Here is a 72,089-nt window from a genome sequence, read left to right on the forward strand (position 1 = left end):
ACAGAGGTGCTGTTTTTTAACCAGGAAAATCCCATCCCCTCCTCCTGGTGGTGGCCCTCGGCACTCGATCCCGCTCCCTCTCCCGTCCATTCGGCCCGTAACCTGGGCTTTCGTTTCAATGACTCCCTGTCATGCAAGACTCAGATTCAAAAAGTGACCTCTGCCTGCTTCCTGAAGCTACGCATGATCAGGAAGATCCTCCCCTATCTCCCTTTGGATTCCCGCCGGACAGTTACCCACGCTCTCATCACGTCCCACCTGGACTATGCTAATAGCCTCTATGCCGGAGCTCCCCAATACCTGATTGACCGGCTGCAGATTGTCCAGAATGCGGCGGCGAGGCTGATTGGTAATATTTCTTATCGTCAGTCAGTTGCCGCATATCGTAGGGAACTGCACTGGCTACCTGTGGCCAGCCGTATTCAGTTTAAGATCCTCACCCTGACGCACCGAGCCATTAATGATCGCGGACCAAACTACCTAAAAAAACGAGTTTCAATATCCCGTTCCATCAGATCTCTGAGATCCAATGACCTATGCCTCCTGATCTCTCCCCGCTTTAGACTATCTAGAATGGGTGGCAGAGGATTCAGTGTCATTGCTGCAAAACTATGGAACTCGCTGCCAGTCGAGCTCAGATTCTGCCCTTCCGAATTTACCTTCCGGGCCAGACTTAAAACCTGGCTCTTTTCTAGACTCTGATTTATCATGCCACTTCCCCTTCTGTTCCTTCTCTCCCCTCTAAGACTCAGGTTCTAGCGCCGGGACACCCCTCCGGGGGTAGCTGTGCACTTTATAAGCTACATAAAATAAAATAAAATAAATAAATAAATAAGTGCCTGTGCTTCAAACGGTTTCATGTGTGATCCTCGGCAAAGGCAACGGCACATTTCCATTTTGTTTTAATTTAAAAGTGATTACCTGTGACGTGATCTTCTGTGTGCCAGCCGACATCCATCCTGAAGGAATCTTTCAGCTTTGTTGTGTCAGAGTCATAGTCTCCACATTCCAGAACGTAGTTTGAGCAGGCTGTGAATGATGAGTCATCACGCAATGATGACAGTAAAGTCGTAAACCAGAAGAGACGCACTGCGTGATTACGTTTGTTTGACACCTACCCGGAACTGTGAAGTGTCCTGAGAAAGCATCGTAACTCACTCTCTGTATCAGCATGGCAGCGATGCTTTGTGGAGGAGTAATTACACAATTACACAGATTTTGAGAAGTGGAGCTGCGCATTGAGTCAACGGTGACTACATTTATTATGTCAATTTATTATTTTGCCAAGCTCAGGTCTTACAGCATTATCGTGACAACGGTGACTACTTTTATTGTTTTAGTTTCTTATTTTGAAATATTTGCTAATCACATGTGTATTGGTGATGATATGTTTACGGTAGTTTACATGTTTGTGTTCAGAGTGACTGATTTAGTTTACTTTTACTGTGTGGAACTGTTTATGTGCTGAGATGTTTATTCAAGTGCTCCTTTACTGTCATTTTAATGGATTAATTTACGTTTACTGAATTGAGCTACTTATGTACTGAAACCTTTGTTCAGGTGCTCATTTATTTCTTTAAGTGTTGATTTTTAGTGGTCATGTTTTACTATGCTGAGTCGTGGAAATGTTAGATTTTTCTTTTATGGTAATGAACCACATATGTGCTCAATTTATTTGAGGTGTTCATTCTTTATTGTATTTGCTTTAATTGGTTGAGCCATATAAGTGCGCAATTTGAGATGCGATGCTCAATTTAATTCATTTCTAGTGATTATTAGTTGGAGCGTGTGATACTGATATATGTTTTGGAACTACTTTTGGTAAGTGATGAGATTTATTTACGCTGTATGTTTTTGATGAACCACTTTTCTTAGTGCTCTATTCTAATAGAGGAGTTCACATTTTTACTGTGAGGAGTTTTGCAGGGGTTACATTTTTCTTCTATTGTATTGAACCACTTTTAGTGCTCAAATTCTTTTTGAGGTGTTCAATTCTAGTGCGAATTTTCTGAAGATTAGTTTTTCAAGTTTGGATTTTTAGTGTGTATTTTTTGCGGAGCCACTTAGGTGCTCATTGATTGAGGTGCTCCATCCGTTTCAGGTTAAATTATATGGGGCTGTTTAGTCCTCAGTTTTGTTCATGCTCAGTTTCATACATGATTTATATTGTTGAACCACGTAAGTGCTCTATTCAGTTTTACAGAGAGCCGCTGGGGAGTCATGTACCTCGTGCGGAATGTTGTAATTTGAGTACATTAACTTGGGGTGTCATGTACCCCATGCACTAGGAGATATGCGCCTTGTGCTGTGTGTTTTATTTTAAGTGTGTTTCGGGTAGCGTGTGGGGACTTCTGCGTCCTATTTTTGTTATTCTATTGGAACGCCATTTTATCTAGTTTGGTTCCCTGTCTATTGCTTTTTGTGACAGTCTGGCCAACTGGCATGATTTGTGCTATTTAGGGTTTTGGTTTGTGATGGGGGATGGTGGTTATGTGAGGTCTAATTTGTCAGATTGTATTGTTATGTGATGTCTTTTGCATTTGTTTTATGTGAGGTGATATTATGCCTCTTTTCATGTTTTGTGCAAGAATTCCCATATTATGCTATATTGCTATTTCATAATATTATTTGTAGTCATTCATTTATTTGTGTTGACTGCTTATTTGAAATCCTGACCTTGTCACAGTCAGGGCATACTGTATTTATTTCCTCTTGCTTTCTTTTCTTTTCTTTGTTTTAAAAGAGGGAGATGTGTTATACTCTGGTCTTCTCCTTCTCTGCTGCTCAGCCTGTGTGTGTGATGTCATTAGAATGTTCGTGTATGCATGATTTGAATGTGTGGTCAGTTTGAGTGAGTGGGGCTGAGCAGCTGGATGCTGCTCCCGGTGGGGCCTTCCTTACTACCAACTTATAATTAATAAACCAACTTAAGAATACCTACGACTAATGGATCTACTTACATTACAAAGTACTTTTTGTCAATGTAACAGCTGTCTTGCTGTGTCCGGTGACCTGTCGGTGGGGCAATGTATCTACCAGCTCTCCCACCTGGGGAGGCCCTTCTGCGGGCTTGCCATGGGACTGCTGGTAGGCTGTGATTGGGGCTGCGTATGTGCCGGCTGGGGGCAGCTGCAAGCCGCTGATGAGCCAGTAGCCAGTATCTCGCACAAACCTCAAGGGTGTATGGGTCTTGGTCATGATATGCTCTCTTTGCCTCAGTTCGGGTTAGCAGTTAGCCTCTGAGTTTTCTTGTTGGCTGGTTTGGCACTAGTGAAGAACTCCACTCCATGTGTCGCATTTGATGAGGGCTGGCATGGTATCATTGCCAGCCGTGTGGTGAATCAGGACAATGGAGGGTGACGACTTGCCTTGATGGGCATAGGTGTCTAGTCTGGAATTGATCGCCTGAGGCAGGGATTGGCCAGGTACCTCCGTGTTCTCGGGTGAGGTACTTGCATTCGTGTACATGGACTTCTTGGGACTTTGATGACGGAGGAGTGATGAACGCGCTGAGGAATGTAAGACTTGAGGCTCGGTTCGCGCAGGCTGTGCGGCTTACTCTCTGAATCCCGCTGTGCGGTTGCCAGTTCCTTCTTGGGTTATCCCCCTCTTCCCTTGCTGTCGCTGTGTCAGGACACACTCCTGTTGTAGCTTGGGTTTTCTTCATCGTCCGGCCCTGCCACTCACAACTTACTCTTCTGACCTCAGTTGGTTGTCCTATTCTTGGTGTAGACCCTCCGGTCACACTTCCACGTTTTTTGCTGAGTGTGGTGTCATGGACATGGCACTGATGATCTAGCTGCCATTGAACCTGGATGACAGGTGGTGATGGTTAACTAGGAGAGGATGTTTCTCGATGGACGTCGTAGCCACGTGACTGCCTCTTCTGAATCTTGTCTTGTACCTCTGGCATTTGCGGTCAGGAGCAGGGATGCCACTCGACTCCAACAGCCACCATTGGGTTGGACGGTCTCACTGTGAAGCGATGGGAGCAACACAGTGTGCGCTTGCAGTGGCTTACGTGTGGTTCTCCCGTGGTGCTGTCGCCAGGGCCGTCGCTCCACCGTGGTGGCTGTCTGATGTCTTTGGAGGTGTTCTTGGCTTGTGGTTCTCCGAGTCCTTGTGCTCCTCCTCATGTTGTCTTTGATGCACCTGCATTTTTCCAGATTCTGGGTGACACGATTTCCACTCTTCTTCTTCGTCTTCTCCGGGTGCAGTGACATGCACCATGTTCTGAAAAGGCCAACGGGCCTATTAACTTCAATGGTCTCCGTACCATACGGGCTAATCTTCAGTCGCTCTTCTCGACTGCATGGCGAGCAGCCACTCCTCTTGGGTGCTCCTTCTTCAGGCATCTTCTTGATGCTCCTATTCCGGTTGTTCCCTCTCCAGGGAATGACTTCCACGAGCAGTGGTGAGCTGTGGCGGCTGGCCATGTGTGGTGTAAGACTCTCCACTTTTCAGCCTTGGGTCACTGATGACTCCTGCTTGCGGCATTGTGAGGGAGGACACTGTGATGCGTTTAGCCCCTTCTGGGCTCCGTTGCTGTTGCTTCTACAGAGATGTATGGGATCTCCCTGCTGATTCTAGCAGTGCCTCTTTTCTTTGAAGAGGTCTCTTTTCCTCCTGGGCATTGACCCTTGTGCTGGCGCGCTGCTGGCTGCATGCGGCATGCACCTCGGACTGCGGGCTCTTCTTTCCTAGGGGTGCTCTCTTCTGGCACCAGTTGTGCCTGCTCTTTCTCCTTGCCGTGCTAGAATTTTCTCTCAGGACAGTACACAGCTGGCCTTCCTAGGGGAAACAGATCGTTGGCTGCCGGCAGTGGCAGCAGAACTTGGCTTTAGCAGTCTCTGTTAAGAGGCTCTTATTTTGTTTCAGTGATAGTGTTCTTGGCTAACTCTCTGTGTGTTTGCTTCTTCTCCTCTTGCGAACTCTGATATATACCCCTCTGGGCTGTTGTGATGCAGCCTGGCTCAGTTAGGGTTGCTTATCTTGGTGGGCTCAGCGTCTCCATTGCTCCTTTGCCCATTTGACATTCGACTCTCCCATCCTTTCCTGAGTGCGTGCTGCTTCATGCTGTGCGTCACTGAGGGCTAGTCTCACCCAAACACGCTGGCAGCCTTCTTGGGTTATTCTTGGGGTGTAGTGCTTGGTCACATGCTGTTGGCAGCAGTTTGCATGGGCCTTGTTGCCTTTTGGCTTCTTTGGCCATCATTGTTCAGTCACTGTTGCAAGTACATAATGTTTTGAGTGGCATTTTCAGTCCTTTACTTCTGTCGCTCAGGGAGTTGTGGTCCGACGATTTGGCTTTTCAGATCTAGTTCTGTAGAGGTTGCCTCATGAAATGTGGCCACATCAGCTTTTCCTCAGTTTTGCAGCCGATTCATTGTGGACTGCTCCGATCACCAGGGCGCAGTTACTATTGATGGGCACATTGTGGCAGTGCAGCGTGATTTTTCTTGCGGCCACAGCAGGCTTGGCTGACGGTCGCGCTGGAGTGGAGATGCAAGTGCGGTCTATCCGAGAATGGTCACAGCAAACACAGCACCCCTCTGCTTCGCGGCGACTCAGCCATCCTTTTCAAGCAGGCCTTGAAGCTTAAACTGCTGCCACTTTGAAGGGAGAGGCTCTGGCAGTCAGTTACGCACTATGGGGCCTTTTAAAGCACTTGTGAAGGACAGACAGGGGTTGCTGGCTAGGGTTCAGTGTGGCACAACAGTCCGCTGGGTGGCACTGTGTTCTGGTCCGCTCTCCCCAGGTTACAGCAGTCTGTGGGGGCTTCCGCGGCTCATTCAATTGTGTCAACCCCCGGACGCTTAAGGGCTGGTGCAGGGTCTTATTCTGTGTTGTCGCCTACCGCGGTCTCTTTGTAGTCAGGTGCGGGCTGCTGGGGTGTCAATGGAGACAGTTTGTTCCGCAGACCACCAGGTGGCGCTGTCTCCAACGCTGTGCGCTGGGAGGGCTATTCTTGCTCTTACTCACTGCTCCTTCCTAGTACTGGCGTGCTGCTGCTCCTGGTGGCCAGCCGGCTCTGACTCTGGCGGACGCATGGCGACTGCTGGGCCTGAACTGTGTCAAGGCAATCACTGGCGGGGCCTCCTTCCTGGCTGAAGTAGTTAACAGCGAGAAAGGAGGTCCTTCGTGCCTGAGCAGGTATGGGGGCATGAACCTCTGCACTGCCACTCCTTTTCCACTCCTTCAGGCCTTCCCACGTTTGCGGCGTTGTTTATGGTCCTCTCCGAACAATGTACCGCTTTCCCCTCATGAGGGATATTCACGGCTCAAAGGGAGATATCCTTCCCCGGCAACGGTCTGCTCCCTGGGGCAACAAGCCTTCACGCTGGATAGCGGGCGCCGACATGGGCAGCCTGCACACATGGGTTGGGAAGTGGCATGTGCCTGCGGGACAGGGATTCAGGGTTGCTCACCGCTCTGCTCACCTGGGCATTCGGTCAGTCAACGGATAGACGCAGTCTTTACACCGCTCAGGGGTGATGCTAGGGCAGGGTGAAGTATCTCCTCCTGTGATGCCGCCCACCTGCGGTCACTTAGATTCTGGTGTTTGAGCATTCTGCCCCCTCTTGCAGATCCCTCGCTGCTGGACCGGTCAGAGTGGCGGGTGCATGGGGAACACTGGAGGGTGAGTGCCTCAGCTCCGGCGCGGCAGTTGCTCAGCAGCAATCGTTGTAGGTGTCATGTGCCAGGATGACACCGTCCCCACCAGGGTCTGGGACACAGCTGTTTCCTCACTGCAGTCGCAGTTGTCCGTGATCTGCCCAGCAGGGGAGTTGTTGCGCATCAGGCTCATTTCCCCCCCACCCCTTGAGGAATGATGCAGCGCTGAGGGCCAAGCACACGGGGTCAGACCCGCGTCGTCACCATTGTTGTGTTGGCCCACATGCTGCTAAGTCATAGACACAGACACACTCAATAGGGTTCTACAACTGGCCACGAGCACGTGCACCCGGGTCCATTTATTAGCCGGACCACGTCACTCGTGACGTCAGTGGTGGATGGGTGTGGGATGTGTGTGCCCACTCCCATAGGGGGAGTGGTTACTAAACCAGTGCCTGTCGAGACACTAGAACATGTCTCGCAGGACACAACACGCTCTGCATGAAACTTGCAGACTCGTACTTCAGATTCCATCAAAGACACGACTCGCAAATAAGTGCCATTACAAATGATGCGCCAGCCAAATCACTGTTGCCCTAAAACACTTAGGGGCATATTATCAAGGACATGCGAAAATTATCGCAAATTGAGCTTAGCGTGATTTACATTATCGCCGTCTATTGCTGGAGTACATCTCCATGTCAGCGGAGTATTAGCAACGCTCTGCGCAATGGCGATGTAAACTCCAGCGATAGACGGGGATAATTGGCATTAGCATGAGAAAAGAAGCGAAAATGAAAGTGCGCTATTGTAAACCTTGATAATAGGGGAGGTTGGACTTAACATTATAATCCACCTCCCATTGTAAATATAGCTTAGTCAAGTTTTGAACAGGGGTTAAAAACCAGTGACAACCGCAGTTAGCGCAGCTTTTATTATCACTTTGCGGGTACGGGCCCGCATTGATAATAGGGCGATATTTTGTTTGCAAGGGATTCAATGAGGATTAGGTGAGGAACGCCTACTTTGCATGTCATTAGCAATTGATTGCTGACATGCAAAGTAGTAAGGAAAGCGGCGCTAATGCTTGTTAGCGTGTACTTGTTAGTTAAGTGATAAAAAAAGCAATTTTTTCAGCATTATGTGCCAAAAAAGCGGCGATATAAGCCTTGATAATATGCCCCAGAATACTTACAACAAAAACTGGCGTCTGGACTCTGACAGCGGATTCCAGATACTGTGTGTACACGCATCGCCTCCACAATGATGACATAAAAAAGAATGATCAAAGTGATGATCAAAGTCACAGGAGTCACCTGTCAGACATCTGATTAACTCCTCTTTATAATTGCACATTCAGCTGACAGTTCATCACAATTAAATAACAGAATACTGCCACCTGAATATACTGGATGTAAACAGTTGTAAGCTTGAACTTAAAATTCAGGCAGGCAGAACTACACCCTGCCTATAGGCTATCAGATGAGGCAAGACACTGGGGGGATGCAGGGTGGTCTGTATCCTTCAGGCTGTGTATTTGAAGTTCTCATCATCTGTGCTCTTAGGGGCATATTTACAATGCAGTGATGGAGTACGTTGTTCAGCTTTCCTGGCTTAACGCCGCACTTCACCACTTCATAAAAGCAGGGCTGCACCGTATTCACAAAAATATGGTGCATTTCCCCCTGCGTTGTCGCTAAACTTAGCAGCCTAGCGCCAACGCAGGAACCCTTGAACTATAGTACAAGGGTGTCTGCATTGAGGGGAAGATTTGTTATAAACAATCAATGGCAATGTGCCTTTTCTAGGTGTGCTGCACCACGCAGCACACATGGAAACAGCAAAAACGAGGAAAAATAAAGTATTTCTCCTTGTTTCGCCTATTTGAGACCAGGTTTTCTCTTAATTTTGGCACTGCATCCTCATTACGCCACCCTTGCAAATAGGGGGCAGCATCAAAATCAATTGTTGTTGCGTGGAAATCCCACTGCAACAGCCATTGCCCTCCTCTTTCACACTAAATACAGCGTGAAAGGGTGCCTTATTTACTAGGCAACGCCCCTATCGCCATCACAAGTCACTAGAAGTGATGTTGTGGTGGTGATAGGGGCTTGTAAATATGCCCCTTAGTTTCTTCTGTAATTGACAATAATCTTTCTCCCCATTCCTCACTCGTAGTCTCAGCTGATATGTCCTTGGTTAGGTTCAGTGAGTAAAGGTCTCTGAGAACACCCTCTGTTTATTTGTGAGAAACCCAGCAAACCTTTATTTAGAACAAAGGATGACAATAGTCATCATGTGCTATATTGTGAAGTTGGTGAAGATGATGGATAGTGTAAACACAACATAAATCAGTTTAAGTATTGCAATGAAAACATACAATGAAACGTCCAATAGCCGAGGTGTAGGTTATGGGTGATGATTTATTGGTCTTAGTTGCGGTTAAGTATATTCATAGTAGGTTCTTAGCTTAGTCCTTAGGATAGCCCCACCAGAAGCAACGACCCTGCTGCTCAACCCATACTCCAACTGACCCACTCAACCTCACAGGCATCCAATCATTCCATTGCAACACCATGCACTCCGACATTCCATACAGCACATTCATACTGTCTGAGCAGCATGGACCAGAGCATCAGAGAACATGCAAGATATAACAGAAAGCTCAGTTCAAAGTAAATTTAATAAAGCAGGAAAGAAAGGCAACCCTCACAAGGAGAGCATTTTAAATAGTTGACATTACAAAGGGAAAGGGTCAATTTTCTGGGTTCTAGAGTAATCATATTAGTCAATATAAGCACAGAGAGTACACCCACACTGTTTGTACCCCAAATTCGTGCTTTTTAGGGTATATTTTAGAATAGATCTTCCTGCAGTGCGGGATAAAGTGGATTCCTCCAGCAAATGCCTTTATAAGGAAATCTGTATTTTCTCATCACTGCCCAGGGGATGTTATAAGCACATAATTGTACAAGGGTTAACTGCCATTGAAAAGTCTGTTGGAGAGAACACCATCCCACTGTTCCCCCCATGATTCCGTTGACACCTACGGATGGATGAGAAACACCACAATGTGGGAGGGGCCTGGTTTGTTGTTATACATTCTGCTCACTGTCCTCACTACCATGGCATTCTGACTTCCTAATAGCATTTGCCTGCTTTCCTCTGATAACTGTTTCTCTTTGCGCCAGCTAATTGTGACAAAGCTTTCTTGGCGCGTGAGGCGCTCATTCAAGGAATGATAGACACAACTTAATCAAAATGTATTTTATGAGAAAATGGCCTCCTTATCACAGCTCTTCCAGAGGACTTTCAGGCCACATAAGCAACTGATCTGCATTACGTCCAGCCAGATCTTTAGAGACGCACATGAAAAATTCAACCTGTCAGGTACTTTTGCCAAAAAGTGAAACTGCCTCTACCAGTGTTGTGTTTTTTCCTCAAATTTAATGGGTGTATAATAATTGCAATAAAATAGGTACTGTACATACCTTTGTCACCCTGTGTGACATAAGTGGATATAAATTGTCCCTAAAAATTAATGAGATTATTTAGTAACCCAACTGCCACTCGGCTAGGGTTGCAGCGGCAATGCCTTTAATGCCTTTAACTGCCTAGCCATGCCGACACATTACATTTAGAATATTCTGCCAGCTAGCAGTTTAACATTTGTTTTATTTATTGGCCGAAATGGCTTTTTTTTTCCATGCACGAATCCTGGTGACAAAACAACCATGATGTCTGCTAAACCATGGTGGCATGGCTCAACATTTTTAACCCTTTCGATGCTGATGACGAGCTCAGCTCGTCATCACCCAAAGGTGTCGTGTGCTGATGACGAGCTGAGCTCGTCATGGTGCCACTAAAATGGCATTTTCCAGCACAGGGGGGGAAAACGCCCAGCAGCCATGTGGTTAAACACATTTTGTTTTTTGAAGGTAAATCCTAAAATGGGGATTTTTCTTCAGTAAATTAAAGAAGAAAATAACGAATGTCCCTGATGCTTAGAAGTTTTCTTTCGGCGTATGTTGGATATTCTTCCTCTTTGTACGATATAGGCCAGACCTTACAACGATATGCCCACCAGTGGCGGTGAGGGTTTTCCTGATGGCACAGCTTTAGGGAGCACACCATTGAGAAAACCACACTACCCCAACTTCCAAATGAGGCGGGTGAATGGATGTATAAGGCTCACAAACCGTAATTCATCATTTTTTTTGTAGATGCCCATGACAGCACAACACTAAGGGTAATTTCTAGTTCAATGCTCTTCGAATGATCCTAACGGAGCTGCCCGCACCCACCCCCAGCGCCTTGAGACCCTCACGGGTGAGTAGTGCACTTTACACTTCCCTGATTGATTGATTGATTGAACTGCAAATGCTGTGCTGTGCTGCATGAGAAGGAGAGAGCAGGAGAACGCCAAGTTTGCTGAAATATGGCACTCTCCTCCCTGCTCCCTAGAGCCAGCGCTGAAATGAGCTGTCAAGCTCCATGGAGATACCTTTGCGCTATAGTGCAAGGGTGTCTTTGTGAGTCAAGCATTGGCTTTGTAATGGAAATATACCCTTCACTACAAAATACTATGCTTAGTATAATTCAGAACATCTTCCCACGTTGTAGGTGTGCTGTACATTGCAGCACACATGTGAAGTCAGAAAATAAAGTAGCAAAAAAAAGCATTTCTCCTTCATAGAACCTGGTTAAAGGGTTTGTTATTTTGTGACACTAAATAAACCCTGTCTACTTTATTTAGTAAATTGGGTTTAACATCAGAAACCTTGGGTGGTTGCATGGTAACCCCCATGCACCATCCATGGTACACCGCCTTGGCCCTAAGTAATGTGTTACATTCACGCTATTTCCAACATTTAGCGCTGGAAACAAAATTGGACAAAATAAATTTGCACCTATTTATATCACTTTTGTGACACAAACACAGCATAAAATCTTAGTAAATCTGCCCGTAAATGTTTTGATACATATTTTTGGATGAGATTCTCGTTTTCACCAATCACTGCTGTGAGCTCTCTTCCTCACTGTGGCGGGCAGAGGAGACATTGGATGACAGAGTGTTTGACGGAGCCGGTAATTACTTGCTTGTTAGCTGTGTGTCAGCTTGACATGCAGATTCCTTAAACGGCGCACTTCCACGGGCGCCTTGGGAATTTGCACCTGTCCATCCAGATCCCAAAACACATCCTATCATTTGATTAAATGTCTACTTCCTGTGCTCCCGCACTGCTCGCCTTCATATCCGGGGCTATATCAAGCATCTCTCATCAGCTCTCGGGAGTTTTCTAAATCTCTTTTATGTTGATTCAAAGAATTGGAAACGGAGCAAATATTTGCAGTACTGGAGTCGGACAAGGGTGAAATAAGCAAACAGTTTGATCTGCCACTGTCACCTAGTAAGTTTCTTCACATTAATCCAGGCTTTGAAGAGCAAACCAGCACTAGAAGAAGCAATTCCAACCGTAATGCATGATCGAAATGCCTGAAACTGGCATGAGCGTTTTTGCAGCCTATTTTCCTTTCTCGTTTTGAAAGTCAGCTTAGCACTTGGTGCGTAGTTTTAACCCAGAAATATTAGTTGTTGGCCAAGTTGCTCTTATGAGCAAATCAAAATAAGGAGTTCAAGGGAAGAAGGTGGCGTTACGAATAGCCTCTGTTACCTTGAATGCCAAAACTACGCATGGCTTAACAACGTAGTCAATACCACAACTGTGTGGTTACCACGAGTTCCATTGCAACGAAATTCATTACAGCGACTTGCTTTAGGGAAGCGCTGGATTATGGAATAGTTTAAATTACTATTCCAACTCCAGGTGGTGGATCAGTAGGGAAGGTGTTGGACTTAAAATCCAACACCAGTCCAACATCTCATTCCCTAAAGCAAGTCGTTGTAATGACTTGTGTTGTAATGGAACTCGTGGTAACATCGCAGTCGTGGTACTGACTGCATTGTAAAGGCACTACAATGTAATGCCTGTGCTGTAATAGATGTTTACCAGCGTTACCATTGTCACATGTCATAAAGTCTGTTTTGCGGTATCCTGATGTGTATAGTTATTGTTTGGGCTTCCAGCTTGCACTTCTTACTAGAAAAATTGATTTTTGCGGAAAACATTTGAGGTATTGCTCTGGGCTCAAGTTATTCTTCTTATTATCACATTTTATCTCTTAGTCTTTTTATGTTTAAAAACCTTTTTTTCAGTTTTATGTAACAAGACATTGCAGTGGCGAGAATGACAAGTGCAGTACACAGTGGGAGAAGCACGACATTATCCTCCGTACTTTAAGTAACAGTTACATAAAGAAACAAAGCATGAACTCACAAAATGTATGCCTTCAAAAAATTGGAGGAAGGAAAAACAAACACTATTACAGTGTGGGTGTTGGGCTGAATGTCCCAACCTACAGGGAGGGAAGAACCTTTTTAAGGACAAGAACCCTCACTCACTCGAAGGTGAATTGCTTCATCAATGGGTACTCTCCTCACACCAAGGCAGCAAGGTCAGGGAATGGACTACAACTCTCCAGACTTTGAAGAGGAGCTTAGGTGTTTTCAAGGGATGAAGCTGAGGGAGGTGGAGTACAGTGGAACAAAGGATGTGAGATAAAACTGTCTACAGGAGAACAATTGCTAATTATTCTGAGGCCCTATGGTACAGGAATAAAAAGAAAGAGGAATAGGGGTTAACAACTAATACACCTCTACGGTAGGTCAACATGTTTCTGCCCTTCTGGGACCCCGCTTGATATTCAGGGGCATTCTTCAGGATGGCATAATTAGTCACTCCGCATAGAAAAAAACGAAGGAATATTTATACTGGTCACCAAAGTTCAGTGGCCGATCAGAGTCCTCTCTGGCTGGGACACCTGTACCAGGAGGCGTGTTAGTGGTGTCACCCTTTTGGCTTGAGAGAGGGTACATCATCTAATTAGATAGACAGTGGACCCCTCCCCACTAACTTGGGTAATCGTTTGGGTCTGACTGGCCACTGAACTTTTGTGGGCAGTATATATATATTTGTTCATTTTTTCAATGCGGATTGACTAATTATGTGGTCCTGAGGAATGCCCTTGAACCCCGACCACATACCAGGTTGCACGGGCTAGCTGAGCACCCACTGCATCCCCCCTCATGGCTTTATTGAGCTAGGAGAACAAATACTTGCCCGACCCGTAGGTATACGATGCCAGACACCCTGGGTGCTGCAGTAATAGTCGGACACAGCTACCTTGCCACCTTCACCAGGCCTGTGTGTTGCAAGATTTAGCCCTTCAATAGAGAAAACTCCACCCAAGCATCCTCGAAGGTGATTGTGTTCTCGTTAGAGTGCAAATTTCCCAATACATCACAGCTCCCTTCTCCCATGCCAGGTTCCGCTTTGTGTTTTTAACCAGAATTCAGAGGAACCATTGTAGTGAATGCTGGCCCAGGAGCTTCTCTTTTGGGGTATTCTCTGTAATCTTTTCCAAAACAGCTATTATGGACAATAGTCATTATCAACATGAAGGCTACAAAGTTCTTTTTAAAGAAATCAGACGATTCTAAATTCTGTTAACAATTTTTTGGGCATGTCGTTGTCGGGGCCACTGAGATGGCAGATGTGCCCTGTGCTCCTTCACAGTCACCATGTCTCAGGTCCAGCATGTGGTCCTCTCCTCTTGTGAAACCTTCAAGTGCTGAAAATGGTTGGTCGGTGTTAGTGAGAGGCTGCAGTCTGGTGGCTTCGAATTCTGGCTAAGAAGAGAACCTGTGGGTGAAGGCGAGGGTCACGGATTAGTAAAATGGTGGCGCTCGGAGATGATCAAGAGATCCACAGTCCACATATAAGGATTTTGCTGCAGTGCCCAGTGTACCTTGATTCTGAAGTGAAGTGGAGAAATCTCATACGCAGGGAGAGAATGTTGAAAGGAAACTGCCCCCACTGGAATCCATGGATGGGTAGGGTAACTGCACAGAACCAGTGAGATGACTTTCCCATGAGGTAACAAAGTATGGCAGGGTCTGGTATCTCCGGTTGTGTGGAGAATCCTGGGGCATCAGAGTGCACTTGATATGGTGCCCCAGGATGACTGAGACAGCATGGGGTGCGCCAGCCCAGAGTGCACCATACCCACCATATTATGCCTCTCAACCATATTGAAGTGTTTCAAATCCATTTCAGAGTGATGCAGAGCCAGAAGAGTGATCCAGGAAAACAACGGGGTGCACAAGACCTACAACAGAACTGCACAAGAAACCTAACAGAGTTCCTTGCTGACATAAAGGAGAGTTTTGCAGTGGTGTTATGGGATACTGTCTCATAGGATGTTGGCGTAATGGCACCTGAATAGGAGACCTGTGACCCAAGTATAGAGGAGATGCTGGATGTCAATGATGAAAAGAAGCTGGAGCCTGACATACTGTTACTGTGCTGCAGAGGCTAAGGAGGCTGGATAAGGGCCATGAGGCCCAGTCAAAATGGCAGCACTTAAGAATAGGGCTTAAAGTGGTGGAATCAGACAATGGGGTGTCTAATAATAAGCAGGGCTCCCACAATAAAAAGAGGAGGCCCAGTGACCAAGAGATGTGTCTGCTCATTGTTGGTGGTATGAAGTTAGGCAAGACTGGTCTTCTCTTTACCGCCCCAAAGCTGGACACCTTGCTGAGGACCAGGCAGGTAGTGAATTCTTCTCCATGGGGATTATTAGAGCTGAGCAAAAAGGATAGACACTGCATCCACAACTGATTGGGTAGTTGAGATCCCCTCTCTGATGGGGGTTGGGGACATACTTCCAGCAAGAAGCAGGCTAACTAGAAGACCACAAGTGGGAAAAGTGAAAGGGTAGGTACCCTTGAAAGAACAGGTGGCCAGTCTTCAGGAGAAGAGGGAGGGTCATTAAAGGGTTTCTGATACAGGCATTTTATGATCTAAAAAATTAGATTGTAGCAGTGAAAACGGAACTCCAATGCAATCTAAAAGAAATCAAGAAAGGTGTTTCTGAACTAGTTGACAGGATAAACACATAGGAAGAAATCTTTTGGGAGCAAATTGAGGACTGTGAGCACCTTCAGGCACAGATGCTCCAAACAGAGGAAGAAAATATTGTTCTGCAAAACAAATATGAAGAACTTAAAAATTGCTTAGGTAGAAAAACAATCCACATTAATGGGTCCCCTCAAGGGATAAGGAACATTACAGACTCTGTCCCTGGTATCTTTCATGCTCTCCTGGAAGTGGCTGGAGACATTCCCATCAAGATTGACAGCACTCACATGGTCTGTCAGAGAACAATGAATAAGAAATCCTAGACATCTTAAAGTGAACTTATTTAGGGGCACTGAATGAATAATGGGCATAGTATTCGACCAGTCAGTCTTAGGATGGTCTTCCCCCAAACCTTTTGCCTCTTCTTTTCCATTTTGATGAACATATTTTTGATGGCCTTAGAACTCTGGGCACTTTACCCCTGCTAGCCAATGCTAAAGTGCTTGTACTCTCTCCTTAAAACATGTTGGAGTCACATATTCCCAATTGGCATATTTCCTTTACTAGTAAGTCCCTAGTAAAGTGGCACTACATGTACCAAGGGCCTGTAAACTAAACGCTACTACTGGGCCTGCACACGGATTGTGCCACCCACTTAAGTAACTCTTTAAACATGTCTCAGTCCTGCCATTGCAGAGCCTGGGTGTGCAGTTTTAAACTGACATTTCAATCTAGCAAACAGAACCTTATGCCAGGCCCAACCCTTCTTTTCTAATAAATATAAGTCACCTCTCGGGTAGGCCCTGGACAGCCCAGAGAGCAGGGTGCAATGTATTTAAAAAGCTGGACATGTACATTTCAGTTTTAAACGTCCTAGTAGTGAAAATATTTTAAATGTGTTTTGTCACTTTTGCCAGGCCTATCTCTCCCATAGGGCAACATTGAAGTTGCAAGTGTCATTTCCAAATGGGAAGAGATAACCAGTTCATGTTTGGTGTCTTTGGAATTGGGATGAAAATCCCTATTTAGTAATGAAGTCAGGTTTTTTAGCACAATTTAAAATATGACACTTTTAGAAAGTTGGCTTTTTACTTTCCTTAGACTTTTGTGGCTATTGCCTGGCCTGGTCCACATGACCGGTTTTAACTGACAGTTAGACTTTGTAAATTCCTCCCAGACAGTCACACAATAAATGGATTAGGTGTGCCTAAGCGGGCCATCTGCTGGCAGGATGTGGGGATGAAGCTGAGCAAAGCCCAAATTACAGGTTTATAGCCTGCTCTCTTTTCACACAAAGGACCTATCAACTCTACATTGTCACTTCAGCTAGCTTGGAGCCAGGACAGGAATGTCCATGCATTACAAAGCCACTGATTAGAAGCTTCTCCCACCTCCAAGAGCCATGGCACCAGTGTATAAAAGAAGGATCTTAGACACCAACTCTTCACTACAGTTCTGGATTTTTGGATACTCTGCCAGGAACTGCTCTCCTGTTATAAGGGCTGCCACTCTGCTGAACTGCTGCTCTAAAGGAACTGCTTCCCTGCTGTGCTGACCTACCCGCTTCCCTCATACTTTTGGAAGAAGAACTGAGGCTGCAACGGCATCTTGAACCCAAGACCGCTGTGTGTCTCAAAGTGCTAGTCTGCTAGCCTCTTGATCTGAGCCTCAGGGACATAAAAGTCTCCTCAACAGCTTCTGGACCCGTCCTCAGGGAGTACTTGAACCCCAAGTGGTGCTCCTCAGGTCCTGGACTTTAAGAGTGTCTCTTAAGCTCTTCAAATCAAGCTTTTTGGCTCTTCATGACCGAAAATGGACCTTGTTGCACCGGAACCGCGTTGCTCAAACCAAAACTCAGCATGATCCGCCGCCAGCCCGTTCCTTCACACAGTAGAATTGACAGCCCATGTGGGACTGCCAATACAAACCTCAAGCCCGCCCATCCGTGACACCAGGGCTGTTCCTCGTGCCATGCTGACCACTGCCCATAATGCTCTCGAGAAAGTAAAACATCAGTGGGAGTAATTTGGGTTTTTCCTCACGCTCTAACATGGTTGGCCTGAAGTTTTGACTTTGACCTGGTCCAATGTGTCCAGATATCCCCGGTTGGCGCTTTATGCTTGGAGGCACTATTTTTCAGTTTATTCTTTAGAAATGTATTACTCTAGTTCTACACATTGCCTCTAACTTAAGCCTGACTGCTCTGTGCCAAGCTACCAGGGGGGGGCGCACAAGTTAATTTAGGGTTTGCTTGTGTCTTGCCCTAAAGAGTATTGTGATTACTGCATGATTAGGGCTCACACCCCAGTCAACCAATAACCCAATTTCTAACATAAGGTGTACCAGGGAGGCCTGGTCTCTGACAGCAGATTAAACCTACAGCTCTTTAATGATCTCTCAACAGTGACCCTAATCAAACATCAAACCTTCAAGCCAGTGAAGGATTACTTTCAAAATAAGGGCATCAGGTGCAGATAGTGGCATTCCTTTAGATTTCTCTTCAACTGAGAAGGTCCGAAAACCACCTTCCCTTCTTTGGCTCAAACCATGCAGAAATGCTGACATTAACAATGGACCTCGTCTGAGATGTGCAATGGCAAAACGTCCACAATTGAAGGAAGGGAAATTGTCCAGATACAGCAGAAATTTCAGCAAGCTGTAAAGAAATACGGCAGTCTCTGTGAATGGTCAGCCGAGGGAAAAACAAAATTATGTTTGACAGAATGAACTAAGCTTCCCCTCTTCAAGAGCAGAGATGAATGGAAGAATAAATGAGCAAGGGTCCATTCATGTGCACTGGTTCAGACCAGTGGGGTAGGTGACCATGTTTGGGTAAATTTGACTGCCGTTGATAGGGCCAATTGGCTCCTGATTATGAGTTTTGATTTAGACTCTGCATAGAAGTGTTGTGGGTATAGGAGAAGGGGTGGTCTTTTCTTTTTGGAATTGTGGTCGGTAAGTCATGTGGGTTTGATTTGTTAATGAGACAGCGTATGAATGGGGGAGGTGCACAACTAGTATTAGAGGTTTCATTTTGACTATACCTACTTTTGGGTGGGGTTCTGGAGAACTGGAGAGCAGGGTTCAGGGCATTGGCGCTCAATGGGGAAGTAACTATGGACATGACAGTCACAAATGTTAGAGGTTATATATCCCAATGAATCACCTGCACATCAACCAGGAGTTGCGAAGGGCAGGGGAGATAATTATATGCTTCAGGAGACAACCCTCCTGCAACAAGGTAATAGGAGTCTTACATCCCACAGGTTTTCTCAACATTTTTCATCACTATCAGAAAGGTTTCTGGGACAGGAATATTGATTCACTCAGGGTGCCCATTCCATGAAGACAAGCAAAAAGAGGTACAGGGAAAGCTGATCGGTGGATGTTAATGGCCTATATAAAGTCTTCCATCGACCTCAGCTTCACTTTATGCCCCAATCAGGGCCAGAAACCTTTTTTGAATTGAGCCATTCAGGATATAGTAGTATTCACCTTGAGACTACCGCTTGTAGAGGAAGATTTTAATCTAGTTATGTGCCCTGAGTGAGACAAATCTCATCAAAGGAAGGAGGGGTCATTGACGCTTTCAACAAAGTGCAAACAGTGGTTGAATGAACTGGGGTTCATAGATGTGTGGTCACACTGTCTCAGATTTCTCCTACTTCTCAGCAGAACACAACACCCACACCAGGATAGGTTATTCATTAGTGGATTATCGTAAAAATGGAGGTTGTTGAACGGCTCTCACAGACCCTATCTAATCCTATCTAACCCTGTGACCTGGACAGAATCAAGGAGGTAATAGGGATGGCAGTGGAGTGGCGCCTGGAGGTCATTGTGTTGTGTAGCTTGGCACAGTGAACATAGCCAGCACACTCAATTAGAGGCAAGACTAAGGGGCATATTACCAAGCAATAGCGATAATTATCGCTATTGCTTGGTTAGAGACAAAAATTTACCGCTGCGCTGCGGCGATTTTTTACCGCAAATAAACCTTGGTATTACCAAGGTTTATCGCAAATGCGATAAAAATCGCCGCAATGCATGAATATCGCTGAAAAGTCAGCTATATGCATGCATTACCGAGCTAATGCTCTTAGCCATGTTATCCACCTCCCATTGGATAACATGGCTAAGAACTTCTCAGGGCAGGTGTTAGCTTTTGGAGATATTCGCGCTTAGCGCGAATATCTCCAAAAGTTGGTAATAGGAGATAGCGATGTTAGTGACTGTTTTCAGTCGCTAACATCTTGGCACGCCCACTTTGCATATCATTAGTGATAAATATCACTGACATGCAAAGTGGGGCCCAAGATGGTCGCTATCTCCTACTAGCTGTCGCTAACTGGTGTTAGCGACAGCTAGGTAATAGGGAGATAATTTTATCTCCGCTTTCTTGGCTTTTAAAGCCAAAAAAGTGGAGATAACCCCCCTTGATAATATGCCCCTATATCCCTTTTACTTTTTATAACCAAACAGTTGATTTGGTGACTTGCGGGGAAGATTCATGCATTGATTATGGGGCTATAGGTACTAAGGTGGTCGTCCCTGTTGGAAGCTGAGATACTATCTTATTTAGACCTGAAACTCTGTCATGTATTCAGCAGGCGTAGTGCTCTTGTACCTTTATGAAGTGTACAGGGAATTTACTTCTTTAAACAGCTGAGATGTACTGGGGATCCCGAGTGCGGATGTAGTCTCAGTTGGCTCACGAGACTTGACAAGGGAGTCTGTAGGCCGCAGTGCTTAATTTGCAAAAAAAATGAGTGTTGGTTCCTGAAACTCTGATCAGAAGTCTACGGTGGGTTTTAATATATGTAGGTATGACAAATACCAAGGCTGCTCAGTCTAGAGTTCACTTCATGCCTCATTAACCCCCTAGCTGCTGAGGCTTTGCATCCCAGTGCTGAGCCCTTTTTTGGCTACTTAGGGTACTTTGCACTTAGGACTCCAAAATGTTAGTTCCACATCAAGGTTGTGTGCTTTTTTGCAAAATCATGGGGATTCTAAGGTACACTCAGTTTGAGGATTCCTCTGGAGGGGACCAAGAAACTAGCGAAAATATGGTAGAATTTGGGGCTTTGGGGAAAATAGGAAAACGTGCTCCGCGAAAAAGTGTCTGATTTTATTCATAAGAATGGCATCAACCTAAGATTTACGTTAAAATAACCAACTTTTATGGCCAATCAGAGCTCACTCAATTAAAAAAAATAATTACAGTTTAGTCAATTTTTCTAAGAGGTAGTCCATTTTTCCTAATGTTTGTGCCTTCAACCTACTTCCAGTTTGTGGAGGAAGCAGGTGTTTCTGAAAAGTAGATAAACTTTTGAATACAACAAGGGTGTGTTGTGTCAATTTCTCAAGTTTTTTTCAAACAAACTAACTTGAAATTTAAAAAATCCTGCAACTGAGTAAAAAAAATTGGCCATTTGTGGCGACAAAGTTTTCATATGTAAATTCTTGTCATGATGTCATGCTGACAGTTAGAAATGGGGTCTCTAGTTGACAGTAGTTTGGACCATGTCCAAGTAGGGACCTTCATTCTACTCAGGGTAAGTGAGTTAAACATCTAAGATAACTCCTGCTCACCCCTTTGGTAGCTTGCCACAGAGCAGTCAGGCATTTCCCAGAGGCAATGTGCAATGTATTTGTACACACACACACACGCACACACACACACACAGAGTAACACAGTGAAAACACTACAAAAGGATTCTGTTGGGTCATAGTATCGTGTAGGTGCTCGAGCAGATTGTTGATGGGGTTCTGGAATGGGAGAGTGGGCTGTTGGCAGAGGGAGAAAGAGATGGAGGCTGTGCCGCTCCTGCTGGTTAAATAAAAAAAGTTACTTCTCCTTACCTGTGGAGCTTCGTCTTTTTATTGGCGACAAGCTGCTGCCAGCAGGAGTCCCACACGTGTCCTGTCTACAGTTCCTGGATCCTGTTTCGAGTCTTAACGACCGATGAACTAACTTTGTTCCGACCGCACAGCCAACCTACCAAGGTGAGGTCTCGCCACACTCCCACTTCGTGAACACTTTTATCTACCGCAGCACCGTACCTGCCCCGCGATTCCTAGCTGCACCAGTATTGTGGCCTTTCTGTTGCTAGCCTCTGCCGGAAGCTGCTGTTGCCACGGCGGCCATCTCAGAGTGCCTGACTTGGCACTCTGTTCCACGCGTACGGTGTGCTCGTCGTCAGCCATTTTGAAGTAAGAAAGGAAAATATATAAGAATAGAAAACTTACACTTCATTAAAGAGGACACGTTCTTATTCTGTCCTTCATCAAAATGTGGTATTCTCCTTCATCCAAATTTGATATTTTCAATTTCAGGAGAACTTATACTAATGCAATAGTGACATTAACACAACCTATCTCTTCTCCAGTAAGCCGAATCTACTTTGCCAAAACTACTCCAGTCAAATTTTATTTTCTGTCTATTTTGTATCTTTGTTCTTCACTTCTTTCAAATATGCAACCTATAATCCCACCTGCTGCGTTCATACCCAATCTAGTTTCTCCTGAAACAGATTAGGTAAGATGGAAGGAAGGTTTCGAGGCGTACCTTGATGCTCTTGAGGGCAATTCCTTTACACATAAAAAGAAGTACTACATTTTAAGCCACTGTTTGGGCTCAGAAGGTAGGGGCATTCTCAAACACATTCCTAAAGTGGCTGTCTTATTAAATGAAGGTGAAGATGATGGTGTGGAGGATGTATATGCCACAGCCTCCAAGTCCTTAGACACAAGATTTAGAGAATGCAAAAATGTTACGTTAGAGAAACATACATTTTTCAAAAGGGCGCAAAATCCCGGAGAATCAGCAGCTACTTATGTTGGTGCACTATGAATTTTGGCTGTTTCTTGCAAGTATTACATATTTGAAGAAGAAATGGTAAGATATCAATTGGTGGAGAAAACTAGCAGTAAAAAAAGTTCAAGACATTTTACTATCCAAGCCTGATCTTACTTTGCAAAAAGCTTTGGAAATAGCAACAAGGAGAGAAAGCACTACAGCGTATTTAGAACAAATGATGATTTCTGATCCTAAAACTCATTCTGATGGAGTTCTAGCTGTCAAGAGCAAGTACAAAAGACCAAAAGATAAACTGCATTAAAAAAAGAACAATGGAAATGGGAGATCCTTTTCAAAATCTACATATAAACGCTGGGAGTGTTACCGTTGTGGCAGTTCATCCCATCTCGGTAATGCCAAGGTGTGTCCTACCTTGGACGTAGCATGCGCAAAGTTTTTCAAAAAAGGGCATTTCTCAAGAGTTTACAGATTCACTCGAAAAAGACTGTTTAATGGAGGACCTTCAAGAAAAGTCTTCAATCTGGAACCTTTTAAACAAGGAGAGTCATTTTCAAGTGAAGAAGAACAGATCTGCACCGTTGGGGAGTCACACACGTGAGCAGATATAGTGCCACCCCACAAGGTATTAAGTGCCCTCTGTGCATTGTGAACATCAATGGTGTGGATGTTAAAGTATTAGCAGACTCTGGTTCTCCTTTTACATTAATAAGTGTAACGGTCTGGGAAGATTTATTAAAAAATCAAGAGTTTCCTTTGAGATTTTATAGCATAAAGCCAATTGGTTATGGGGGAAACGCCATTGATGTTAAAGGTGAATTTGATGCTGGTCTATGCTTCAAGGACAGTAAGTCCCAAAGAATAATCTATTTTGCTAAAGAGGATACAAGCTTGTTGGGGTGGCAAGATCAAGGGAATCTAGGAACCATACTTAATCCAAACAACCCCCACCAAGTCATTTAAAAAAAAAATGTATCTGTATCCAAACAATCAAAGAAGAATCTTGGGAGACCAAGTATCCTGAAGTTTTCAGAAGGGATTTAGGGCTGTTCAAGGGGCTTAAGCATAACACAAGATTGGTCAATAAGGCAGAGCCTGTTGTACATAAGGTTGACAGGGTACCTTTGGTTTTATGTGACAAATTGAAGAAAGAATTGGATAAGCTAAGTGCCGGTGATATAATTGAACCCATTGGATCTTATGGTTGGTTTTCCCTGTTTGCTGTAGCACTCTTCGCATGTGTGCTGATTTACACACTTTAAACAACACATGTGGGTAGACCAACACCCTTTACCCAATATTGTTGACATGGCATCCACTCTCAGGGGTGGAAAGTGGTTCAGTTTGCTGGACATGAATTCTGCCTATCACCAAATCGATTTGCACCCTGATTCTAGGCATTACACAGCCTTTATCACCCCAGATGGTTTGTTCCAGTTCAAACACATGCCCTTTGGACTTGCTTCAAAGAATTGTGGAGAGCATGTTCAAGGGTATATCCAGGATGATGTTTTGACACAATGAAAGGTTGCACTTTGTTTAGTCAATTTTAGATAGTAAAGGAGTCACTCTGAGCCTCGACAAATGCAAATTGAATATGTCCATCATAGAGTATTTGGGTTACAAATTGTCTGCTGAGGGGGTGGAGCTCAAGTCCAATTTAGTCCAAGTGATACAGAATTTTAGCACTCCTGAGGACAAGGATCAACTGAGGTCCTTCATGGGACTCACTGAATTTTATGCTAGATTTGTGCCTGATTGCACTGCAAAAACTTACCAAATGAGGGGTCTCCTAAAAAAAAACTCTGTGTTCAAGTGAAATAATGAAAGTACCGGGAATTCAATCTAATTAAAAGAGAGATTTCACATGCCATTCCCTTAAATCCTTTTGATACCAAAGATCATACTATTATCATGACCGATGCCAGTCAGAGAGGTTTGGGTGCAGTGCTTATGCAACACAGAGAGGGAATAGATGAGGTTTGAGAGGTACAGAGGCCACGTACTCTGTTAAAGAATGCGTAGCATTAGCTTGCTGGTGGGGGTATTGTCCATGTCAAACATTATTTGTGGGGTAGAAAATTCATTGTAAGGGTGGAACACATGGCTTTAGTTCATCTTTTCACCACAAAAGGCGGTAGCAAGGCGACCCCCAGGATTGACAAGTGTCAATCTAGACAGTTGGAACACAATTTCAGGGTTGAATACATTCCTGGGAAAAAAACTGTTTGCAGATTGCCTTTCTAAGTTACCCAGTTGTGATGAAACAAGTTGTGTGGATGATGAAAGTGATGCTGATACTGAGATGATCTGTCATACTGTGTATAATTCAATGGCGTTTTAACAGAACAATAGTAGAGGAGTGCTTATGAGACGGATGAGAAAATCAAGCAAATCATGAACCTGGTGCATGTAGGTTGATCTGGAAGTTACTCAAGGGACACTCTCTCAGTAGATTCAAGCATGTTTTTGAAAAGTTGTCCATTGTCAATAGATTATTGTATTGAACTTCTTTTCTAGTGGTTCCTGGGGCCAAGCGTAATAAAGTTCTTGCATTAGCACACAAGGGTCACATTGGCATGCGTGCCATGAAAAGAAGAATCATGGAGAACTTATGGTGGCCTGGTTTAGACTGGGAGGTAGGACACTTTGTGAGAGATTGCATGCCTTGTGCAGTCAGGGACAAATCACAAGTGACCAAACCCGGTCCTGTAGAAGTACTTGAGGTGCCCACTAAAGCTTGGTCCAAGCTTGCCATCAACATCAAAGGTCCCATGTCTTTGTCTGCAAATGGATTTTCTGAGTATGGCATTGTCCTTGTTGACTTCAACAGTCGTTGGTCTGAAGTTAAATTTGTGAAGTCACCTACAGCCGTTTGTGTCATTGAGCTTCTGGAATCATTGTTCGCTAGGGAAGGAATTCCAGATGAGATACTTTCTGCCAATGGTTGTCAGTTTACTTCTACCAATTTAATGAGCCTGTGGAATTTATGGGCATAAAGCACTTTAGTACTTCACTTTATCACCCTAGAAGTAATAGCCTTGTAGAGAGGTTTAATAGGGTGATCAAGGACAATGTACAACTGTCAAAGGCCAGTGGTTTGAATTGCAAGAAAGAGTTAATAAATTTACTGTGGGCAGTGCGCACTGCTGTCAATGCTGATATGGCAGATTCTCCTTTCATTTTGCTTAGCAGATGTTGAGGAGGTGGATGGGAGACTTTAATCTGCCTGAAGAAAAAATAAAGGAGGTAGTTAGTAAGGGGGTTGAAGCTCAGGACAAATATTTCCAATCTGGGACTAAAGAGTTAAGAGTATCTATTGGTGACCGAGTGAGAGTAAAATATCTTAAGATTCTTCCCAAGGGTGAGTCTAAATTCTCTGAACTCAAGACTGTAGTGAAAACCAATAAATGTGCTGTAAAATTGAATGATTGCAGATAGTGGAACTAGAGTTAGCTCTGGGTCTTGTCATTCCAATGTGTCCGGGGAAGATATGTCTCAGGTTCAGGGGCCTCTGGAAGTTCGAGGGTCTCATGCCCATGCACCTTTTTCCAGAATTTCCAAGAGTACATCATGCATTAATTTACTTTCCTTTTTCCATGCTGCCATGATGAAGATTTCTTATGTATTGACACTGTTTATTATCAATGTACATTCCATTTTAACTTTATGATTTCTTTGCTCTGTTGTTCTATTTGCAATTTCCAATTTTTGTTAACCATGCTTATGTTTTGCAAATGTTAATTTTTACAGTTTTGCTTCATATTTTTGTCATTGTGTGGAAGGAAGATGTGTTGGGTCATAGTCTTGTGCAGGTGCTCGAGCAGAGTGTTGACGGGGTTCTGGAATGGGAGAGCGGATGGTTGGCAGAGGGAGAAAGAGATGGAGGCGGTGCCTCCCCTGCTGGTTAAATAAAAGAAGATACTTCTCCTTACCTGTGGGGCTTCGTCTTTTCAGACTCCACACCAGCTTGGAAAATAGCCAATACTTATCTAACGTTGTCTCGGTCAGGAAACAATAATAGAACCCAAAAACAAGAAAGGTTCCCTTATAACTGTGATAAAACAAAAACAAAGGTATGAAAAGAAGGGGGTGATCGTATAATTCTTGTTGTAAATAAGGGTGCATGATTTGCTGAATCATGATTCTATGTGCAGCTATTATTATTGGTTGGAACTACAAATGTTGTTGCTCTTTTGAAGCATATTCAACAACATGAACATGGAAAGCGTATTTGGTAGGTATCAACATATTGGATGAGACACATGATTTTCTAGTACGTACTCCTGTCTTAGAATGTGACAACCATTTAGTCTTTGCATTCCTCTGGTTTTGAGACATTGATGTTCCTTATCTCAATACTTTATGACATAGAAGTGTTGTTGTATTTCCCTCCCTCTCTTCCCATTCTCTCTCCTGTGAAAAAACAATGTGTAGGAACGATAGAATATGTTGCAGTTCAATTCTCTTCCCTTGCAGTACCGGTTTATGTGATGGTGGAATTGTTCATGAATAGGATGATGGTTTTACACATGTAATGATAAAATCGTTTGTAAGTAGGATGATGTTTATCCATACAAGTATGACATGGGATTGGCTTTGTTGTCCATACATGTAAACCACATATTTTGTGTAGTTTGTTTTTAATATTTTATATTGGTTAGTAAATTTATATTATGTTTTATTTTTTTCTTTATAATGTATGTAAATTATGTGCTATAGCTTGAAAAGGATTTTCCTTTTAACCTTTCTTTTGAGAAGTTTCAATGTGTGGCATTTGATTTATATTCTTTGATTTGTCTAAAGGTGTTTTGATAATGAGGCTGCTGATATGCCTTATGTTGGGTTTTAGGTGTGTATGTGTTTTCTAGCATCTGTATGTGTATATTGTGTGTATGATTCTTACAAATCAATGGTTGCCCTTGATCAAGACAAAGTATCTTAGATGCATAAAAATTAAAGATGATATAAGGTGCAGTGGAGGTGAGGTGCCGAAAAAGCAGACAATACATCAGTTCCTTACTGCTGCAAGAGAGGTGATGTGTAAGTTCCTTACTGCTAGGCAGGGGAGGTGATGCATCGGTTCCTTACTGTTGTAGGGGAGGTGATGTGCCGGTTTCCGGCATGTGGCCTCAGTTCTTGACTGCGGTTTCTATGAGGAAATTGGCACCTAGGTATGATGCGTCAGAAGTCAAGTTGCACTGCATCGATTCAACAGCATTCAAGCAGGTGCTGCATCGAATTTGTGGCAATACATCACAGGCTTCGGTGATGTGGTTCTCGAGACTCACCCAGCTGCAGTTCTTTGGGGGCATGTGACGAAAAGTTGGGACCTGCATTTTAAGCCGTGGTCATTGCATCAAGCGGGGACTATGATCCAGTGCAGGCAGCTGTGGTGCGTCAAATTTTGACATCGCTATGGCAATTCCAAACGATGCTCAGAATTGATGCATGTATTTTCTTTGTATCACCAGAACTCACCTCCAAGAGCCCAGCAACTGGATTTGGTACCACTTGGCAAGACAGGACTCTCAGTGGAAGAGCGCAGGTACTGGTAGGTGAGGTCTTTGATGGCTCTGAGACTTCTTAACAGAAGGCAGGCTCAAACCAAGCCATTGGAGAACCTTGAAAGCAGGATTCAGAAAGCAAAGCCCAGTCCTTTCACTCACAGGACAGAAGCAGAAAGCAGCAGGCCAACACAACAAATCAAACAGCAAAGTGGAAGCTGATCCTGACAGCAATCTAGCTCGTCTTCCTGGCAGAATGTCCTCAACCAAGAAGTGTTCTGAGTATATGGCGTCACAGGTCCAGTGCGTATACCCCTTCCAGCCTTTAAAGTAAGGAATCTTCAAAGAAAGGTCTTCATAGTGCACAATACCTGGCCCTTCCTTGCCCTGCCGCAGACACCCACCAGGCGGTGGAGACTTCTTTGTGTGAGGACAGTCACAGTCTTATTCAGGTGTCAGTGTCAACGCTTCTCACCACTCTTGCTCAGGAAGACCGATCTGCCTGGTTAATTGGCCATCAGGATATTAAGGGCACACCTCAGCTCCCTTTGTGTGACTGATTAGAGTGAATACACACATTTTGTCCTTTTAATTAGAAAAATTCTGAATGCATTTTCATTTTTTATTGCTTTCTGCAATGATATGCAACATTGATTGATTGACGTTGGTGTATCTATATTAATGTGGAAAATGTGTTTAAAGTAATCTACTTAGTGTAAAAATGTTCAAAGGAGAATGTATACTGGGAAATTAATTTAGATTATTGTAAGACTTGTGATGAACTGATTTCCTTTTCTTGTAGAATGCTGTTATGGCTATATTCCTATATACTGAATAAAGCTTGTATTGATTTGATTTGAATTGAATACACAAACAGCCCAACTGTCGTCCTAACCCAGATGTGTATTCAAAGGCAGGTAGAGGCACAGAATTGTTAAAGTAAGAAAATACCAACTTTCTAAAAGGGGCATTTTCAGACCTGCAATTTAAAAACTAACTGCACTCAAAGATGCATTTTTAAATTGTGAGTCCAGAGACGTCAAACTCCAATTTTCTATCAGCTCCCAATTGGCAGATATACTTGTAAGATGTAACAATGCAGCTTCAATGCTAACCTATGGGAGAGACAGGCCTTGCTGTAGTGAAAACCGAAATGAGCAGTATTTCACTACCAGAATATGTAAAACACAAGAGTACATGTACTGTCTTTTAAATACACTGCACTCTGTCCCTGGGTTACCTTGGGCCTACATAAGGGGTGCCTTACATGTAATGCAAAGGGAAGGTTTGGGGCTGGCAAGTGGGTGCACTGGCAATTTAAAACTGCACACAAGACACTGCAGTAGCAGGGCTGAGACATGTTTGCAAGGCTACTCAAGTGGATGGCACAATCCGTGCTGCAGGCCCACTTGTAGCATTTGATTTACAGGCCCTTGACGTACATGGTGACCTGTACTGGGTACTCACTAGTAAATCAAAAAGGCCAATCATGGAGAAAACAATTATGATTATATTTTAGAAAGAGAGCATACGCACTTTAGCACTGGATAGCAATGTTAATGCGCCCAGAGTCTTAAAGCCTACAAAAAGAAGGTCAGAAAAGCAGTCAGAGGAAGGCAAACAGTTTGGGGATAACCCTGCACAAAGGCCAAGGCCCAAAAATGACCAATTTACAAAAGCAATAAGCCATTACATCTGATAGACCCCTCTGGTTGTGGGAATATATATGGTTTGTAGGTTGTCTAAGAACCTAAGGTGCACAGGGCCAACAACTGAGCTGCACCATACAATACCTTTTCATTGTGTACTGAGTACAGAGCAATTCACGTGGTAAAATACAAAGAATGTGTATGAAGGAAATTATTTCTGAAATGTACACAAGATACTGAGTTTAGGAAGAGTGGTTATTTGTTGATTCCATTATCTGTGGGTACTTTGACTAAAAGCACGCATTTTCCATACATATATTTGAGGGAAAGTTCTGAAATCTTTGGGGAACCACAAATTTCCAACCACCCAGCTTTTCCCGAAGTCCCCCGATAATAATGGTGCCTAACATGTGTGGGTAGACCTAATGCCTGTGACAGGAAAGTGCCCAAAACACATCATTGAGACATTAAATTTTTCCACAGAAAACTATCAATTTTTTGAAATGTGGATAGCTCTTGATTTTGGGCCCTACTTCAGCTGACCCCTAGGGAAACCAAGAAAACCTGCACATTGTTTAAAACTAGACACCAGGGAGAATCTAAGTTAGGGTGACGTGCACTGTTTTCTTACCCAAAAGCCCTTGCAAACCTCAAACTTTGACTAAACACACACATTTTCTCCACATTTCTGTGAGGGAAAATTCTGGTATCTATGTGGAGTCATAAATTCCCTACCGTCCAGTATTCCAGATAAAAATGGTGCCTCGCTAGCATTGGTAGGCCTACTGCCTGCAAAGAGAAAGAACCCAAAATCAACATGGACACATCACATTTTGCAATAAAAACACCCTTTTTTGCAATGTAGGTAGCAGTATACATTAGGCCGTAGCTCAGCCAACATCAAGGTAAATGTAGTATCTTAGTTTAATATAATGTGTTTTCTATTATTTACAGGTGTCTCCTTTAAGGTTTGATGTGCCTAGGATCCTTTGTAGAACATGAATGAGTAGAGATTCTTAGAATGTATGGAGAGGTTGAGCAGTTGAAAAGTTGTCTGTCAGCAGCCTGAGGTGACTAAAAAGCGTGTCCTCTACAAGAAACAAAATACAATGTTTCACACCTTTCTTGTGGTGTTTCTCTACTTACCATATACTGCGACGAGTGGCTGGTCATCCCAGATAACACAACCTACAAAGTATATGGGAGCCTATTTAGAAGCCCCTTGCGCTGGCGGAGCGTCACTTTTTGTGACACACCAGCAGCCCAACCTGCTGCCCCATATTTACAATGTAAAGCCACCCTCTGTGGCATTTTGTGTCCTTGTAAATAGAGCCCCTTTACATGTGACACCTTGTGGGAATGGGGCATGCCATGGTTGTTGCTTTGGGTGTTCCCACACAACATCCATGGCTTCTGCCAAATTTCCAGATTTGCGAGAACTTGTAAACCTGTACATGTGTCAGAATGCTACGTGCAACAAGGAGACATTTTTTCATTCCTCCTAATTTTTCCCTCCTTCTATGCATGCTGCATTCAGCAGTACACATAGAATAAGGAAATCACCACTTGTGATTGTTTATGTACAGGAAGGTGTCCCTTCCTACACATACACAATTAATGAAAAAAATTACGTTTTTCAACTTCTATGTGTGCTGCATTAAGCAGCACCCAAAGAAGTTTCAAAATGCCATTTCATATTGTTTATGTGCAGGAACGGATACCTTTCTGCACACAAACAATAATTCCCCTCAATGCAGGCACCCTTGCACTATAGTGCAAGGGTGCCTGCGTGAACGCATAGCATCAAATTGTGTGGCAGCGCATGGAGGCGCAAAGGGATCCTTCATATCCTTGTAGATTTTGTGCTTCGGAATGAATGCAGAGTGGTGCAGCCAAATAGCTTGTGGCACCACGCTGCGTTAATTCCTTGTAAATGAGGCCCATAGTTATTTGCCAGTTTGGCTCTCTTGCATTTCTCCAGGCAGTCGACAAACGTCGCCAGCGGTGTTAATCATGATTATCCATGCCAAAAAGTTGTTCGCAGCTGTTAAGAACTTAAATTGAGTTGTTTTTTTCCATGCAGACTCTCTTCAGAAACTCCTGCATGTGCACTGTACGTCGATTGTAGCCTTGCCCAGTTAGCAAGCCCAATCACCTACGGAAATTTTAGAAGAAGCAGGCTGCCATCTTAAAGCTTCGGGCACACTTACACTGCATCGAAATAAAGGAGTGGTGAACATTATGGTGAAATGCGCATAATATGCTGTCAGAAGGTTGGGGACTTATATTGTACTTTGCATGGTGCCAATATTAGACTTTGGGATAGCAACAACGCAAGTCTTTAAATATTAATTTCAAGTTTGATGGTTGCGTACGTGATCCATAGGAAACCGGAAGAACAGCAACAATGACTTACTACAGACCAAAGTAGTATTTCCTTTAAATCAAATATATATTTATTGTACATCAAAGGGTTACTTGTTACTGGTGAGTTCACAAATATATTGCTTGTTTACAGTGAATTTACATGGTGACAATCACACCTCGTTTTTTTTCATCATCATTCCGTTGGCAGTGAGTATACAATTACATCTACAAATGGAGGGGCATATTTCCAAGTCCCCATATTCACTACAACGTCACTTTCAGTGACATTGTGATGGTGATAGGAGGTTTGGCTTATTTACAAGGCAGCCTTAAGCCACTAAACCTGGCTTAAGGCTGCCTTGTAAATAAGGCCCCCTTTCAAGCTACACTTAGCGTGAAAGGGGCAGGCAATGGATGTTGTGGTGGGCGTTCCACCACAACACCCATTCATTTTGACACTGCCCCCAGTTACAACAGCAGGGTAAATAGGAGGCAGTGCCAAAATTAAGACCTGGGAAAACCTGGTCTTAAACAGGCGAAACGAGGAGAATTTCTCCTCGTTTTGCTGTTTTATGTGTGCTGCCTTGGGCAGCACACTGGGCAGCACACATAGAAACAGCAAAATGCCAATGATTATATATGTGCAGGAAGGTCCCTCTTCCTGTACATAAACAATCATTTAAAAAAAATGATGTTTTGCAATAGCACACATAGACGTTACAAACGGCCTTTAAAGATTGCTAATGTGCAGGAAAGGGGACCTTCCTGCACATAAAAAATGTTCCGCTCAACACAGCCACCTTTGCACTATGGTGCAAGGGTGCCTGCATTGTCACTAGGCAGCTTAATTTAGCGTCAACGCTGGGGGTAACACAGGGCTTCACCACATCCTAGTAAATATGGGTCAGCCCTGCATTTCTAAAGCAACAATGCGTGTTGTTAGCCTTCTTGGCTTAACGACACGCTTTGCCACTTTCTTGTAGAAATGCCACGGAGTTGGCAGTGTTTCTACATCATTTTATTTTTCTTCTCTATTATTTAACTAAAGATCAAATATATATTTGGCAGAGTGTTTAAATTACAGTACCACTGGAAACAAGTGCTGCTCGCAAATGTCAAACCAAGTTTACGGATCTCATGTGTATGTAAGGCTGCATCATTTTTGTGTCATTAACATTTGATAAAAAAATGCAGTTAGTGAGTCCACCACCAATTTTCTTGGAAACACCAGGAGAATCGCCCATACCTTGGAGGCAGTGGTAAGATGCCTTCAAAAACTATTTAAGTGCAATTGGAGCATCAAGATTCAGGCCACAATGAAAACATGTTTTACTTTTACATTCCCTTGGATTTTAAGGAAGGTCCTCGTTCAAGCACCTTGCTGATATTCCAATAGTTGAGGGTGAGGAACTCCATGAATTCCAGGAGGCCGTAAAAAACGTGTAAAAAGATTTGATGAACCGCCTAGCCTGGTAGTGTTAAGGCACACATTTTTCAAGAGAGGACAGAATGCAAATGAATAGGTTGACATATATTTATCTGTGCTATGTAAACTTATCGTAGGGTGCCAATTTGAAAACTGAACAGAACAACTGATTTGTGATCAATTTATTTTGGCACTATACAGATAGAACAATTAAGCAGAAATTGCTCTCAATGGGCAATCATTCGTTAGATGAATCCATCCGGGTTGCGAAAAGTATAGAAACTTCTGTCAAAGATGCAAAAAAATTGGATGACAAAGTACGGGAACAAATCAATAGTATGAAGTCCAAAGAAGGCGATGGAAACAAAGCTATTACATCGAAGCCTCCTGTTGGACATGGCCCTTCTTAGTGAAATTTACCCCAAAACATTTTGCTTTTTCAGCCTAGTACTTGCTGACTCTCTTTGCTTGACCTCAGGAATCTGGGCACCTTCCCCCTGTATTGCAGAGGAAAGGCGCGTTCACCAACCTTGCCCGCATTAGGCAAGGAGGTGCATACTCAAAGGGCCTAGGTGCTGTACCTCTGTACACACCATAAACAGGTTCACCACATACCTGGGTTGGGTACAGTACTGGCAAATAGTAGGACTTAGCACTGAGTGTGCAACCCAACGTATAGCCTGGCAACCGTGTATCAGCCCTGGAAGTGGCGTCCGGTGGGGTGCCATTGCTCCCCTGCCTAGATTGGCATCACTTACACCTCAGCCGACTGGGACTGGGTCATTTCATACCACGAGGGTACCCCTCTAGGGAAACCCTGAGAGGGCCAGAGTTAGTGGTAGTCTGAAGGCTGGGTGGGTACACACAGATGTTCCCATCCTACTTAGTGAGGAACACCCCCACTTAGTGCTTCTCCTGCCTTGGCGTTCGGCTCATCCCATGGGATACTCCTGGGGTAATGCTGATTCTCTTAGGTGGCTTTAGGGCTCCTAGCACTTCCTCACTGTCAAGGCAGTGTGGAAGTGTGTAAGGCTTCCTACACTGGCTAGTAAGAGGTGCTGACTCAATGTTATGAAACAACGGGGAGTGCGCACTTACACATGTGGGTGTGCACACCCACCCTCATGCTGGTTTTGTGTGTGTTGAAATCCTTTATTAACATGTCTTAGAGATTTACATCTTGGGAAAGAAAAAGCTGGGATAACCACACAAATATAATGACCAAAGAGAGATATACAATGAAAACTTGGGTGGCATGCGCGTGTCATGAACAATACAAAATGTGCAAAGGGTAGGGGGTAGGGTTTCAGGGGAGGGAGGAAAATAGTAGGGGGGAGTGTGTGCCCGCATCCCGGAAAACATGCAGGTGGGGATATTTCAGGTGGTAATCAATACCGACCTGGCAGGTGGGGAGGAGTAATCTGGAATTGTGGGCAAAATAGCAGTAGGCCCTGACAGCTATGGTAGTATTTAGGAGTCTGGAGCTGAGAAGGCCCTCGGATGTAGGGGAATGGATATATGAGATATATGTGACTGTCCATATATGAAGAGAAGGCGAGGCAGTTGGGTGAAGGTGTTTCATATCCCTGTGTGTCTGTTGATAGCACTAGGGGGGTACGCCAAGGTCTGGAGTGGTGTAGACTTCAGAGGAGGGGGAAAAGGTTTGGGGGGGACAAGAGGGAATATGATGTTGTATGATATCATCTATGGACTCTCTCATCAGTGCTTGGTTGAGACTCAGGGGTTGATATCTAAAGGCCCATAAGGCTGGTCACCTGCAGGGTTGCGGTGTCAGGGGGTGTTAGGGAGGTGGAGAAGGCATAAGGGGCCCGGAGAAGGAAGGGAGGGGCAGGTACAGGTTATAGGAGAAATGCATCGCAAGGAGGAGTGCAGGTGAAGGAGGGGCAGGAGGATGGAGGGGCACAGAGATGGGGGTAAGGGGGATGCCTTAGCATTAGCAGCGCATTAGAGGGGACAAAGTAGTTGAAGATAGGGAGCAGGTGAGGCAAAGTATGTTTTATGTGCATAGTCTGTTCTAGATACCATTAGAAGAGGTGGGGGTGAGGGGGTGATTACAGGTACAGTGATAAGAGTGCTGTAGTAGCCCCAGTGCTTGGGGTGACCTCACATGTCTTTGTTTACATGTTGTCATTGGTCGTCATTGCAGTTGTCAGGACTGGATTGTCTATTGTAGTATTCCCCTCATCATTACCCTCAGTGCCCAAAAAGGGTGCTCATACCTGTAGGAACAGATAAGATTGGTTTCGAGGTTGTAAATGACACGCTCATGGGAGGTAGTGTGCATCATAGCCACTAGCCAGGCCTCTAGTGATGGGGGGGTCGGCGACCTCCATTGCCGCAGGATACAGTTTTTAGCTGTGGCCAGCGCCGTGTGAAAGAGACAGCGTTGTGGCTTTGAAATCTCTGGGGAGTGTCACAGGTCAAGCAGTAGAATTGAGGTGGGGGTGAGTAGTAAGTGTAAGGGCATAGTGGTGCTCAGGACTCGGCCCACGGAGGACCAGAAGGGTTGTATCAATGGACAAACGCATAAAATATGGGTCTTGTTACAGCTTATGTTTGTGCATCTCCAGCAGTTTGCACGTGGTAGCAGGCCGACATTATGTAGCTGTAGTGGTGTCCAGTGCCAATCGTGCATGGTCTTACATAGAATACATTTCAACTTTGCCTCCCTGGTGCCTCTGTCCAGGGCTTCCAGAAGCTCTGCCCATTCTTCTTCCTCATAAGAAACCGACAGTTGGGTTTGCCATTTGGCGTGGAGAGCTTACAACATTGGTTGTGTAAAAAGATGAGAAGTGAACCCCCCCATAGAGTCCGGACATCACCCCTTTGTGTTCTCCACACATGTGAAGGTATGATACCACTGGTGAGCCTGGCAGGGAACAGGGGTATGGGCCTAGGCATCCCCTCAGGCAGTGTTGTAGTTGGATGAATTTCCAAGACTGTGGTGTGGGGAGGCCACATTCCTCTCTGAGCTGCACAAATGTTTTGAGGTCACTGTCAAGAATGAGCTGGTCTAGGATGTTTATGCTTGTTGCCTTCCACAGGGGCCAGGAGAATTTCTGACCGTCGATGCATATGCCGCCATTCCCCCATGGGCAAAAACCACAGGTGATGGACAGAATGCAGAACAATGTCATACATTCACCCCAGTACAGAGATCTGGGCCTAAATCCATCGTTGTTTGCACTCCACACCACCCCAGTTCAGACATGGCCATATGCAAATCAGTCTGACCCTGTGCCTCAATGGAACAGTCTAGCCCGAACTGCCAAGGCATGCCTTCCCTGGACCGGAAACAAGCTTCCGATGACTGGTTTCTGGCATTCCAGCCATCTTCAGCCCGGCTTGCTTGAATCCAGTGGTGTAGAGTGCATGGGACTCACGTCTGAGCATACCCATCCCAGTCGGGGTGACAAATGCAAAAACCACAGGTGATGGACAGAATGCAGAACAATGTCATACATTCACCCCAGTACAGAGATCTGGCCCTAAATCCATCATTTTTTGCACTCCACACCAACCCAGTTCAGACATGGCCATATGCAAATCAGTCTGACCCTGTGGCTCATGGGAACATTCCAGCCCGAACTGCCAAGCCATGCCTTTCCTGGACCGGAAACAAGCTTCCGAGGACCAGTTTCTGGCATTCTAGCCGTCTGCAGCCCGGCGTGCTTGAATCCAGTGGTGTGGAGTGCATGGGACTCACGTCTGAGCATTCCCATCCCACTCGGGGTGACAAATGCAAAAACCACAGGTGATGGACAGAATGCTGAACAATGTCATACATTCACCCCAGTACTGAGATCTGGGACTAAATCCATCGTTTTTTTGCACTCCACACCACACCAATTCAGACATGGCCATATGCAAATCAGTCTGACCCTGACCTCATGGGAACAGTCCAGCCCGAACTGCCAAGCCATGCCTTCCCTGGACCTGAAACAAGCTTCAGAGGACCAGTTTCTGGCATTCCAGCCGTCTTCAGCCCGGCTTGCTTGAATCCAGTGGTGTGGAGTGCATGGGACTCACGTCTGAGCATTCCCATCCCACTCGGGTGACAAATGCAAAAACCACAGGTGATGGACAGAATGCCGAACAATGTCATAAATTCACCCCAGTACAGAGATCTGGGCCTAAATCCATCCTTTTTTTGCACTCCACACCACCCCAGTTCATACATGGCCATATGCAAATCAGTCTGACCCTGTGCCTCATGGGAACAGTCCAGCCCGAACTGCCAAGCCATGCCTTCCTTGGACCGGAAACAAGCTTCTGAGGACCGGTTTCTGGCATTCCAGCCGTCTTCAGCCCGGCTTGCTTGAATCCAGAGGTGTGGAGTGCATGGGACTCACGTCTGAGCATACCCATCCCACTCGGGTGACAAATGCAAAAACCACAGGTGATGGACAGAATGCAGAACAATGTCATACATTCACCCCAGTACAGAGATCTGGGCCTAAATCCATCGTTTTTTTGCACTCCACACCACCCCAGTTCAGACATGGCCATATGCAAATCAGTCTGACCCTGTGCCTCATGGGAACAGTCCAGCCCGAAATGCCAAGCCATGCCTTCCCTGGACCGGAAACAAGCTTCCGAGGACCGGTTTCTGGCATTCCAGCCTTCTTCAGCCCGGCTTGCTTGAATCCAGTGGTGTGGAGTGCATGGGACTCACGTCTGAGCATACCCATCCCACTTGGGGTGACAAACGCAAAAACCCCAGGTAATGGACAGAATGCAGAACAATGTCATACATTCACCCCAGTACAGAGATCTGGGCCTAAATCCATTGTTTTTTTGCACTCCACACCACCCCAGTTCAGACATGGCCATATGTCAATCAGTCTGACCCTGTCCTCATGGGAACAGTCCAGCCCGAACTGCCAAGCCATGCCTTCCCTGGACCGGAAACAAGCTTCCGAGGACCGGTTTCTGGCATTCCAGCCATCTTCAGCCCGGCTTGCTTGAATCCAGTGGTGTGGAATGCATGGGACTCACGTCTGAGTATACGCATCCCACTCGGGGTGACAAATGCAAAAACCACAGGTGATGGACAGAATGCAGAACAATGTCATACATTCACCCCAGTACAGAGATCTGGGCCTTAATCCATCGTTTTTTTGCACTCCACACCACCACAGTTCAGACATGGCCATATGCAAATCAGTCTGACCCTCTGCCTCAATGGAACAGTCTAGCCCGAACTGCCAAGCCATGCCTTCCCTGGACCGGAAACAAGCTTCCGAGGACCGGTTTCTGGCATTCCAGCCGTCTTCAGCCCGGCTTGCTTGAATCCAGTGGTGTGGAGTGCATGGGACTCACGTCTGAGCATACCCATCCCACTCGGGGTGACAAATGCAAAAACCACAGGGGATGGACAGAATGCAGAACAATGTCATACATTTACCCCAGTAGAAAGATCTGGCCCTAAATCCATCGTTTTTTGCACTCCACACCAACCCAGTTCAGACATTGCCATATGCAAATCAGTCTGACCCTGTGTCTCATGGGAACAGTCCAGCCCGAACTGCCAAGCCATGCCTTTCCTGGACCGGAAACAAGCTTCCGGGGACCGGTTTCTGGCATTCCAGCCATCTTCAGCCCGGCTTGCTTGAATCCAGTGGTGTGGAGTGCATGGGACTCATGTCTGAGCATAACCATCCCACTCGGGGGGACAAATGCAAAAACCACAGGTGATGGATAGAATGCAGAACAATGTCATACATTCACCCCAGTACAGAGATCTGGGCGTAAATCCATCGTTTTTTTGCACTCCACACCACCCCAGTTCAGACATGGCCATATGCAAATCAGTCTGACCCTGTGCCTCATGGGAACAGTCCAGCCCGAACTGCCAAGCCATGCCTTCCCTGGACCGGAAACAAGCTTCTGAGGACCAGTTTCTGGCATTCCAGCCGTCTTCAGCCCGTCTTGCTTGAATCCAGAGGTGTGAAGTACATGGGACTCACGTCTGAGCATTCCCATCCCACTCGGGGTGACAAATGCAAAAACCACAGGTGATGGACAGAATGCTGAACAATGTCATACATTCACCCCAGTACTGAGATCTGGGACTAAATCCATCGTTTTTTTGCACTCCACACCACACCAATTCAGACATGGCCATATGCAAATCAGTCTGACTCTGACCTCATGGGAACAGTCCAGCCCGAACTGCCAAGCCATGCCTTCCCTGGACCTGAAAGAAGCTTCTGAGGACCAGTTTCTGGCATTCCAGCCGTCTTCAGCCCGGCTTGCTTGAATCCAGTGGTGTGGAGTGCATGGGACTCACGTCTGAGCATTCCCATCCCACTCGGGGTGACAAATGCAAAAACCACAGGTGATGGACAGAATGCCGAACAATGTCATAAATTCACCCCAGTACAAAGATCTGGGCCTAAATCCATCCTTTTTTTGCACTCCACACCACCCCAGTTCATACATGGCCATATACAAATCAGTCTGACCCTGTGCCTCATGGGAACAGTCCAGCCCGAACTGCCAAGCCATGCCTTCCTTGGACCGGAAACAAGCTTCTGAGGACCGGTTTCTGGCATTCCAGCAGTCTTCAGCCCGGCTTGCTTGAATCCAGAGGTGTGGAGTGCATGGGACTCACGTCTGAGCATACCCATCCCACTCGGGTGACAAATGCAAAAACCACAGGTGATGGACAGAATGCAGAACAATGTCATACATTCACCCCAGTACAGAGATCTGGGCCTAAATCCATCGTTTTTTTGCACTCCACACCACCCCAGTTCAGACATGGCCATATGCAAATCAGTCTGACCCTGTGCCTCATGGGAACAGTCCAGCCCGAAATGCCAAGCCATGCCTTCCCTGGACCGGAAACAAGCTTCCGAGGACCGGTTTCTGGCATTCCAGCCGTCTTCAGCCCGGCTTGCTTGAATCCAGTGGTGTGGAGTGCATGGGACTCACGTCTGAGCATACCCATCCCACTCGGGGTGACAAATGCAAAAACCACAGGGGATGGACAGAATGCAGAACAATGTCATACATTTACCCCAGTAGAAAGATCTGGCCCTAAATCCATCGTTTTTTGCACTCCACACCAACCCAGTTCAGACATTGCCATATGCAAATCAGTCTGACCCTGTGTCTCATGGGAACAGTCCAGCCCGAACTGCCAAGCCATGCCTTTCCTGGACCGGAAACAAGCTTCCGGGGACCGGTTTCTGGCATTCCAGCCATCTTCAGCCCGGCTTGCTTGAATCCAGTGGTGTGGAGTGCATGGGACTCATGTCTGAGCATAACCATCCCACTCGGGGGGACAAATGCAAAAACCACAGGTGATGGATAGAATGCAGAACAATGTCATACATTCACCCCAGTACAGAGATCTGGGCGTAAATCCATCGTTTTTTTGCACTCCACACCACCCCAGTTCAGACATGGCCATATGCAAATCAGTCTGACCCTGTGCCTCATGGGAACAGTCCAGCCCGAACTGCCAAGCCATGCCTTCCCTGGACCGGAAACAAGCTTCTGAGGACCAGTTTCTGGCATTCCAGCCGTCTTCAGCCCGTCTTGCTTGAATCCAGAGGTGTGAAGTACATGGGACTCACGTCTGAGCATTCCCATCCCACTCGGGGTGACAAATGCAAAAACCACAGGTGATGGACAGAATGCTGAACAATGTCATACATTCACCCCAGTACTGAGATCTGGGACTAAATCCATCGTTTTTTTGCACTCCACACCACACCAATTCAGACATGGCCATATGCAAATCAGTCTGACTCTGACCTCATGGGAACAGTCCAGCCCGAACTGCCAAGCCATGCCTTCCCTGGACCTGAAAGAAGCTTCTGAGGACCAGTTTCTGGCATTCCAGCCGTCTTCAGCCCGGCTTGCTTGAATCCAGTGGTGTGGAGTGCATGGGACTCACGTCTGAGCATTCCCATCCCACTCGGGGTGACAAATGCAAAAACCACAGGTGATGGACAGAATGCCGAACAATGTCATAAATTCACCCCAGTACAAAGATCTGGGCCTAAATCCATCCTTTTTTTGCACTCCACACCACCCCAGTTCATACATGGCCATATACAAATCAGTCTGACCCTGTGCCTCATGGGAACAGTCCAGCCCGAACTGCCAAGCCATGCCTTCCTTGGACCGGAAACAAGCTTCTGAGGACCGGTTTCTGGCATTCCAGCAGTCTTCAGCCCGGCTTGCTTGAATCCAGAGGTGTGGAGTGCATGGGACTCACGTCTGAGCATACCCATCCCACTCGGGTGACAAATGCAAAAACCACAGGTGATGGACAGAATGCAGAACAATGTCATACATTCACCCCAGTACAGAGATCTGGGCCTAAATCCATCGTTTTTTTGCACTCCACACCACCCCAGTTCAGACATGGCCATATGCAAATCAGTCTGACCCTGTGCCTCATGGGAACAGTCCAGCCCGAAATGCCAAGCCATGCCTTCCCTGGACCGGAAAGAAGCTTCCAAGGACCGGTTTCTGGCATTCCAGCCTTCTTCAGCCCGGCTTGCTTGAATCCAGTGGTGTGGAGTGCATGGGACTCACGTCTGAGCATACCCATCCCACTTGGGGTGACAAACGCAAAAACCACAGGTAATGGACAGAATGCAGAACAATGTCATACATTCACCCCAGTACAGAGATCTGGGCCTAAATCCATCATTTTTTTGCACTCCACACCACCCCAGTTCAGACATGGCCATATGTCAATCAGTCTGACCCTGTACTCATGGGAACAGTCCAGCCCGAACTGCCAAGCCATGCCTTCCCTGGACCGGAAACAAGCTTCCGAGGACCGGTTTCTGGCATTCCAGCCATCTTCAGCCCGGCTTGCTTGAATCCAGTGGTGTGGAATGCATGGGACTCACGTCTGAGCATACGCATCCCACTCGGAGTGACAAATGCAAAAACCACAGGTGATGGACAGAATGCAGAACAATGTCATACATTCACCCCAGTACAGAGATCTGGGCCTTAATCCATCGTTTTTTTGCACTCCACACCACCACAGTTCAGACATGGCCATATGCAAATCAGTCTGACCCTCTGCCTCAATGGAACAGTCTAGCCCGAACTGCCAAGCCATGCCTTCCCTGGACCGGAAACAAGCTTCCGAGGACCGGTTTCTGGCATTCCAGCCGTCTTCAGCCCGGCTTGCTTGAATCCAGTGGTGTGGAGTTCATGGGACTCACGTCTGAGCATACCCATCCCACTCGGGGTGACAAATGCAAAAACCACAGGGGATGGACAGAATGCAGAACAATGTCATACATTTACCCCAGTACAGAGATCTGGCCCTAAATCCATCGTTTTTTGCACTCCACACCAACCCAGTTCAGACATTGCCATATGCAAATCAGTCTGACCCTGTGTCTCATGGGAACAGTCCAGCCCGAACTGCCAAGCCATGCCTTTCCTGGACCGGAAACAAGCTTCCGGGGACCGGTTTCTGGCATTCCAGCCATCTTCAGCCCGGCTTGCTTGAATCCAGTGGTGTGGAGTGCATGGGACTCACGTCTGAGCATAACCATCCCACTCGGGGGGACAAATGCAAAAACCACAGGTGATGGACAGAATGCAGAACAATGTCATACATTCACCCCAGTACAGAGATCTGGGCGTAAATCCATCGTTTTTTTGCACTCCACACCACCCCAGTTCAGACATGGCCATATGCAAATCAGTCTGACCCTGTGCCTCATGGGAACAGTCCAGCCCGAACTGCCAAGCCATGCCTTCCCTGGACCGGAAACAAGCTTCTGAGGACCAGTTTCTGGCATTCCAGCCGTCTTCAGCCCGTCTTGCTTGAATCCAGAGGTGTGAAGTACATGGGACTCACGTCTGAGCATTCCCATCCCACTCGGGGTGACAAATGCAAAAACCACAGGTGATGGACAGAATGCCGAACAATGTCATAAATTCACCCCAGTACAGAGATCTGGGCCTAAATCCATCCTTTTTTTGCACTCCACACCACCCCAGTTCATACATGGCCATATGCAAATCAGTCTGACCCTGTGCCTCATGGGAACAGTCCAGCCCGAACTGCCAAGCCATGCCTTCCTTGGACCGGAAACAAGCTTCTGAGGACCGGTTTCTGGCATTCCAGCCGTCTTCAGCCCGGCTTGCTTGAATCCAGAGGTGTGGAGTGCATGGGACTCACGTCTGAGCATACCCATCCCACTCGGGTGACAAATGCAAAAACCACAGGTGATGGACAGAATGCAGAACAATGTCATACATTCACCCCAGTACAGAGATCTGGGCCTAAATCCATCGTTTTTTTGCACTCCACACCACCCCAGTTCAGACATGGCCATATGCAAATCAGTCTGACCCTGTGCCTCATGGGAACAGTCCAGCCCGAAATGCCAAGCCATGCCTTCCCTGGACCGGAAACAAGCTTCCGAGGACCGGTTTCTGGCATTCCAGCCTTCTTCAGCCCGGCTTGCTTGAATCCAGTGGTGTGGAGTGCATGGGACTCACGTCTGAGCATACCCATCCCACTTGGGGTGACAAACGCAAAAACCACAGGTAATGGACAGAATGCAGAACAATGTCATACATTCACCCCAGTACTGAGATCTGGGCCTAAATCCATCGTTTTTTTGCACTCCACACCACCCCAGTTCAGACATGGCCATATGTCAATCAGTCTGACCCTGTCCTCATGGGAACAGTCCAGCCCGAACTGCCAAGCCATGCCTTCCCTGGACCGGAAACAAGCTTCCGAGGACCGGTTTCTGGCATTCCAGCCATCTTCAGCCCGGCTTGCTTGAATCCAGTGGTGTGGAATGCATGGGACTCACGTCTGAGCATACGCATCCCACTCGGGGTGACAAATGCAAAAACCACAGGTGATGGACAGAATGCAGAACAATGTTATACATTCACCCCAGTACAGAGATCTGGGCCTTAATCCATCGTTTTTTTGCACTCCACACCACCACAGTTCAGACATGGCCATATGCAAATCAGTCTGACCCTCTGCCTCAATGGAACAGTCTAGCCCGAACTGCCAAGCCATGCCTTCCCTGGACCGGAAACAAGCTTCCGAGGACCGGTTTCTGGCATTCCAGCCGTCTTCAGCCCGGCTTGCTTGAATCCAGTGGTGTGGAGTGCATGGGACTCACGTCTGAGCATACCCATCCCACTCGGGGTGACAAATGCAAAAACCACAGGGGATGGACAGAATGCAGAACAATGTCATACATTTACCCCAGTACAGAGATCTGGCCCTAAATCCATCGTTTTTTGCACTCCACACCAACCCAGTTCAGACATTGCCATATGCAAATCAGTCTGACCCTGTGTCTCATGGGAACAGTCCAGCCCGAACTGCCAAGCCATGCCTTTCCTGGACCGGAAACAAGCTTCCGGGGACCGGTTTCTGGCATTCCAGCCATCTTCAGCCCGGCTTGCTTGAATCCAGTGGTGTGGAGTGCATGGGACTCACGTCTGAGCATAACCATCCCACTCGGGGGGACAAATGCAAAAACCACAGGTGATGGACAGAATGCAGAACAATGTCATAAATTCACCCCAGTACAGAGATCTGGGCATAAATCCATCCTTTTTTTTGCACTCCACACCACCCCAGTTCATACATGGCCATATGCAAATCAGTCTGACCCTGTGCCTCATGGGAACAGTCCAGCCCGAACTGCCAAGCCATGCCTTCCCTGGACCGGAAACAAGCTTCCGAGGACCGGTTTCTGGCATTCCAGCCGTCTTCAGCCCGGCTTGCTTGAATCCAGTGGTGTGGAGTGCATGGGACTCACGTCTGAGCATACCCATCCCACTCCGGGTGACAAATGCAAAAACCACAGGTGATGGACAGAATGCAGAACAATGTCATACATTCACCCCAGTACAGAGATCTGGGCCTAAATCCGTCGTTTTTTTGCACTCCACACCACCCCAGTTCAGACATGGCCATATGCAAATCAGTCTGACCCTGTGCCTCATGGGAACAGTCCAGCCCGAAATGCCAAGCCATGCCTTCCCTGGACCGGAAACAAGCTTCCGAGGACCGGTTTCTGGCATTCCAGCCTTCTTCAGCCCGGCTTGCTTGAATCCAGTGGTGTGGAGTGCCTGGGACTCACGTCTGAGCATACCCATCCCACTTGGGGTGACAAACGCAAAAACCACAGGTAATAGACAGAATGCAGAACAATGTCATACATTCACCCCAGTACAGATATCTGGGCCTAAATCCATCGTTTTTTTGCACTCCACACCACCCCAGTGTTAGGAATCGGCTCAGTCCTTTTTTTATGATCATGCCTTGACATCACATGACAAAGGAAGTAGGATAAAAGGTGGTCCTACCTTTAGTTTGATGCTTGATATTGCCAGTGTTTGGATTCCTACCCTGGTTGATTGCTGCCGTTTTGTTGCTGTACCGAGACTTTCCCGGCTATTTGGAAGCCCCGTTGTTTACTTTGCCTTTCTCACGGGCTCGTGAGAAGGTTTGCCTTTTTCCCTTTCCCTGTTTTTTCTCCTTGATTAGTTAGTAAGGCTGTGTTGGGTTCCCGGGTCTTTCCTTCCCTCCTCCCGATTCTTTTAATTTCCCCAGCACTTTTTTTGTTTTGGTGTGTTCGGGGGCCCCCGCTCACACTCGCGTTGCACACAGACATTTTTCTCTCGTGTTGTAGAAAGAAGCAACGCAGACGTTAGACGGAGCTTCAGCAGTTTCAGCGCGTCTTTGCTGGGACTGCTTTTTGCCTCGTTTTGTGCGGAAGTGACGTTTTGGGTCACTCCGCGAAGGCTGTGCTGGGTTTGTTTTGGGGATTTTCGGAAGACTCCCTCTGTCCCTGTCCCTTGGATAAAAAGTGAAGGGTTTTTTTTAGGCGGTGGCTTTTACCATAGTAAGACCTTTTTCCCCTCATTTGATATTTTACTTTTTGGACATTGCGACAATAGCTCCCTCCACTTCCTGCATACTACAGAAATACAATTGCAGTTACCGGAGTGCTACTTTCATTAGGTTGAACTCCTTACCTTTACGAAGCAAAGCCTGCACATTACAGCGGTAAGAGGGGTTTTGTTGTATGTTTTGCAAGGCATGATCATTGAGGGTTGGTGGTGTTATTACCAGCAGTGATACATGAAGGGATTGTTTTGTCTCCCCTTATACAGCGGTGCAGAAGCGTAAAGCAGGAGGGAGCTGTGTCCTTTTCGTCGCCAAGGGTGGAAGACTTGGTGTCTCCTCAACATTACCACCCTCTTTTCGGGTCCATTGGTGCCCACATAGAGTTTGACCTGTGGGGGTCCAAGGGGCAAGTAAAGGGGATTGGTGCATGCTACGTTCCTGCAGTGCTTGGGCTGGTTGGAGTCTAACACCCAGTTCAGACATGGCCATATGTCAATCAGTCTGACCCTGTCCTCATGGGAACAGTCCAGCCCGAACTGCCAAGCCATGCCTTCCCTGGACCAGAAACAAGCTTCAGAGGACCGGTTTCTGGCATTCCAGCCGTCTTCAGCCCGGCTTGCTTGAATCCAGTGGTGTGGAATGCATGGGACTCACGTCTGAGCATACGCATCCCACTCGGGGTGACAGATGCAAAAACCACAGATGATGGACAGAATGCAGAACAATGTCGTACATTCAAGTCAAGTCAAGTCAGAGAATTTATATAGCGCACTACATACCCAGAGGGTCCCAAGGCGCTTAGAAAGGGGAGGAGGATTACTTGTCAAATATCCACGTTTTAAGTTGCTTTCTGAATGCTAGGTGGTTTTGGGTAAGGCGAAGGTAAGCGGGGAGTGAATTCCATGTTTTAGCAGCTAGGTATGAGAAGGATCTGCCTCCCATGGTGGTCTTGTTGATGCGAGGTACAGTGGCGAGGGCTTGGCTGGAAGAACGTAGTTGGCGGGAGGGGGTGTAGAAGGACAGTCGTGAGTTGAGGCATTCTGGTCCGATGTCGTAGAGTGATTTGTGTGCGTAGGTTAGCAGTCGGAAAGTGATCCTCTTATTGACGGGTAGCCAGTGGAGGTCTTTAAGGTGACCAGAGATGTGTTCGTTGCGTGGGATGTCTAATATGATCCTGGCTGAGGCGTTTTGGATTTGTTGGAGTTTCTTCTGGAGTTTAGCGGTAGTGCCTGCGTAGAGGGTGTTTCCGTAGTCCAGTCGGCTCGTGACCAGAGCATGGGTGACTGTTTTCCTTGTTTCGGTGGGGATCCAGCGAAATGTTTTTCTGAGCATGCGAAGAATGTTGAAGCAGGAAGAGGATACGGCGCTGACTTGTCTATTCATTGAGAGTGAAGAATCCAGGATGACGCCTAAGTTCCGTGCGTGGTCTGTCGGGATGGGTGCTTTTCCGAGGGCTTCCGGCCACCAGGAGTCGTCCCATGCAGAGGGGGATGTACCTAAGATGAGGACTTCTGTTTTGTCTGAGTTCAGTTTCAGACGGCTTTGTTTCATCCATTCGGCAACTTCTTTCATTCCTTCGTGTAGGTTAGTTTTGGCGGTGCTGGGGTCATTGGTGAGAGAAAGGATTAGTTGAGTGTCATCCGCGTAAGAGATGATGTTGAGGTTGTGTTGGCGGGCGATGGCCGCGAGGGGGCTCATGTATACGTTGAAGAGGGTGGGGCTGAGTGAGGATCCTTGTGGTACTCCACAGATGACTTCAGTGGCCTCGGACTTGAATGGTGGGAGGCGGACTTTCTGAGTTCTTCCGGTGAGGAACGAGGTGATCCATTCAAGTGCTTTTCCTTGGATTCCGATGTTATTGAGGCGTTGTAAAAGGGTGCTGTGGCAGACTGTGTCAAATGCTGCAGAGAGGTCGAGGAGGATGAGGGCGACTGTGTCTCCATTGTCCAGTAGAGTTCGAATGTCGTCTGTTGCTGCGATGAGGGCGGTCTCAGTGCTGCGTTTTGCTCGGAAGCCAGATTGTGAGGGGTCGAGGGATTTGTTGGCTTCGAGGAAGGCGGCGAGCTGGTTGTTGACAGCTTTCTCGATGACTTTGGCCGGGAATGGAAGGAGCGAGATGGGGCGGTAATTTTTGAGTTCGGTGGGGTCCGCTGTGGGTTTCTTCAGAAGGGCGGTGAGTTCAGCGTGTTTCCAGTCTTCCGGGAAGGTGGCGGAGTTGAGGGAGCTGTTGATGACGTCTCGGAGGTGGGGTGCGATGATGGAGTCTGCTTTGTTGAAGATGTGGTGAGGACATGGGTCTGTGGGGGATCCTGAGTGGATGGAATTCATCAGGCGGATTGTGTCCTCAGTGGAGATTGGGTTCCAGTCGTTAAGGGTGTTCACGGGGGGAGAATGTTCACCCCAGTACAGAGATCTGGGCCTTAATCCATCGTTTTTTTTGCACTCCACACCACCACAGTTCAGACATGGCCATATGCAAATCAATCTGACCCTGTGCCTCAATGGAACAGTCTAGCCCGAACTGCCAAGCCATGCCTTCCCTGGACCGGAAACAAGCTTCCGAGGACCGGTTTCTGGCATTCCAGCCGTCTTCAGCCCGGCTTGCTTGAATCCAGTGGTGTGGAGTGATTGGGACTCACGTCTGAGCATACCCATCTCACTCGGGGTGACAAATGCAAAAACCACAGGGGATGGACAGAATGCAGAACAATGTCATACATTCACCCCAGTACAGAGATCTGGCCCTAAATCCATCGTTTTTTTGCACTCCACACCAACCCAGTTCAGACATTGCCATATGCAAATCAGTCTGACCCTGTGTCTCATGGGAACAGTCCAGCCCGAACTGCCAAGCCATGCCTTTCCTGGACCGGAAACAAGCTTCCGAGGACCGGTTTCTGGCATTCCAGCCATCTTCAGCCCGGCTTGCTTGAATCCAGTGGTGTGGAGTGCATGGGACTCACGTCTGAGCATAACCATCCCACTCGGGGGACAAATGCAAAAACCACAGGTGTTGGACAGAATGCAGAACAATGTCATAAATTCACCCCAGTACAGAGATCTGGACCTAAATCCATCGTTTTTTTGCACTCCACACCACCTCAGTTCAGACATGGCCATATGCAAATCAGTCTGACCCTGTGCCTCATGGGAACAGTCCAGCCCGAAATGCCAAGCCATGCCTTCCCTGGACCGGAAACAAGCTTCCGAGGACCGGTTTCTGGCATTCCAGCCGTCTTCAGCCTGGCTTGCTTGAATCCAGTGGTGTGAAGTGCATGGGACTCACGTCTGAGCATACCCATCCCACTTGGGGTGACAAATGCAAAAACCATAGGTGATGGACAGAATTCAGAACAATGTCATACATTCACCCCAGTACAGAGATCTGGGCCTAAATCCATTGTTCTTTTGCACTCCACACCACCCCAGTTCAGAGATGGCCATATGTCAATCAGTCTGACCCTGTGCCTCAATGGAACAGTCTAGCCCGAACTGCCAAGCCATGCCTTCCCTGGACCGGAAACAAGCTTCCGAGGACCGGTTTCTGGCATTCAAGGCGTCTTCAGCCCGGCTTGCTTGAATCCAGTGGAGGGGAGTGCATGGGACTCACGTCTGAGCATACCCATCCCAGTCGGGGTGACAAATGCAAAAACTACAGGTGATGGACAGAATGCAGAACAATGTCATTTATTCACCTCAGTACAGAGATATGGCCCAAAATCCATCATTTTTTGCACTCCACACGAAACCCAGTTCAGACATGGCCATATGCAAATCAGTCTGACCCTGTGTCTCATGGGAACAGTCCAGCCCAAACTGCCAAGCCATGCCTTTCCTGGACCGGAAACAAGCTTCCGAGGACCGGTTTTTGGCATTCCAGCCATCTTCAGCCCGGCTTGCTTGAATCCAGTGGTGTTGAGTGCATGGGACTCACGTCTGAGCATACCCATCCCACTCAGGGGGACAAATGCAAAAACCACAGGTGATGGACAGAATGCAGAACAATGTCATACATTCACCCCAGTACAGAGATCTGGGCCTAAATCCATCGTTTTTTGCACTCGACACCACCCCAGTTCAGACATCGCCATATGCAAATCAGTCTGACCCAGTGCCTCATGGGAACAGTACAGCCCAAATTTCCAAGCCATGCCTTCCCTGGACCAGAAACAAGCTACCAAGGACCGGTTTCTGGCATTCCAGCCGTCTTCAGCCCGGTTGCTTGAATCCAGTGGTGTGGAGTGCATGGGACTCACGTCTGAGCATACCCATCCCACTCGGGGGGACAAATGCAAAAACCACAGGTGATGGACAGAATGCAGAACAATTTTATACATTCACCCCAGTACAGAGATCTGGGCCTAATTCCATCGTTTTTTGCACTCAACACCACCCCAGTTCAGACATGGCCATATGCAAATCAGTCTGACCCTGAGCCTCATGGGAACAGTCCAGCCCGAACTGCCAAGTAATGCCTTCCCTGGACCGGAAACAAGCTTCCGAGGACCGGTTTCTGGCATTCCAGCCGTCTTCAGCCCGGCTTGCTTGAATCCAGTGGTGTCCGTCACCACCCCCTTTTGTACCGCTTTTGGTCGCCATAAGTGTGGCAGGGTATGCTCAGACGTGAGTCCCTTGCTCACTTTGCCACTGGATTCAAGCAAGCCGGGCTGAAGTCGGCTGGAATGCCAGAAACGTGTCCTCTGAAGCTTGTTTCCGGTCGAGGGAAGACATGGCTTGGCCGTTTGGGCTGGACTGTTCCCATGAGGCACAGGGTCAGACTGATTTGCATATAGCCATGTCTGAACTGGGGTGGCAGAGTGGACTAAAGAACGGTGATGGATTAAACCCAGATCTTTTTACTGGGTGTGAGTGTTTGATTGATTCAGATGCTTTGTCCATCACCACCCCCTTTTGTACCGCTTTTGGCCACTATAAGTGTGGCAGGGTATGCTCAGACGTGAGTCCCTTGCTCACTTTGCCACTGGATTCAAGCAAGCCGGGCTGAAGACGGCTGGAATACCAGAAACCGGTCAACGGAAGCTTGTTTCCGGTCAATGGAAGACATGGCTTGGCAGTTCGGGCTGGACTGTTCCCATGAGGCACAGGGTCAGACTGATTTGCATGTAGCAATGTCTGAACTGGGGTGGCAGAGTGGGCTAAATAACGGTGATGGATTAAACCCAGATCTTTTAACTGGGTGTGAGTGTTTGATTGATTCAGATGCTCCGTCCATCACCACCCCCTTTCATTCCCCCATGGGGGCTATCTCTTGGAATTATATGTTTGAGCTCAACAGATGGTGTGCCCTCTGCCAGGCCATGCTGGCTTGTCCCTGTTCTGTACAGAGCAAAAAGGCCTACCTCTGCAGATAACAGGTGCCATTTAATGGGTACCCTCTGCAGCGTGTCTGGAATCACTGGTAACATTTATGCCAGGTGGAAGGGCTACATGTCAAGTGCATAGTGTTCTATCGACGCCAGTGCATCGGTCCAAAGACCTTTGATGGCCCATATTGTGTGAGCTAAGGTGCGCAGTTGATTTCTGGAGAAGCGACCAGGTATGAATCCTACTTTTGTATGATGTACCAGGGAGGGAAGAACTTTTCGGAGGCGGGAGGACAGGACACTAGCTAAGATTTTGATATTGCAGTTCAAGAGGGAGATGGGACAGTAGCTGCTGCATAACAAGGGATCTTTCCCAGGCTTGTGTAGGACTGCTTTCACTGCCTTGTTAGAGAGGGGACCTAGAGAGGACATGCGCTCTGCCACTTGGAATGCAGCATGCAGCGTGCCAGACATCCGCTCTCCTTACCAGTGATAGTACTCTGCTGAAAGCACTCTTCCCACCAGGCCTTGTGATAAGGTAGGTTATCTATCGCTTGTGCAATCTCCTCCCAGCTTATTTCTCCTTCAGGAGCTCTCTGCCTTTGTCCGATAAGCGAGAACCACCTCGGTAAGGAAGAAATTCAATGTGTCCCCTTCAGCTGGCACTCCCGGGGAATAGAGAGACTTAGCGAACAGAGCTAATTCATTCACAATGTCCTGGGGCAGAGTAAAGGTTGTCCCTGCAGCTAATTGTATAACTGGTATGGCCATGGCAGCTTCCTGCTGGCAAAGCTGCATGGCTAGCAACCTCCCCGCTTCTCCCCATCCTCATAATGCATCCCTTTCATCCTGTGTAGGGTGTATTCTGCATTGGAAGTGTAAAGGCTATTTAGTGCTATGCGGGCCTGTTCCAGGGATCTACGGTGCTGTAGGGTACGCGGTGTAACATAAGACTTAATGTCCCTTTCTAGGTGCTTCTGCCAATCAGCTGCTTGCCTGTTGGCCTGTGCTGCATCTATCAGAAGTTGGCTCTAATGTTGCCTTTGGCTGCAGCTGAAAGGGTTCTGTCCAAAATCCATATCCCTCAGTTGGTGGAAAGGTACACTTGGAGATGCGCCTGCGGTTGAGACTTGCCCTTAGGGGTCCAGTGGCGCTGGATTTTCATGCTCCAGGGCTTACAGCGGTCTGGCCAGCCCCACATCCAGCAATAGGAGAACCGAGAGTGATCGCATAGAGCTGCCTCCAGTATGCAAGATTCTCGGATAAGCTGCACCGTCCATTGGAAAAAGAGGAAGTAGTCCAGGCAGGAAAGCGTGCCATGGGTCGGGGAGGTGAAAGTGAACTCTGTATCAGCCGAGTGACAGAGGCGCCAGTGGTCCACCAGGCCAGTGTTTGCCAGTATGTCATCCATCAGAGCACTATCTGGGCCATTACCTCTAACAAGGGGCCCTTTCATTCCAGAAGTGGGTCCCTCACCAGGTTCCAGTCCCCACCAATAAGGTATTGTGAGGTGCCTATTTCCACCAGCACGTGGTTCAGTTGGAGGAGGAACTACTTTTTTCGCTACAGTCGGAGCATAGACTGACCCTACAAAGATATGATTGTCCCCCAGTAATAGTTTGACGAATGCATATTGTCCTTCTGGGTCTGTCGATGTCTTTGTCAACGTGGCCGGGAGGGATTTGCGGAGGAGGATCGCTACACTGCATTTGAGGCTGGGTCCTGTGACTAGAGTGTACTGGCCCTGTACACGGCTGTGAATCATCTTCCCCACCCAGCCGCTGCGCAGCTTATCAGACTCCAGGGCGTCGAGGTGCATCTCCTGCAGCAGTGCCACGTTCACTCGCTTGGATTGGAGGTAAGAGAGTATTTGTTTCTATTTGATATAGTGTGTAAGTCTGTGTACATTCCAGGTTACGATGTGAAGAGGCTGAGTGGTATCCATGGTAGGGGATAGGGTGGGCCAGAGAGTTGGAGGTGGCCACTGGGATATACTATTGGACCCTGTTGGTGGTGAGACGTGGTAGGGTGCAGCAGGAGCTTGTCTTGTCCGCTTTGTGTGTGTAGTCAACAGGGCAGTTGAGGCAGTGCATTAGAGAGGGAGTAGGTTCAGAGGAAAAGAATAGGGGGGCAGAGAGCGGTATGGAGATAGGAAAGTGGGAAGGGAAGGTGGGACATAGAAGCGGGCGTTTAGCAGGGGAGGGGGACAGGTAGGGTGGGAAGGGTACAGGAAAGTACACCAAACGATGAGAGAAAGAGGGGAGGCTGTGCCACCGTAGCGGTATTGTGGCCTGATGAAGAGGCACAAAATCAGTGGTGGTGGAGTTGTAGCCCTGGATGAAGTGAATTGCGAGATGCGATGTGACCGTGCAAGGGAAGACAGAATGGGGGACGGTGGGAGGGAATAACCAAGCAGTAGTGTTGGGAGGCTGCTGTGCAGCACAGGGAATCCTAGACTTTCTACTGCACATCTAGGCTCCCCAGAGCACCGCTCTGAGAGGGAACCCACCGGGAGGGCGGGTTGTTGCCTAGGGTAAAACATGAAAGTGTCTGCGTAAGGCAGGCTGTGGGGAACCATACTGATGAGGACGCGCAAGGCAATCTCATTGGCTCAGGGGGATTGTGTGCATATATCAGGTAGTATCGGAACAAACAAAAGCAGTGACATCAATTACATTACAGGTAACAAGAGTCATTGGAGCATCATCTGCAAATAACGTATACAGCATACATAACTATTCAAACAGGTAACACAGTAAAAATAATCTACGGCTGTCTGAGGTCTGGAAGTCTTCCTTCTTCTTGGGAGAACGTCCTCACCCTGCACCATCTCTGGTATGGAGGCCCTGCTCAGGTCTCCCCTGCTCTCCGTCTGCATCTGAGTCAGGATTTAAGGGAGAGCGTGATTTGTCTCTGTGTTGGTCGTGTAGGAAGGCAGCTACTGTTTGCTTTATCTTTGTGACGGATCTCTCAATGTCTCTGACATGATTCTGTGAGCTGCTGGTGTTCCGCCTTCTATTTAAGGTGACCAACTGGCATAGGTGTAAATTCAGGACGGTGAATGTAAAAAGTCAGGACAAAGGGTCAAAATTCAGGACAAAAATTCAGTACAAAAGGTCCAAATTCAGGACAAAACTTCAGGACAAAAGGTAAGTTTTACAAGTACGTCAGAGGTGGTCACGCAATAGTATATATGTAAGTAAATAGACAACCACCTAAGTACAAGTCAAAATAGGTTTATATTAGGTTGAGACAATCGTGCACTTCACGGTTTTTCAGTATGGCTGCAGCTTGCTGCCTTAGACAATTCAAAATTCGCATCTCGCTCCAGCAGGTACATTAATCACCAGACAATGGTGAACCACACCTGAATATAAGTGAAGCCGCTTTTATTGTTGATTGAAAACTACTGGATTTATAGGGAACTTTTCAGTGCCAGCCCCCAGTAACAAAACCGCTCCCCTCCTCCTTTTCAGCCTCCCAGGGAAACACCCGATGCCCGGTCCGGCCAGTCCTGCCTTGCTATCACCCTTCAATGGTGCCCCTCATCTGCACTTAGACCGTCTCTCATGTGTATTTAATTTCTCTTATAGTGTTACTCATCCCAATTATGTATGGCAAGGTGTCGGAGTGCGTTACATCACACACATTATATAGAGACAATGACTCATATTAATGTGAAAGTCAATATATAGGAAATGCTACTGAAGATAATGGGTGCTACAAGGTGTAATCATTCTTTTATCTATTATTCAGTCTTTCACCATTCATTCTGTCCTTTCATCTATGTTCCCATTTATATCCAAACATATTCAACCATTTGCAAACCTATCCACCATATATCCTTCCATCCATCATTTCACTCATCCATTCCTCATCCACCCTTTCACTCATCCATCCATTATTTGTCTACCCACCCTTTCACCCCATCCATCTGTAGTCATCCATCCACTCTTTCATCGATCCATCTATTCACTCATCCATCAAGCCATTTACCCTTTCACCCATCCAGCCATTCATTCATTCACTTACTCATCCATCCACCCAGTCACTTATCCTTCCACCCATTCACCCTTTCAGTCATTCATCCTCCCTTTCTCTCTCCATCCCTCTTTCACTTATCCATCCATCCATCCATCCATCCATCCATCCATCATCCACCCATCCATCTACTCATCCATTCATTTATTCCATCCATTGATCCTATTACTCATCCATCCTTTCACTCATCCATCCACCCTTTCACTTCTTCACTCATCTATTCATCCTTTTGTCCATCTACCCCTTTCACTCATCCATCCATACATTCACCATTTCACCTATCAATTCAATCCATCCATCCTTTCACTCATCTATCCACCCATTCACTCGCCTATCATCTAAGCTTTCACTCATCCATCAATCCTTTCACACACCCATCCACCCTTTTACCCATCCATCTACCCTTCCACCCATACATCCATCTATTTACCTTTTCCCTCATCCATACTTCCACTCATCCATCCATCCTTTCTTCTATCTATCCATTCACCCTTTCATTCATACATTCATCCTTTCAGTCATCCATCCAGCCATTCACACATTTCTTCACTTATTTACTTACCCACCTTTTCACATTATGAGCGGAGCCTTTGTCTACAGAGTTGCAGACAGAAGAGGCCCATCATGAACTTCACCTTGCTGTAGTTCCTAAAGCAAGGGGTGGGGTGGGGTGAGGAAAGTTCACTATGCCCCTACACATATGCAGTCTGAAAAAATAGAAGTCATGAGTCATGCATGATGCACAGTGCCAGGATGTGAGGTGACTGTGACATGGTGTTGTTTCCAGGGCTTTAAGTGGTGTAAAAAAACTGGGGGGTCTCTTCAAAGGGGGTGTTCTATGTAATTAAGGGCGTAGTTTAAAACACCTAGGCTAAAAATCAGCGTTAGCATAGTGTTCCGCCCGACTGGTATTATGTTGTTTATGTCTTTGCATCCATATATATATATATATATATATATATATATATATATATATATATATAATACAACAAGTATCATTACACCAACAAAAACCAGGACTATTGGCATTGTCAATGATTGTTAGTTGCTTAAAATAAAAAAAAAGCATCAACCATGGCTTAGTTGAATATAATATTGAAAAAACTTCAGTTAAAAAAATGATGAGACAGTGAAAGAATGATAACCCGTTCTTTTTAACTTATTTAACAGGCTTCTTTATAGAAACTGTTTTCTCACGTTGCTAAAGTTGCAGCATTAGCGTTTTGCCTTTTATTTTACAGAAAGCCCTTCTGTACACGGAGGCAGGAGGAGGCTTCCACATGATTTACCACCCCAGACTTGCCCATTGTCATTCTGTATGTGACAATCAGCCCCACACAGAATGACAATGGGCAGGGAGGGGCTGCTCTTGTGCTCCAGGAGGAGCGCGAGGTGCCCCATCAGGAAGGTGAGCCCTCTCACAGGGGAGCAGTGCTGCTCCCTGTGATGGCCAAAATTACGGACAAAAGGCGTCCGTAAAAGGTTTCCTCACGGACAACGGACGTGAGGCCCAAATTACGGACTGTCCGTGAAATTTACGGATGGTTGGTCACCCTACTTCTATTGTCCAGTGCAGTAGGGGGGGACCAGATTGTGCCTGTTCAGATGCAGTAAGCTGGGTGAGCTGGGTGTCTATTACCTGTGGTCCCATTCGGTCCAAGAATAGGCCCAGGTCCCCTGGGTCATAGAAGACCTTTAAGTCACCATCCTTGGTGATGTGAAAGTGGGCAGGCTCAAAAAGACCCTATTTGATGTTCCTTTGTTGCAGCTGGGGTCTTAGAGAGAAGAATGCCTTGCGGCAATCATTGGTCACCCTGGAGAATTCCGCTGCCATGCGGATGTTTGGGCCCTTCCTATGTGAATGGGCCTTGGGTGCGCGCTGCTGCCAGCAGCTGCTGCATTTTGTCATGTCTCAGGAAGCAGGTAATGAGGGGTCGGGTGGGTGCATCAGGGTCCTTGCGTGGAGGGCGGATGAGGTGGGCACTTTGTATCTTCAATGGTGGGTCGAAGGAGATGCCAACCAGTTTCGGGAGGGAGGCTATGGAGGACTCCCTGACATTCAAGCCTTTGGTTTTTTCCGGGAAGCCAAAGAAACCCACGTTGTCTCTCCTGCTGCAATCATCCATGTCGATCAGCTTACTACAGTGAAATAGAAGTTCTTAGTCCCTGCCTTGTACGTATTTGAGATGGCCCTCCATCTCTGTCAGCCTTTGATCCAGCCCCTCCCCCTGGTATGGAACCCTTCAATGTATGGTCTTCTTGACTTTGATTTTGCTGCCAATGAGATATTAGTATATATCCCTTCGAGTCTCCTGCTGAAAGCTGAGATTTCCAGCAGAATGCGGTCCATGGTCTCACCTTGTGTGGAGAATGGTGTGGTCTGGGAGGGGCACTGGTTTGGTGATTGGAACCCTTTGTGGACATGTTTCATGGTTGTTTGAGTAATTTCGCAAAGAGGAGTTGCCTGGAATACTTGCATCTGTGCTTGTTGGTGGACATTCAGGTTTAGTCACAGGACGATACACTACAATAGCATAGTGATGCAACAGGTGTCCACGAGATCAGGCCTAAGGTGCACTAGTGGTGGACCAGTGATGGCTGGGGCTGAAGCGGTCGTTCTGCGGTGCCCTGTAGAGGGCGATGCAGAGGGGTGTGCCACCCCCAATGGCCCTGCTTGGTGGGGGATGAACCCCATGGAGCTGTCAGCATGGCCTGGTCCTTTGAAGAGGAGGGGAGGTGGGGGCAGAGGCTTGCGGTCCCCCCTTTTGCGGTCCCTGTGTGCAGATTTGTTCATGGGATCGCCAGTGCTGTGAACAGACCAAAAGTAGGTAGAGGAGGCACACATTATCACAGCTCTCTCAGGCCCCAGCCTCCCATACAGTCTGACTAGCAGTTGGGGTGCAGGAGTAGAGTGGTATAGCTAGCTGTGTTTAGTGAGGGAGAGTCCTCCTGCCTTAGGCACCAGGTCTGCATGTCAGCTGGTGAGGGGACTGCAGATCAACCATGTTGGGGCTCCTCATTTTGTCAGCAGTATGGTATAGGATGCAATGGGGTGGGTACTTCTGTGTCAGCTCCCTCCAAGCCAGGATCCTCCTGCTGAGGCAGATCCCTGGTGTCCGTGTGTCGATCCTGGGGTACAGCAGTGGGGGGTGTCTGCCCTGGTTTACAAATTATTGTGATCCCATCCATTCTTCCACAAACAGACATTCCTACATTCATCAGGTAGTGACAGCATTTATAAGAGGAGGTCAGCCCTTTATCCGCCCAGTTAGGACTTCTGTGCCAGTGAGGTGGTGAGTTTAATCTTGCTGTCCATCGAGACTGAAAGACAGTACCCACAATCCATGGATGTGCTCTAGACTACCTTGACCACGGAGGCTCTGTGACCTCTGAGTGAAAGGTAGGGCTCCGCTGCTTCCCATAACCCAACACTTGCAGAGGCCTCAGCGAGGGCCTGCACCACTGCACTGCCTACGGGTCCCGCCCATCACCTCTTGGGACCCGAGTCTTCTAAGTAGCGTGAGGGGAATGCCGCCACTCCACATGTGCCCAGGAGAGGAGGATGGGAAATGCCCCGATGCGAAAGAAGCGGCGCCCCTACCAGGCTGTTGTGGATGCAGCAGGCAGCAGTGCTCCGTAGTCAGCGTCCGAGGCCTGCAAGGCCATTTTGGGAAGCCGAGTGATGCCGAGTGGTGTGTCCAGCCGGAGGGGCTCAGAGATCTCCATTACTGGGGGGGGGGGGCAAGTACAAGGCTCCCCGTTGTGCTTGTTGGCCTACCGCAGGTCTATGCGGTTCACTTGTGATGTCGGTCAGGCAGGCGTCATAGAGCCGGAAAGGGGAAGAGGCAGGGCTCACCATCCGTGCAAGGGGCGAGGCTTCATGCAAGCCGCCAGGCCCGGTGCTCCTTAGAATGTTTCACTCTGATGTGTTTCACAGTGACGTTGGGCCTTGGGCTACAGCCGTCTAGGACTCTAGACACCATGAGGAACATATATTATGTGTCGCCAGCTGAGAAGGCCACTGCCTCCACTCATAGCCCGTCTCGGAGCAGAGCTCACAGGTCAGGCGGTGTGAGAAGTTGGCCTGGTTTAGGATGTCCACTAATTAAATTGGGCACCTTGCACCAGTCAAAACAACCCTTATGGTAATTTAAGAGGTCAAAGATAACCTTAGAAAGGTATCCAAGTGGTAGCTGCAGAGAGCAGCCTTCAGCATTAGTCTTGAAGGAATGTTAAGCAGCTTGTTTTACCAGAATGCAAACTTATAGTATTGGTTAAATGAAAGGAGAACCACACAGTAGTTATAAAAATATGTATTTATTAATATAACACTCTCTAGTATGACACAGTATCTTCTACATGGAGATAATCACAAAGCACACAATACTAAAGCACAGAAATGACATCAGATAGCACTAATACACAGTGGGCCCCAGGGGGGACCAACCATGTACTAAAATAGTGGTATAAGAACCACGACTCGAGTCAAGACAGTGTTGAGCGGATGTAGATTCGCTGAGACCCCAAGGAACCACCCAAGGTGAGTAATTAGGGACCCCCAAGAAGACAACTACAGTGTGGGAACACAACCGAGTGCCCTGTACAATTCTATGGGAAAGTTGCGGTTGAAGTTTTAGAGTTTAAGGACCCTTCCGGGTGGACTTCGAAGAAACTCTGTGGAAGTTAGAAGGTTTGAGAGCCACCCCACCCATGCATACTGAGTTCCCCTAGGTACTTATCCTAGGGAAGCCGGGTGTATTGGTCTGACGTGGATTCGGAAACCACAGTCAAACCCTATGGATTACTTCGAAGAAGAGCCGCTGCTGGCAGGAAGAAAAGTGTCCATTGGAATCCAAAGGTGAATCCTTGTTGAAAAGTTCCTGAAAGCAGAGGGGACAGAGTCTGGGTCACTCAGGAGTGACCAGGGCCTCTGTAGACGAATGCCTACCTATGTCGAGTGACTCAGGTGCATTGATGGAGTTCTTGACTCTGCAGCTATGGGGACCAGGAGATGTTGAGGATGACCAGGAGCCTGTTACAACCTGTCCCACAAAGGATGTCAGTGCTGAGGGGTCAGTGTCCGGCTGGATCACCAACAAGCCTTGGCAACAACAACCCACACAGAAAGTCAAGGATGTGTACGGTTTGGACCAGCAAGGTCCAGGAGACTCACCAAACACAGGGGAGTAAGGGCAAGCCTAGAGCAGCCAGTAGAGCCCAAGGAAAGCAAGGTTGATCCTCAAATGGACCCACAGGTGGGAGGCACAGCAGTCGCAAGAGGACCTTGAGCGATTTCACCAAACAGAAGCCCACAGAGCACTCGGTGTGAGGAGGCTGGAGTTCTTGGTAGGAGATGGTGCCATAGGTTGGGTCTACTTGGAGTCCAATGCACTTCTTCAGGAAACACCAGCAAGCAATAGCATTTGCAAATGTACGCAGTGCACAGAGATTCAAGTATTGTAGCCTCATCAAGGGATTCTGACCTCAAACCTGGTGAGAGGGTAGCTCAGACCTTGAGGGGTGTAGAAACCTATGTCCTGTGTTGCTGAAGCCTTTGGAGTCCATAGGAGCTCAGGGTCAGCAGACAAGACAGCAGTGCTGCTGTGCCTAAAAATGCAGGGGAGTGATTCCTTCACTCCAAGGGAGATATAGTTGGTTGTCCTTGATGCTCCACAGGTCCTGAATGGATCCTGTATGGTGCACGGGCAAAGACGATTCTTCAGACTGAGAGGGAGATAAAGTCGGGTCCAAACAAGGCCCAGAAAAGTTCAGAGTGTCCAGACCGTCAAAGCTCAGGGGTTTCTGGTTCAGAATCTTGTCCATGTGGAATCTAGGGTCCTACAGCCAGGTAAGCCCTTTTGTACCCATGGAAGACGGTTGGACAGATTCAGGAGACCCTCCCAGTGGAGGGTCTAGACAGTGGGGAGGTTACTCCGATGTCCTTTGTCCAGTTTTGAGCCAGAGCAGAAGCCTAGAGCTTCCAGGACTGGCTTGAACTGGACTATACACAGGGACACTAAATGTGCCCCTCATGCAGACTTTCGGTCACTGGCAAGTGCACCCACCCAGCCTAATACACTAAATCCTAACTGGGAGATGGTCACACCTCCGTGTGACAGGATGCCTATTGTTCTGCCTTCCCCTGCTCGAGCTTGGCTCTGCAGCAGAAGGGCAGAAATGTGTCTCTTGTCGGCAGCAACCATTTTGTGCTGCCCGGGACTAGAAGGCTTGTACCCAAACTCCAGGGACCCAACAAAGCTCGCTTCTGAAGGGTGGAATCATACCTCCCACACTGGTAACCAATGTGGGGGTATGATTCCAACATGTTTGACACCAAACACAATAAGGTTTGCTTCAGTCGATTTGGAGTTGGTCATCACGCGGTCGCATAATGCCACTCTATATTTCGTAAATGGCTGCTTCACTAAAAACCTGGGTGAATGGACTCTGTAGGCTGCAGAGGTGTCCTGCTCATGCAGTGGCACCCTCTCATTTAGCGCCAAGCACCCTGTCTTCAGGATTGTTAAGGCCTGCTATAGGGGTGACTTATAGGTTTTAAGTGTAGTGACCCTTAGATGTAGTAAACCTATATCTTAAGTAAGTGGTCCAAGCACCAACTTACATAGGCTGCAATGGCAGGCCTGTAGTTCCATTTTGCATGGCCTCTCATGGGTGGCATAATACATGCTTCAGCTCATAGGGGACCTCTGGGGTACCTATGCCCTGGGTACATGGGTACCATATATTAGGGACTGACAAGGGTACCCCAGAATCCAATCTGGAGTGTACCTAAGTACATAACATAACAGATTAGGGAGAAAGCAGAATGACTGTGGTCCTGATTAGCAGGATCCCCGTCAGACTAGCCAAAAACATTATCATATTTAGCAAAAAGTGGGGGTAACCATAAGAAGCAGATCAACTTTCTTACCGGGGGCATCTCCTCTTGTGGCCAAACCACGCCCCCAATTCTGTTTTGAATATGTATCCATCTGCTGTTATAGGCTTGAGGAAGCCCCCAGCACCTATAGCATTTTGGATAGGTGCCTGGCCTACTATTGTGACCCGGTGAGGGCATACCTGCAATCCTGGTGTTTTACACCAGGGTCAGGCCTGCCGTAGCAGGCCGGGAGTGTAGAATCACACCCGTATGGGTGGTGTGCGCGCACACGTACCTAAGGTGCTAGGGCCTGAGTAAGCTCCTTTGTCCGGCCTGTCATTGCCAAATAGTGTGTGTGACTGGCATCTTTCTTGAATAAACTCATGAGCAGCCTGCCATAGCAGGCCGCCGTAGGTGCGCATCCACACCAATGGTGCATGTGACTGCATGTGCTGCCTGCCATCGCGGGCTGGTGCATGTGCACAGACGCACCTTTAGTAAATGCATATCCAGTCTGCAGTTGCGGACTCGATGGGCGCAGTTGCAGCCATAGTGTTGGGGACTATGTGTCCTACTAGGCAAAGCAGGTTTGTGTTTGCACTAGCGCACATCGGGAAGTAGTTGACATTACTTCAGGCTGCAATAGTGGATTGCAGTGGAACAGCCTCATGATGTTTCCATCAATGGATTCATCCTGCCAAACCCTTTGCAATGATAAAGGGGGTTTTGGCCTAACATGTCTAGAAGAAGAACATTGCTATGCTCTAAGAGTCTTGTGTGGCCATGGTGCCTTGCTCCGGTGGATACAAAGGGTTGGGGGAGCACAACTGTGCATACCCCTGCGACTGTCATAAACCATGGGCATACCACTAAAACGGCAAGGCCTCTGCCATTTGAGGACCGGATGGGAAAGATTGTAGAGAGACGTTGTGACACCTAGCCTGTTGAGACCATATCTTGCCCCCACTAAAGATTACGATTGGCATTGCACTGCCCAATGGCAGACAGGCCTACAATTTAGGGGATACATCTGTGGTTCAAAGGAAAAGTCCCTAAACATCCCCTAACTTCAAAGGCACTACAGTGCTCTTTTGCTGGCTTTCCCTCCAATTTCATTTTCTCCTTTTGCCTCTCTCTTCTTCTTTTTGTTTCTCTTTCTCTGTCTTTCTTCCATCTCCTCTGTCTTTGTCTCTCTCCATCTCTTTTTCTCATCCTCGCCCTTTTCAGTCTCCCCTTGTGTACCACACTCATTTCCTCCCTATCATCTCATCATATGTGCTGCTTCCTTTACTCTCAGATGTCCCAGGAAGATCCACAAAGGGTGCTCAGGTGTGATTTATGGACTCCAGCTTCGACTCCTCGAACAAACCTGGGGAGTGATGGGGAGAAGATAAAAGCCAACTAGGAGCCGTTATATATTAACAATGAAGACTCTGCTACTGAAAGGCAAAAAGCTGACCCTCAGGAAGGTCACTTGTATTTTATACTAAGAAGACATTATGATTTTATGCCTGAAAGGGTCCTTTATTAATCACTCAAGTGGGGAAACATTAATTGAACAAGGGAGATGTAGAAGTTTCTTAATTTATTTTAATATTGTCACGGCACTGGTAATCTTTTACACCAGAGACCGTCTAGCCAACAGGAGAACTGCGAGAATTTCTGACAGTCTGTTGTCCCTGAAAGTCAACGAGACAAGGGGAAAAGTCAGTCACGCACACAGAGTCTCTCTTGTGGCAGTTTATTTCTCTTTAAAATTGTGGGCCTTATTTATGGGAACTGATGCATCGCTGTGTGAAAACAGTGATGCGTCACTTCTCAGTGCGCCCTCCTTGCAACTTGATGGATGCGTCATATTTGCTGTATGAAGCATCATGTCGCAAGGAATGACAGATACATCAGTATTAATGGCGCATCTGTCGGCGCAAAACTGACGCATTGCTAGAGTTGTTTCAGAAGCGTGACGCAATTCCAGTAATGTTCCTTTCACATGGGAAAGGTCATGCGTCAGTCTTGCACCTGCCATGAGAAAGTTGTTAGATATTGACGCAATAGCACACTGAAATTTTATAGATTTCAATGCGCCACTTCTACGAGGCTTGGATACGGGGGAATGCCCACACTGCATACATTATACTTGACGCAGGTATAATGTGGCTCAGGGGTTTACAAAGTTATGCATCTGCTAATTGTGTCACTTTGTAAATAGGGCACAACATGGCGCATTTTCTACATCTCCGGTGCGTCATAAAAAGTGATGCACCGGCAGTGTAAAAGAAACGCAAGGCCTCATAAATAAGGCCCTGTGTTTCTTCCCTCTCTCTCGCCCCAGGAACCCCAGATGCAAATTTTTAGCAGAGCTGGAGGGGGGAATAAAAATACTTTCCAAGAAAGTGAGGATGATGTGGCCTAACGGCTAGAGTGGCTGACCCCTGAGCTGGGGAACCGGGTTCGAGTCTCGGCATCAGCTCCACATCCAGTGATTCTGGGAAAATCCATTAATCTACCCTTGCAAAACTGAAATTTTTCTGGCTGTGACAGCAACTGTTGCTAAAAAGCGCTCTGATACCTTCAGGTCTAGTTCACACTATATAAAACTCCCTCCCGCCAAAAAAAAAACTGCACTCAGGAGCAGCAGTTGAGCTTGACGGACCTGCACACAAGCGGCCTGATTCACAAACCGCACTTTTGAGAAAGTACTTCAAGTAAAACCCGGTAAGAAATAATATTAAATTATTTAAAATAGAAATAAACATAAACTTATTTCAGACAGAATGCAAGTAGTTTGTCTGACTCGCAACACAGCATTACAGGAGACGATGGAAAGACTGAATGTGAATCCCAATCTGAAATCTTTTGTTAAGGTGCCCATGGTATGGGAGAGCCAGCTTGTGATATTCTCCCAACCACCTCTTGCTCTACACTATTTAACAAAAAAAGGTGCGGAAGAATGGACCCCTCTCTAGAGCCTGACCCTTCTTAGATAACTCCCCTTTGAAGGACACAACTTCTTGTTTCTTGTTTCCAAGATAAACCTGAATGGAATCCTTACATGAAGGCTCTTTTGAGACATCCTGAACCTTCACATTTCATTTGGTTTCAAGAATGAAACACAGATGCTGATTTTATGGCAATTTTGTTTTTTAAGTACTGGCCCACCTATCCTACGGGATATGGTTCAATCTTATAAGGCCTCCCGTGCCCTTCGTTCAGACCATCAACATCTGCTGCAAGTTACGAGGGTAAGGAAGGCAAGAACCGGTGGCAGAAGATTTTCCATAAATGTGGCTACATTGTGGAACTCCCTTCCTCTGTACTTGCGCTCGGAAACGAGCACCTTACGTTTCCGCAAACTTTTAAAAACTCATTTGTTCCCTGCCTAATTCCTGTGTCTCTTGCTCTGGCGGTTCTCTCTGGATGAGCGCGGGGATGCCCAAGGGTAACCAGGCGCGATATAAAACTCATTAATAATAATAATAATAATAATAATAATAATAATAATAATCCCCTTACTCAGAACATCAACAAGGAAGGAGCGTGCATCTAAATCCTTATTTACCAATCCCAATAGAACCATAGTGCCTCATTTATGAAAAGTGACGCATCGCTGCGTGAAAACAGCGATGCGTCACTTTTCACTGCGCTCTCCCTGCGACCCTAACGATGCGTCATATTTACAGTATGACGCATCATGTCGCAAGGAGGTACAGATACGTCAGTATTTCTGATGTATCTGTAGGCGCAACAGTGACACATTACTGGAGTGTGTCACAAAAGTGACGCAACTCCAGCAATGTGTACTTTCACATGGGCAAGTCCCATGTGTTAGTGCCTGCGTCAGTCTTACGCCTGCCATGAGGCAAGCGTATGGTTTTGACGCATTAGCGGCCAAGAAATGGCGCAGTGACATCTTATACATTTCACTGCGTCACTTCTATGACTCTTTATTCTATCAAAACGACTCCCTTGCATACATTATACCTGGCGTAGGTATATTGTGGCGCAGGGGTTTACAAAGTGACGCATCTACCTAGATGTGTCACTTTGTAAATATGGTGCAACAAGGCGCATTTTTTTACACCACTGGTGCGTCACAAAAAGTGATGCACCGGTGGCGTAAAAGTGACGCACAGCCTCATAAATGAGGCCCTCAGTTTTTAGATGCATGCTATTTTGTTTTAGTAAATCTCACTTAGCTTTCTCCACACCATTAACGCAAGTCCCTTTTTCCATGGATGACAATATGTGAAGCCATTTTTGTCGTTATAAATTCTTCTTCAGAAACCATTTCTGATATCGAAGTTATGAACCAACATAATGAATCCTAACCCTCTTTTCTATAGTAGACCAGAGGAATACATTTTAGTATTTGAGCTCAGAAACATGTAAGCAGCACTCAGACCTTTCACTTTCCAGATCACGTATCCCTTCTCGAATGGTTCCCTATGGCTAGAGCATAGCTCCTAAATAACCTTTGCATACCCTGCTAGATTGAAGGACCTGGCATTGATTCATGGATCCATTGACACAACAACTTCTTCAATGAACTCTGGATTGATTTAAACAAGATCTGTTCAAATGGCACATAGGTACCTGCTAGTGGTTTCGTTTTCTCACATGGCCTAGCATGGCACAGCCAAGAAAGGCTGGTGCCTAATTCTTTCTGAGGTGTCTGCTGTGTGAAAATAGAAATCCTACATGGCCCATCTCCTACTGACACTTTCTTGGCTATGGTGGCAGAAGCTTTTCTTAGGTTCCCCATTTCAAACGAATACATTACAGACGGTCATTCCACGAATGACAGTCATTTTTAGGTCTCGCCTCTCAATGTGCATGCGCATGTCGCAAGGAGGTACAGATACGTCAGTATTTCTGATGTATCTGTAGGCGCAAAAGTGACGCATTACTGGAGTGTGTCACAAAAGTGACGCAACTCCAGCAATGTGTACTTTCACATGGGCAAGTCCCATGTGTTAGTGCCTGCGTCAGTCTTACGCCTGCCATGAGGCAAGCGTATGGTTTTGACGCATTAGCGGCCAAGAAATGGCGCAGTGAAATCTTATACATTTCACTGCGTCACTTCTATGACTCTTTATTCTATCAAAACGACTCCCTTGCATACATTATACCTGGCGTAGGTATAATGTGGCGCAGGGGTTTACAAAGTGACGCATCTACCTAGATGCGTCACTTTGTAAATATGGTGCAACAAGGCGCATTTTTTTACACCACTGGTGCGTCACAAAAAGTGATGCACCGGTGGCGTAAAAGTGACGCACAGCCTCATAAATGAGGCCCTCAGTTTTTAGATGCATGCTATTTTGTTTTAGTAAATCTCACTTAGCTTTCTCCGCACCATTAACGCAAGTCCCTTTTTCCATGGATGACAATATGTGAAGCCATTTTTGTCGTTATAAATTCTTCTTCAGAAACCATTTCTGATATCGAAGTTATGAACCAACATAATGAATCCTAACCCTCTTTTCTATAGTAGACCAGAGGAATACATTTTTGTATTTGAGCTCAGAAACATGTAAGCAGCACTCAGACCTTTCACTTTCCAGATCACGTATCCCTTCTCGAATGGTTCCCTATGGCTAGAGCATAGCTCCTAAATAACCTTTGCATACCCTGCTAGATTGAAGGACCTGGCATTGATTCATGGATCCATTGACACAACAACTTCTTCAATGAACTCTGGATTGATTTAAACAAGATCTGTTCAAATGGCACATAGGTACCTGCTGGTGGTTTATTTTTCTCACATTGCATAGCATGGCACAGCCAAGAAAGGCTGGTGCCTAATTCTTTCTGAGGTGTCTGCTGTGTGAAAATAGAAATCCTACATGGCCCATCTCCTACTGACACTTTCTTGGCTATGGTGGCAGATGCTTTTCTTAGGTTCCCCATTTCAAACGAATACATTAGAGACGGTCATTCCACGAATGACAGTCATTTTTAGGTCTCGCCTCTCAATGCGCATGCGCATTGAGCAGAGCGAGACTATAGGCACTTAAACAGACTTTACCCAACTGGCGATTTGGTGCTGTGCCCGTGCTCGTGCATTGACCTAAAATGCGCGTGCACAGCATCAAATTGTCAGCCATCTGTTGCCCAGCTTGGTGCCGCTCCACCCCCTGCGGCATCAAAGGCTTTCACGGCCGGCCGTGTGAAGTGCACTTCAAAGGCCGCTCTCCCTGCTCCACCCCCTGCTGCGGCCGTGTCGCATTTCTCCTCCCCCCTCCCCACAGCAATGCCCTCCGTCTTGTTCATTCTTCATTCCTGCTCACTGGTTTGTTGGCGCTTAAATAATAAATAAAAAACCATTGTCTCCTGTAGTTGTAGTCTAGACCTGTTGACTTTGCCAATGTGTGGTTACTGTGTAAACTTTTTTTTACACTGAGACATTTGTCAAAGTGCTGTGCTAGCTGTGCAAAGTGAAACCTACAAGACAGCGATCAGCAGAAAGGCCTGTTTTATTGAAACAAACAGTGACAGGACAGCACTTGGAGTTAAACTCAGTACCAGCAGTGGAGTAGCAATGGTACAATGGGCCTTGGTGCAGGCAATGTAAATGGGCCCCACACACTGACTGGACCAGAAAATACTACCATCATTTGGTGCATTTAGCCTACTGCTGTGTAGTGGCACCCTGCCCACGGTGCCACTACACCTGTTGCACTGTTGATAGCTGTGCCCCTGAGTACAAGCGTCAGCAGAATTTGAAATTACATTAACTAGCCTGGAAACAAGTTGTCTCTCTTCAGCTCCCATGCAAGTTTATGGATCGCTTAGAAATGAGAACGCATGCCCACGAAAAAATGACCTTTTCGTGTACCAGCAGCCCTAAATAGAAACCACAACAATCAACATATTCATGCCGCAGGCAATCAGCACATAACGGGAGATTTTTCGTGTACCAGCAGCCCTAAATAGAAACCACAACAATCAACATACGCATGCCGCAGGCAATCAGCACATAGCGGGAGATTTAAGGATGATTTTATTTTTATTTTAAATCAGAAGTGACGCAGAGATCCGGAAGAGAGGCCTGTGGCACGCGCATAGAGGCTTGAACCCTGGGGCGGTATACGAGACATAAGGGGCTGGCGTCTACTCATTAGATCTGAGCGTCTCTTTGGTTTCACTAGAAACTACGACGTCAGACCGAGACCACGCAGTTAAACAAATGAACGCTACCGCATGGGGAGGCTTTGAAAAACACAGCGGGAGGGAGAGGGGAGGAAGTTTCTCGAAGCTGGTCCTAGTGAAAAAGATCCCTCCGTCGTCTCCTTGAAGACCTCCTTCTTTTACTTTGAAGCGCTTTGCCTCAGCCAGAGAGTGCAGCCAGTTCCAGGTGTTTGGTTTCTAATCTAAGAAAGACAAATGACTGAATGGTTCCTGTTGTGTGCGAAGTTAAAGCTTTTAAACTGAAAACAATCTTCTGAAAGATTCAGTAACCCTGTAACGCATGCAGGCGGCCACGAGATAACAAAATACTATTAAGTTAGCAATAATAGAGAGGTATATAAAGTATAATTGAAATGAAATCAAAAACCTTATAAAGTTTGGAAAGAGGAAAATGCCTGCGTTACTAAGAAAGAATAGTAGCACATGCGGTTTGTGTGTCCCTCAAAACGTATCCCTTAACTCATCTCTGTACCACACATTAGTCGTGTCAACTGAAGACAAAAACAACTGCAACTTTAGATCTGTTAAGAGGTAAATGCCTGCGTTAGTAAGAAAGAATAATAGCACATGCGGTTTGTGTGACCCTCAAAACGTATCCCTTAACTCATCTCTGTACCACACATTAGTCGTGTCAACTGAAGACAAAAACAACTGCAACTTTAGATCTGTTTGTGTTTATATTACTGGTGACAATGTGCAGGGCATCTGCTGTATTGATCCATAGTATCTACGTTATGCTGCTTCACAACGTGTGGTCATTACATGCAGAGAAGGGAAATTGCTCCATGACCTTTGCTTTCTCCGTTGCTCTTCTGCCTTCAGCCCTCTAGCTATCAAACAAGCTTCCAGTTTGTTTGGTGGCAGCAGACATTTCAAACACTCTCATTAATACGTTGACCCCTGACCTGCAGTAATCCTTCGCAGAAGTGCAAGTGGTAGCACATTAGATGTTTGCAAGTGTTTATAAATACATTTTGAGTATTCCTTTGTTGAACATTTGTAATACATTCTCAAAACCCCACACTTTTGCATGCACATATTGATTTACAGGGATGCATTTTTATGAGGAGTGAAATAAAAAATGGTTATCTTACTGTTAAAAATTTTTGAGGAGGGGGAACAGTTAAAAGGCCTCGAATTGCAAAGTGTTATGTGAAAACAGATTTGTTTTTCCAGACGCTTTAAGTTACCTTATCAATAACACCTCAAACTGGCACTATTTTTTATTGTTCTTGGCATTAAAATTAAAATGTACTAATGAAATTATGAATAAAACATTAAAATTTCAGATGATTGGATATATTTTCGCTGCATTTTATACACAAACTACCAATTACTCTAATCCACTCCACTGCAAACCAAAAATGTCGCCCTCACTTTGTCTGTCGCCCTCACTCTGTCTGTCGCCCTCACTCTGTCTGTCGCCCTCACTCTATCTGTCGCTCTCACTCTATCTGTTGCTCTCACTCTATCTGTCGCTCTCACTCTATCTGTCGCCCTCACTCTATCTATCTCCCTCACTCTATCTATCGCCCTCACTCTATATATCTATCGCCCTCACAATATCACCCTCACTCTATCTATCTAGCGCCCTCACTCTATCTATCTATCTATCTATCTGTGGCCCTCACTCTATCTATCTATTGCCCTCACTCTATCTATCGCCCTCACTCTAGTTATCTATCTATCTATCTATCTACAGGGCTCGAAAAATCATAAAATAAAAAATGCACTAGACCTGCAGGTCTAGTAACCTACAAAATCTCCTTGACCTAACTGAAATGCACTTGACCTCTAACTCTGACAGCTGAGAAAATGTGACAAATTATCAAGATTTAAAAGCATTTTTATTGCTCATTTACTTTGTGAGCAATAAATATGGCTTTAAATCTTGCTATCTTGTTACATTTCCTCTGTTTTCTGAGGCAGAGGTCAAGTGTCAGTTTGCATTCCAACTCGCCAGAAAGGGCGAGTAGGACCTAAAAATAGCTCGTCCTGAATTAATCTGACTCGCAAATGTGAGCGGTCGAATGAATATTTCAATCGCTGATCTATCTATCTACCTCACTCTATCTATCTATCACCCTCACTCTATCTATCTATCGCCCTCACTTTATCTATCGCCCTCACTCTATCTATCTAGTGCCCTCACTTTATCTATCGCCCTAACTCTATCTGTCTATCTATCTATTGCCCGCACTCTATTAGTCTATCTATCGTACTCACTCTATCTATCACCCTCACTCTATCGCCCTCACTTTATCTATCTATCACCCTCACTATCTATCTAGCTATCTATCGCCCTCACTCTGTCTATCGCCCTCCCTCTATCTATCTATCGCCCTCCCTCTATCTATCGCCCTCCCTCGATCTATCTATTGGAC

The sequence above is a fragment of the Lissotriton vulgaris genome, chromosome 2_1, assembly GCF_964263255.1.
Source record: "Lissotriton vulgaris chromosome 2_1, aLisVul1.2, whole genome shotgun sequence".
Lineage (NCBI taxonomy): Eukaryota > Metazoa > Chordata > Amphibia > Caudata > Salamandridae > Lissotriton > Lissotriton vulgaris.